General features: G+C 44.8%; 1 protein-coding gene across 1 annotated transcript; it reads right to left on the bottom strand.

The window, feature by feature from the left end:
• Positions 1-1,457: 1,457 nt before the first annotated feature.
• LOC142295584 (large ribosomal subunit protein P1-like) lies at positions 1,458-1,814 on the bottom strand. The gene has a single exon (XM_075338720.1). The coding sequence runs from the start codon at positions 1,812-1,814 to the stop codon at positions 1,458-1,460; it is 357 nt and encodes a 118-aa protein (XP_075194835.1).
• Positions 1,815-72,089: the final 70,275 nt, after the last annotated feature.

The raw sequence follows: 72,089 nt of genomic DNA, 5'->3' as shown, positions 1-72,089 counted from the left end.
CTGTGGCTGGCACATGGCCCACTGTGGCTGGCACACGGCCCCCTATTGCTGCACACGGCCCCCTATTGCTGCACACGGCCCCCTATTGCTGCACACGGCCCCCTGTGGCTGGCAAATGGCCCACTATTGCTGCACATGGCCCCCTGTGGCTGGAACACGGCCCATTATTGCCGCACACGGCCCCCTATTGCTGCACACGGCCCCCTGTGGCTGGCACATGGCCCACTATTGCTGCACACGGCCCCCTGTGGCTGGCACACGGCCCACTATTGCTGCACACGGCCCCCTGTAACACCACAAATACCACATTTTAGTATCCTTTAGACGGCATCATAACCATAGAAATACACTACGTAATTCCTCAAGGAAATCACTCAAATGCCATAATGTCATAAAACAACAATTTTATTGATATATTTTTTTAAAAAATGACAAATTTTTACGGTTTGGCACAATGAGACAGTGTAGACCACAAGTGAGTCCCTCCTAACAGGGGAGGGGCGGGCGCGGACACAGTCAGACCATCCAAACAGGTCAAAAAGTAATAGAACACAATAATATTCACTAGAGACATATAGCCTGTCATGGTATCTCAAGGATGAAGCTCCATTGTGCCAAACCGTAAAAATTTGTCATTTTTTAAAAAATATATCAATAAAATTGTTGTTTTATGACATTATGGCATTTGAGTGATTTCCTTGAGGAATTATGTAGTGTATTACACGGCCCCCTGTGGCTGGCACACGGCCCACTATTGATGCACACGGCCCCCTGTGGCTTGCACACATCACCCTGTGTTAGATATCGCCCCCAGGCTGCTGCTTTTAGTAAAATAAAACACTCTTTCCTTACCTTCTCAGCGCTGTCCCTCCTCGTGTCTCCCTCCGTACTTGTGAGCTCCGGCTTCCTCCACTTCCTGGTTCTCGGTGCCGGTCATGTGATCAGCACAGCAGAGTGATATCATCTCTGCGTGCCTGATCACAGACAGCAGCAGAGACACCGGGAGATCAGCGCTGGAGGAGGTGAGTAAAGAGTGTTTTATTTTACTATGTGCAGCAGCATGGGGGCCATATTTAACACAGGGGGGGGGCATGTGTCATCAAAGGAGGGCACAGGCAGATATAATATGCGCCGCTCCCCCAGCCCACCGCCGCGGTGCGATTTCAGCACCACGGTGATGGACAGCGGCAGTGCATATTATATGAGCGGGAGCAGGAGATCAAAGGCTCCCTCCCGCAGCTTCACCACTCCCCAGAACCGCTCCAAAGTGGACCCTGCAGTATATATATATATATATATATATATATATTTATATATATATATACACCCCCCCTTATATTCGGATTATAAGACGCACCCCCTACTTTCCCCCAAAATTTGGGGGAACAAAAGTGCGTCTTATAAAGCAAAAAATATGGTACCTAATTCTAGTTGGATTCTCTTTATTACAAGTCCTCTTACAAAAGGTTTTTTTTGTCAAAAAGACCGAAGCCCATGTCATTATCTGACTCTTCAGATTCTTCTTTCTTCTCTTCCTCCTTTTTCTTTTTGTCAGCTGGAGTGGCACCACCAGCACTGGGAGCACCACTGGCAGCTGCAGGAGCGGGGACTCCACCACCATCACCAACGCTGCAGATCAGGCTACTGATGATGACATTGCTGAGAACTGTAGCAAACAGGCTTGGCCAGAAAGGCTCCACGCTGATGCCAGCTGCTTTGATGAGAGCAAGGATCTTGGCTGACGTGATTGTAATATCGTCATCATGGAGAATGAGTGCGGAGTAAATACAGGCGAGCTCGGAGACGGAGGTCATGTCTGAGCCGGGGCCGCTTGTCGGGGCACAGATGGCTGGGTCACAGGTAGCTGCCGGATTGACAATAGGTCTTAGCTTCAGCTGATGAACCAAGAAGCTCACAACTCTGTTGTCACTGAAGAAACATACTAATTACGTAATTCTGATAACTTGTAACAGTGCAGGGCTGTAGATGGAGCAATGTTGGTATAAAGAGTGCACGTAGTGGGTCCTGGACTATAACCTCTCTCCATAACGGTAATGCTCCTTCTCCAGGCAAATAATGGAATATAGGTCCAAAACTTTGCAACTTTTGAAGCATTTCTGATATTTCCCTTTGGAACAAATAAGTTACATTGCTTCGAAAGTTTATTGTGCTGTTTCATCTCTGCATCAACATCCAGAAGGTACTCAGGTTATAGTAAAAAAAAAAATCAGGATCCCACAAAAGATGTGGGGCAATAATGATAACATCCTTAAATTATTTGTATATTTTCCTCAACTCAATGTTATGTGGCATCTATATAGATGTAGAAAGCAAAATGTTTTACCCTTATTCTGCTATTCAAATAAGTAAACTATATTAAGAGCAGGTTAAGCAGGATTATTCTAAACCTACAGAGAAAATAACAGAATCTGCATGGCAATATTGAGATGTGTACACAGTGCTGAATTCACATGATTATAATCAAAGAATACAGGGTTGCTACCCAGAGACACATTTAGAGCAATGGTATTCACATTGAAGCTATAAAGTAATTAATGGCACCCTTGTGCGGCCATATGTCTACCAATGGAATGACGAGGGAATGAAGAAAACAAGGTGTTCCAGTTACATGCTACATAAACCCTTAGCACAGCGGGTGGAAAAGTGGAAATGATTTGTGAATTAACTACTTTAACATCGCCCACTCATTGGAAATGAAACAGAATTGGGTATGTAATTAAGGCAAACATTTACTTTATCCCACTGCCCTGCAATATCATTAAATAAAATACTTGTGTGAGTCATTCTGGAAATAGCTGGGGTTCTATGTTCTCAGTAAATTAGGCTTGCAATGTCAAATCACAAGCCATAATTTAGCAAGTGAATAACTTAGTAGCAAATACTGTCTTAGAGAGAATTGTACTTTAGGTTAGTTTTTTTCAAAAATTGTAAGCGCTTTGTGTAGATGTGTATTAATCAGTTTGTGTCATTATTAAACAAATAGCAAATCCTACTTTTATCCATCTGTTTTCTTCTTAGACAGTTCATACAATCAATAAAACATTGTCTGTTTTTGCAAGAGATCATTGATTCAATTTAAATAATCTACTTCCGCTGGTTAGCAAATTGCTGAGACCAAGAACTTAGGAACAGTGGAGATTTGTTTTATTCTTGTTGTTATTTTTAATCAACGTTTCCTTAAAGCGCAGCTCTACCTTTCAAGCTGCTTAACATTGGTTATAAAACTGACATTAGAATACCCAAATTGAATGTTTTTAATCAGGATTCATGGTACATCATTTCCATTCATTGCCGAATGCTGCGTGGGAAAGGACAGGAACAAAATTGATATAATTAGACATACTGGCAAACTTTCAGTTTTCGATGTTTGTTAGTTTTTTAATGTATGTTATTATAAGAATAATTTCCTTCTGCCATGGTCCTCATGATCAGCTTTGGCAAACTACATGATCTGACACACTAAATTATCATAGTAGTCTTTTTAAGCCTCTATAGCAATATTCCTATTATGTGGCATATGAAGCGGGGAGCCCTATACCAGCCAAGAGTCACTTGCTCCACTCAATGTATGTGTTCCCGATGGGGAGTACGGCACTTACAATAATGTCCGGTGTTACCTCCATCTTCACTGCTTGTCCTCGTCGTAGATGTGGAGGGCGACATAATTCACACACAAGTCTCCGGTTTATTGGAGGTCACCAATTCTTCCTTATTTCTGCTATACAGGGCCGCTCGTGCTGCCGCCGTTCTCCTGGGGAAGCTGGCACTCGCTCTGGGTTACTATTCTCCAGCAGCCAAATCCAATATAGAAAAGATCTCCAGCTTCCAAATGCATAAAATCAATTTCTTTTATTCCAAAAATTAAAATCCAAAGTGCAGGACTTGATCCAAAATATTAAGAGCAATTAGAAATGCTGGGGGGACCCATTGCCATGTGTTTCATTTCACACATATAGCTTGGTCCTTTTGCGTCCCATACAGAGCAAGTGTTTTAACTGCGGGTGAGGTTACACATAAGCAAGGGACTCCAAAAATAGAGATTACCTTGCCGTGGTTTTGGGGCTATTTTGCATTGATCAATACAATGGTTAAACATCTCTTGTATTCCTATTATTCATAGCAGTTATGCATATTCCATTTTTTATATTTTTCAGACAGCTCATTGTATTTTTCATTCTAGTATTCCCATAGAAGTTCTGCTTTTCATTATTTCCCCATACATTGTGATTAGTGTGAAACTCTTTACTTTATTGTATAGTTAGATATTTTTGAGTTTTGCATCTTGTTCACAACATTGGAGTTCCAGATATACATTCTTTAATTATAGTCCAGCTCAGGCGGCAGTTCACTGCCTGAGTATATATATAATTGATTGACATGCCACTACAGCATTTGCTCTGCAATAGCTACCTGCTGTTCCACTGACCAGCAATGCAACACTGCCTCTGTGACAAACACAGATCTACTAAACGGACAAGCAAAAGTGTAACAATGTTTTGAACTTTTGACTTTCAGGCTCCATATCTCACCATCTACTACAGATTCGATTTTGAGTCTACCTTCATTTTATATAGGCAAAAATAGGTAATATCAGCTCACCAAGCCTGCTGCAGTCCCATAATCGTCCTGTGGTGGATGATCAGCGCACGGATGGTCAGAAGTCACCAAATAGATATAAAATATAAATCCAGCGCAATCACATGGAATATTAAAAAGTTGTCTTCTTTATTGATAGTTTTTCATAAAATCCAAAAGGTACATGCAGCATAAAAATAAAGGATGCCCAGGTCAGAGCGACGCGTTTCAACAAACTGTCTTAACCCCTTAACGACCTTGGACGTACTGAGTACGTCATGGTGACATGGTGCTAAAGGACCCATGACGTACTCAGTACGTCCTGGCGAAATCGCGGTCCCGGAGCCCCGGGGAGTGAAATTTATTTACTTAAACGGTGGATTCGGGAAGGAGGGGACCTCTGCCTGACGTCAGGAGGGGTGGTGCCTCCTCCCCGAACCTACAGAGGCTGTGATTGGCTGACGAACGCCGCTCAGCCAATTACAGCCACTGTAATGTTCCAGCCATTGAAAATGGCTGGAACATTGAAATCCAGCCCTGATCAGTGCTGCTGTAGCACTGGCCATTGGCTGGAGCTGGGTGATCGATGCTTCACCCGCCCCCAGCTCTGATTGGAGAGACCGGTCTTGTGACCGCTCTCTCCAATCAATGTGGATCTGCGGCCTGTGACCGTCCCTGGAAGCCGAGGTGAGCGGTAAGTTGTTGTCCCCGCCGCCCGCCCCTGTCCCTGATCGCCCCGCCGCCCGCCCCTGTCCCCGATCGCCCCGCCGCCCGCCCCTGTCCCCGATCGCCCCGCCGCTGCTCCCGCTTCACCGCCGCTGTCTCCGATCGCCCCGCCGCTGCTCCCGCTTCACCGCCGCTGTCTCCGATCGCCCCGCCGCTGCTCCCGCTTCACCGCCGTCCCCGCCGCCATGCTCCCGCTTCACCGCCGTCCCCGCCGCCATGCTCCCGCTGCACCGCTGTCTCCGCCGCCGCTCCCGATCCACCGCCATCCCCGCCGCCATGCTCCCGCTCCACCGCCGTCCCCGCCGCCATGCTCCCGCTGCACCGCTGTCTCCGCCGCCGCTCCCGATCCACCGCCGTCCCCGCCGCCATGCTCCCGCTGCACCGCCGTCTCCGCCGCCGCTCCCGATCCACCGCCATCCCCGCCGCCATGCTCCCGCTCCACCGCCGTCCCCGCCGCCATGCTCCCGCTGCACCGCTGTCTCCGCCGCCGCTCCCGATCCACCGCCGTCCCCGCCGCCATGCTCCCGCTGCACCGCCGTCTCCGCTGCCGCTCCCGATCCACCGCCGTCCCCGCCGCCATGCTCCCGCTGCACCGCCGTCTCCGCTGCCGCTCCCGATCCACCGCCATCCCCGCCGCCATGCTCCCGCTGCACCGCTGTCTCCGCCGCCGCTCCCGATCCACCGCCGTCCCCGCCGCCATGCTCCCGCTCCACCGCCGTCCCCGCCGCCATGCTCCCGCTGCACCGCTGTCTCCGCCGCCGCTCCCGATCCACCGCCGTCCCCGCCGCCATGCTCCCGATCCGCCGCCGCTCCCGATCCACCGCCGTCCCCGCCGCCGCTCCCGATCCACCGCCGTCCCCGCCGCCATGCTCGCCACTGTCCCCGCCGCCGTCGCACCCACCTTTTTCAGCCGCTGCTGCCCCCGATCGGCGGCGGCCGCCGCCTCCTTCATCGGCTGCCCCTTCTCCATCGCTACACCACCTATCCCTCCATGTGCTGCAAGCCACCCTCCCCCCACGTGGGGGGAGGGTGGCTGGCTTGCAGCACATGTGGGGGGAGGGTGGCTGGCTTGCAGCACATGTGGGGGGAGGGTGGCTGGCTTGCAGCACATGTGGGGGGAGGGTGGCTGGCTTGCAGCACATGTGGGGGGAGGGTGGCTGGCTTGCAGCACATGTGCTGCAAGCCACCCTCCCCCTACATGTGCTGCAAGCCACCCTCCCTCCCCCTACATGTGCTGCAAGCCCCCCTCCCTCCCTCTACATGTGCTGCAAGCCCCCCTCCCTCCCTCTACATGTGCTGCAAGCCCCCCTCCCTCCCCCTACATGTGCTGCAAGCCCCCCTCCCTCCCCCTACATGTGCTGCAAGCCCCCCTCCCTCCCCCTACATGTGCTGCAAGCCCCCCTCCCTCCCCCTACATGTGCTGCAAGCCCCCCTCCCTCCCTCTACATGTGCTGCAAGCCCCCCTCCCTCCCCCTACATGTGCTGCAAGCCCCCCTCCCTCCCCCTACATGTGCTGCAAGCCCCCCTCCCTCCCCCTACATGTGCTGCAAGCCTCCCTCCCTCCCCCTACATGTGCTGCAAGCCTCCCTCCCTCCCCCTACATGTGCTGCAAGCCTCCCTCCCTCCCCCTACATGTGCTGCAAGCCCCCCTCCCTCCCCCTACATGTGCTGCAAGCCCCCCTCCCTCCCCCTACATGTGCTGCAAGCCCCCCTCCCTTCCCCTACATGTGCCATCTCTCTCTCCCATCAGACTCTGCCCCCCTCCCCGATCTGCTGCCTGCTCTCTCCCATTTTCCATCTACTGCCCCCTCTCACCCTCCTCGATCTGTTGCCTCCTTCATCTGCTGCCTCTTCTGTCTGCTGTGATCCTGCTGCCTAGATCCATCCTGTAAGGTAGGTATCCCCATCTCACCCCCCCATCCTCTGCCGCTCCTCCATCCGCTGCGCCATTTCCCATCATCCATCCGCTGCGCCCTTTCCCATCCTCTGCCGCTCCTCCATCCGCTGCGCCCTTTCCCATCCTCTGCCGCTCCTCCATCCGCTGCGCCCTTTCCCATCTTCCATCCGCTGCGCCCTTTCTCATCTGCCGCCCCGCCCTCTCGCATCGCATTATCCAGCGCAGTTGCTCGCTTCCAGACTGCAGTGGATGATGCGATGCGAGACTCGTGCATTGCTCTCACGTTTGGCACTGGTCTTGGCAGGCGCTCATTTTTTTTTTTTTTTTTCTACTGATGTCTGTATTTTTTTCGCCAAACTAATTTTTTTTGTATGGGGGGGGGGTCTAGTTTCCAAAATGGGATCACATGTGGGGGAGCTCCATTGTTTAGGCACCTCAGGGGGTCTCCAAATGAAACATGGCGTCTGCTAATAATTCCAATCAATTTTACTGTGAAATGGCGCTCCTTCTCTTCTGAGCCCCGCCGTACGCCCAAACAATTGATTTCCACCACATATGAGGTATCTGCGTACTCAGGAGAAATTGCACAATACATTTTATGGTGCATTTTTTCCTGATACCCTTGTGGAAAAAAAGCTACCTGTTTGAAAAAACAATTTTGTGGTAAAAAAAATAAAATATTTTCACGGCTCAACATTACAAACGTTTGTGAAGCCTCCAGGGGTTCAAAGTGCTCCCTAAACAGCTAGATAAATTCCATGAGGGGTCTAGTTTCCAAAATGGGGTCAATTGTGGGGGAGCTCCATTGTTTAGGCACTTCAGGGGGTCTCCAAACGCAACATAGCGTCCGCTAATAATTCCAACCAATTTTGCTGTGAAATGGCGCTCCTTGCCTTCCGAGTCCTGCCGTGCGCCCAAACATTTGATTTCCACCACATATGGGGTATCTGCGTACTCAGGAGAAAATGCAGAATACATTTTATGGTGCATTTTTTCCTGATACCCTTGTGATAAAAAAAGCTACCTGGTTGAAGCAACAGTTTTGTGGTAAAAAAAAAATTTTTTCTTTTCACAGCTCAACGTTATAAATTTCTGTGAAGCCACCAGGGGTTCAAAGTGCACATCAAACATCTAGAAAAAATATTTGAGGGCTCTAGTTTCCAAAATGGGGTCACTTATGGGGGAGCTCCATTGTTTAGGCACCTCGGGGAGTCTTCAAACCCGACATGGCGTCTGCTAATGAGTGCAGCTAATTTTGCACTCAAAAATTCAAATGGCGCTCCTTGCCTTCCGAGTCCTGCTGTGTGCCCAAACATTTGATTACCACCACATATGGGGTATCTGCGTACTCAGGAAAAAATGCACGATACATTTTATGATGCATTTTTCCTGATACCCTTGTGAAAATACTAATTTTTATGGCTAAAGTAACATTTTTGTGTTAAAAAAGTAAAATTTTCATTTTTTCGTCTACATTGCTTTGGTTGCTGTGAAGCTCCTAAAGGGTTAATAAACTTCTTGGATGTGGTTTTGAGCAGAGTGAGGGGTGCAGATTTTAGAATTGGGTCACTTTTGGGTATTTTCTGTCGCCTAGGTTTCTCAAATCACTCCAAATGTGATGTGGTACCTAAAAAATTTTTTTTTGTAAATTTTGTTGGAAAAATGAGAAATTGGTGATGAACTTTGAACCCTTCTAACTTCCTAACGGAATTTTTTTTTTTTTCAAAAATTGCGCTGGTGTAAAGTAGACATGTGGGAAATGTTATTTAGTAACTTTTTTGTGTGACATATCTCTCAGATTTATGGGCAGAAAATTTCAAATTTTGAAAATTGCAAAATTTTCAAAATTTTCGCCAAATTTCCGAAATTTTCACAAATAAACGCAAAACATATCTGCCTAAATTTACCACTGACATGAAGTACAATATGTCACGAAAAAACAATCTCAGAATCGCCAGGATCCGTTGAAGTGTTCCAGAGTTATAACCTGTCAAAGTGACACTGGTCAAAATTGCAAAAAATGGCCGGGTCTTTAAGGTGAAAACAGGCTGGGGGCTGAAGGGGTTAATCATGGTCTGAACCAAGACTGACCAAATCCTTCCTTAAGAAGGCAGTCCACCCAAAAGTAATTGCTCACCTGTGAGGTTAGCTACTAGGGGGTTAACACATAGAAATATACATACATAGTTAAAAACACATATACAAGTATTCATTTTATATATAATCATCTTGGCTATCTCCTACTTAAGTTTGACTTGCATCTATTTACCTTATGATTAGTTATGCAGATTCTTGTCATGTCACTGCACTGTTTCTCTTTTGTTCTAAAAATGTAAATTTTAATTTTTAATATATTATTAATCCATGTTTGGCTTTCAGCACTGCCTGACTCCTTCTGGGCATACTATCATTCAGATTCAAGCATGTTTCAACCGCAATCTGATCCCAGGTCTTTTCTACATGGTCCCAATATTGGTGGATACTGGTCAACTCACTTGAATATGTATACTGCTTTTTCCACAATTCTACCCACAATTGTTTGATTGTTTTGAGTTCTGGGGACTTTGAGGGCCAATCCAGCACCTCTACTTCATTATCATTGAATTATTTCTTCTTCCAATCTTTACGTATATTTCGGGTTGTTGTCCTGCTAGAACACTTTGTCATCCTTTTCATACCCATAGTACAAGAGTGTACGAAGTAACTCATGTTATAGAATACTCACATATAGCTCAGCATTGAGACCACCATCGATCCTACTCAAGTATCCAATGACTTTGGCTGTGAAGCAAACCAATATCATCAAGATTACTCCACAGAACTTGACAGTGCCTTGAATGTCTTGATCCCTTAGCCCCTTTTTCCCTTGTATCTTACGACTCCTTTGCACCCATTAGAGCCTGGTCTATTAACTTTTGTATCATCGCTACAAATCACTCATTTCCAATCTTCTACTGTCCACTATTGGATTTTTTGCAAATTCGAGCCAACTCTTCTTATGACGATATTGAAGTTGAGGCTTCTTCAACTTTTTTCTGGCCACCATTCTAGACTTGTGTAATAACATCACACAGTGCTTGCATAGAGGTCTGTGATCTCACTATTATGAAGAACCTCCACTGGCTTTCTTTTGAATGGCTGGAAAGACTTAACTTTGTATTCTTTCAACTTTCATGACACTCATGTGATGGATTTTGGCCAAGAGTCCACCTTTGAAAAGCTGGATGATGCTGTTTTTCTATTTGTGGGAAATCTTCTTCATGGCTGTTCCTTGATTTGAACCAGTGACTTTCGCTTGGGAATTAACCTAATAACAACACTGAGCTATTAGGGAATGTGAGAATAGGTTGCATTTTATGGTATACAGGAAGAAAAAGATTTTTACACCACCAGGAGCAAAACAGTAACAATGCAGTACAATGACAAAAATCTGCATGACTAATCATATGCTAAATAGTTTCAAGTCAAATTTATGTATGAGATAGCCAAGATGATTGTTTCTAAAATGATGGTAGTATCACATTCAAAGCTGTAGTAGATAGTGAGATATGGAGCCTGAAATTCAAAAGTTAAAAAAATTGTTTCCCTTTTGCTCGTTAGTGTATAAAGCTGACCTGTTCTACAATACTTTACTCCGTGACAAATCCAATTATTCTAAACTGCTGGACAGATCTGATATACTGAACACTGTGAAAAACCCAGTTCTGCTACATCGCAATACTGATGCCAGCTCTGCATTGGACTCCAGTACAAACTAAAATCTGCAGTCACTTCTGCATTGAACTCTGTCCTGCTGGCACCTCCCTTTGTAGTTGCTGACCAATGACATGCTAAATGTGCTCAAAGGGAAACAAATTTGAAGATACTGCAGGCTATAGTAGCACAATTATGCCATGTAGGCTGCTCACCATAGAACATGTTACAAACAAGGAGAACACACAGGGGAACAGGTTGCATATTGACCCAATTATATATTATATTAGTATCACAAATACCTTATCAAAAGCAACCATTGACTACATATAGATATCTGGACAAATCGCATAACAATTGTCATAGAAGAGGAAGAAAAACGATCAGACGTCCAGTTTATGTGTAAGAAAACAATTTTTATTGATCAGTGCAAAGGGTGGACATACCAGAATAAAAGGATTAAAAACAGCAACCAGGAAATACCGGCAGTGTAACAATCACAGATATATAATGTTTGACTTTTACAAGCACCATATGCATATATATTTATCACAATTGCCAACTAGTATATGTATAAAAGATCATAGAAGATAATAATAGGCTAATGGTGTGGAAGAACAGATGGGGGGGTACGTCATCCAGAACTGCTGCATATATTAGGCTACTGGATTAATATATTTAAGAATACAGAGCTGCTGTGCACATTATATGTTTGGCTATTACACTGCCGGTATTTCCTGGTTGCTGTTTTTAATCCTTTTATTCTTGTATGTCCACCCTTTGCACTGATCAATAAAAATTATTTTCTTACACATAAACTGGACGTTTGATCGTTTTTCTTCCTCTTCTATCACTGTAGAACATGTAACGTGCGACCTGACTTTGTCATACTGAAAAAGGCTCCTGAGACACTTTGGAATCCTGCCCAAATAAATGCAACACTAAGCTATTAGTATACCTGGATTGAGAACTAGAGGTGTCTGGCTAAATGCCAACCCAAAGTATAATCGCAGAAGGACTGGTTTGATTTTCCTTTGTGAAGGTCTCTTCATGGCATTGCCCATGTGGCCTCCAGACAAATCTATGACTAGCATTGTGTTCAAGAGAGGATGGTTTTTATTGTCAAGAGGACTGAGCTTAATTTCAGCCTCCACTGCTGTCTTGTGCTGCACCATGATAGCATCTGAGAGTGGTTGTAGAAGGTCATAAAGAGGCATTTACAAGGGAATGTCATATCTGTCCCACTCCTGGGATAATGGCTTAGGGGTTGCATAATGTATACAAGTCATACTACTTATTCCAGGTACAATATCAGCTTGGGGTGGCTGTTTTTCCGAAGTGCACCAACAGCAGTTTTTCAACATGAAAAAGCCAGGCCACAAGTTACTCTTGCAGCTGTGAGCAGCCTGATAGCTTAAGCGTGGTACCATGGCCTGCAGCTGCTCCAGACTTGTTTCCTGTTGAACATATCTGGCACAATATTTGTTGGCAGTTGCAAAGGAAGCTGTCAGCAGCGGATCTTGTTGACTTGTGAGTTGAAATGCATTCAGCATGGCAGAACATTCCTCAACAACCAATAATAACCTCACTGATTGCAGCCAAGGCGAGTAAGTTCTAGTTTTTCTGCATGTGACATTCATACTCGATACAGAATAAATCAAGATATTTTCAATATTTTGTTTCCATTCTGTCTTCATTTGCATATCAGTAACATGCTTATCGATCCTGTGTTATTAATTATTTCATGAATTGTCTTTCTTGGTGTTGCAATTTCAATGCTGAGAATTGTAAAATATAAATCAGTATACTGAATTAATAGTTATATTGCTTTTTAATATATAATCATGATACTAAACAATGAATATATTTCTAAACATGTTTAGTTTGTTTCCTAATTTATGTTCTATATCTTAAAACAGTGGCTATTTTTTATTATGTTCATATTAGAGATTACAGTATGGTAAACTGTGGATTAAATGTTCTTGTTCTTGTAGCAATCACCGAAGAAAACCCAGAACCTATTAACAATAACAGGCTGAAAAATCCTTGGCACCAATAAGCACTGAAGGCTGAGAAAAGAAGATATAATTACATAATCCTCAAGTTCAGCTAGACACTGACGGTGCAACAACTCCCACTTCAGAAAGGGAAATCTTGATGCAACGAAGTGGTAAATAAGACCACAAGCCTAATGGTCTCACTGCACAAACCAGTGTTCAAGCCTTGTCTTTCCCGAGTGTGACAAGCTCATTGTAATGCATGGGAAGTCGTAATTGCTCTCAGTACAAACTTTTAAATAAAAAATATTGACAGAGGATGATGAAATAAATCCTCTCTCCTCAGACAGTTCAGTTCTGTTCTATTTGTTTTTCTATGACAACAGACATAACTTGGATGTGGCATCAAAGGAAATTCACGAGTACAGAATGAGAATAAACTGAAAGATTTTATTACCTTTACTGTAGATCCTTAAGGCTTTGCTCTTCAGTTTTCATTCTCTGATATATGATGGCAGCTAGCTTTCATTTATAATATTTTTTTTTTTCAAAAATAATTATTGTGTGAAGTATCAAGCAGACATCAGTTCATTATCAGTTATAATTTGGTAATCTGGGACTTTTTTCCCCTTTGAGGCTAAGCACTTATTGGCAAGTAGTTGGTAATTACCTGCATGTTGTGCCCTGTGACGATCTCTCATAGCTCAAAGCGGACAAGGATAGTTTCTGACTGTGATTCTCATACAGTCACAGGTGTGTCAAGCTTGACAAACAGTTCTGTAGTTTATGGCTGTAGAAAGTCGCAGTGTTTGGCTACACAAGCTGCTCTGACTTTCCCTTTTTACCTGTTTGGGGTTTATCCCTTTCTCTTTAGGACCCTGTGGATTTCCTCACCTTTTTAAGGGAATCTTCAGCACTTCCCTTTGTGTCTTTAAGTGCTCGCATTCCCCTTTATTCTGTGTTGGCGATAGGTTTTATACCCTTAATAAGAAGAAAAGTACTGCACAATGGGGAGCAGAGTCCAATAATGTTTATGAAAGACAATTTTATTGTAGCAAAAATATCCATAAAATCATTTAAAATGCAAAAAACACACTAATTAACACGGTATGAGTCTTCCCAACAGCTCATAGTAATATAGTGGTATACCATAACATTATATAATAAACAACCAGAGCTGAGATAACCCCTCAATATACATCACAATGATAATAGATCTCCAAGTTGGACTTAAGGGGGTTTATAACCTGGTTGGAATCAGAGAAGGAGATAAATGGAAAATGGTTTTCAATACACCTGAGGGGCACTACCAGAATCTTGTCATGCCATTTGGCCTCACTATTGCCCCCACTGTTTTCCAGCATTTTGTGAATTTTATATTTTTCACCATTTGGTGGGCAGGTTTATGGTGGTTTATTTAGACGATATCATGATCTACTCACCAGATATGGAGACACATGAGGTACATGTTAAACAGGTATTACAAAGAGATAACAAACTGTAAGGCTATTTTCACACTTGCGTTCAATGCAATCCGCCGCTATGGTGAATAGCGCTATTCTCCATAGACTTGTATTGACGACGCACTGTAACGCAAGTGTCTGCGATTCATCCGCTGAACGACGCTGCGACGTTATTTTAATGCAGCGTCGAGCGGAGGGAACGCTACATGTAGCGTTTTTTGGGTCGTTAAAATAATGCACCTTGACGGATTCCGTTGGAATCCGCCAAGGTGTCTAATGATTGTCTATGGTGGCGGATTCCGCCTCTATGCAATAAGCGGTGAAATCCGATGACTGACTCCGTCACGTTCTACTGAGGATGCTCAGCATGTCCAGCAGAGCGATTGAAATCATTTAAAATCACTCCTGGTCTCTCTCCCCCCTCTCACCCCCTCTCTCATACTCACCGATCACGGGCGCGACGCTGCACGGTTGTCACAAAGCTCCGGCGGCTTTTCCTCTTTTGAAAATGCCGGCCGCTCATTATTCCATCTAGTATTCACTGCTTCCCTCGCCCACCGGTGCCTATGATTGGTTGCAGTCAGTCCCGCCTCCACGCTGAGTGACAGCTGTCTCACTGCAACCAATCACAGCCGCCAGTGAGCGGGTCTATATCGTGCAGTACAATAAATAATTTTAAAAAACGGCGTGCGGTCCCCCCTAATTTTGATACCAGCCAAGGTAAAGTCACACGGCAGGCTGGTATTCTCAGGATGGGGAGCCCCACGTTATGGGGAGCCCCCTAGCCTAACAATATCAGGAAGCAGCCGCCCGGAATTGCCGCATCCATTAGATGCGACAGTCCCGGGACTCTACCCGGCTCATCCCGAATTGCCCTGGTGCGGTGGCAATCGAGGAAGTAAGGAATTAATGGCAGCAGCCCATAGCTGCCACTAAGTCCTAGGTTAATCATGGCAGGCATCTATGAGACACCCACAATGATTAACCAGTAAGTGAAAGTAAATAAACACATACACCCGAAAAAATACTTTATTTGGAATAAACGATAAAAAAACACCCTCTTTCACCACTTTATTAATCCCCAATACCCCTCCAGGTCTGGCGTAATCCACACGAGGTCCTGCGATGCATCCAGCTCTGCTACATGAAGCTGACAGGAGCAACAGTAGAACACCGCCGCTCACTGTGAGCTCCACGCAGCAACTGAAGTGAGTCGCGCTGTCAGCGGTGACGTCACTGAGGTAATGTGTGTGGTGATGATGGGTGCGGTAGTGCCGGTGGTGTGTGCGGTGATGATGGGAGCGGTAGTGCCAGAGTGTGTGTAGTGATGATGGGAGCGGTAGTGCCTGGGTGTGTGCAGTGGTGATGATGAGTGCGGTAGTGTCGGGGTGTGTGTTGTGATGATGATGGGGGCGGTAGTGCCGGGGTGTGTGCGGTGATGATGAGTGCGGTAGTGCCGGGGTGTGTGCAGTGATGATGATGAGTGTGGTAGTGCTGGGGTGTGTGCAGTGATGATGATGAGTGCGGTAGTGCCTGGGTGTGTGCAGTGATGATGATGAGTGCGGTAGTGTCGGGGTGTGTGAAGTGATGATGATGAGTGCGGTAGTGTCGGGGTGTGTGCAGTGATGATGATGAGTGCGGTAGTGTTGGGGTGTGTGAAGTGATGATGATGAGTGCGGTAGTGCCTGGGTGTGTGCAGTGATGATGGGGGTTCTCTCTCTTGGCTTAACGCAATTCGTTGTTTCACAGGAATCCGTTGCCTTTATATCACACTATTTACAATGCATCCGTCACATGCGTCACACAATGCATTGTGACGGATGCCGTTCAACGCTAGTGTGAAAGTAGCCTAAGCCAAACTGGAGAAGTGTGTTTTTGCTGTTCAAGAGGTGCAATTTTTGGGGTACCTGACATGACAAAAAAGGAATCGGATTTCTCTAAATGGTCGGACGTCGCCCAGCAGGCTTTTTTTCTTTTAACGAGATGTTTTTCCACAGCACCTATACTCATTCAGTCTTATGTTTTACAGCCCTTTATTGTAGAGAATGATGCATCAGAGGTGAGGGTCGGGGCTGTGTTGTCACAAGGTCGTCTCCTGGTAAATGGCATCCATGTGCTTTCCGTTCCAAGAAATTGTCTTCAAACAAGAGAAAGTATGATGCAGGCAATAGAGAATTTTTGGCGAATAAATTAGCTTTTAAGAAATGTGTCATTGGCAGAAGGGCAGTGCATCGCATTACTGTAATAACAGACCTTAAAAACCTGTCATATCTCAAGTCTGCCAAATGTCTCAATCCTAGGCAGGCTAGATAGTCTATGTTTTTAATCAGGTTTAATTTTTCTGTCACATACCAACCAGGGATTAAAAACATCAAAGAAGATGCATTATCCCAGGGCCTCTCTGGTGGTAGTTATCATGTGAACCCTGTACCCATTTTGCAGAAGGGGATGGTCATCTCAGCCTTGTGCCCAGACCTGGAGGGGCAGGGGTTGTAGGCTCAGGGGGACACCTCTGCCTCTTGCCATTCAGGGAGGTTATTTGTGCCACCTAATTTGCACAACAAAATAATTGGGGAAAATCGTAATATGGTACTTACGGGTTATCCAGGCTGTAAAGCAACCTTGGACCTCCTTTTCATGATTTTTGGTGCTGAGGTTGCATCAGGATATAGTTAACCATGTGTCTGCTTACAGTATTTGTGCACATTTCAAGGTAACGCATATTTGTCTGTGGGGATCTCAACTGCTGTTGGCTGTCCCTAAAAGACCATGGATACATTTATCCATGGATTTCATTACTGACCTACCTTTGTCTTTCTGAAAGCCTGTGGTCCAATAACCAATAACAATGATTGACTGAAGTCTGGAAGCCACAAATGTCACCAAATGCTGGGTTTACTCCTTTGTGATGATTTGTCAGACTTTTACTGCAGCTGACTTCAGTTGCTGCTTTTTTGTGGGTCTTTCTGCCTTAAGTTTTGTCTTAGGCCCATTTCACATGTCAGTGAAAAACACACGTTTTTCACTGACGTGTAAAACACGCACATGTCCCTCTGTGTTCCGTGATTCACGACACACGTAGGTTGTACATGTGCAATCCGTGATCCGTGATTGCAAATGTAAATTACTCACCTACCTTCGCTCCTGTTGTCCATGGTGCTGAACTCCTCGGCTCTGCAGCATCCACCCACTGCTCTCTGCAGCTACTTCCGGATCGGCTGTTCCTGCTTTCATGAATATACTTGAGCCGGGCAGGAGCTGTAGAGAGCGGAGGCTGCACAGCGAATCGCTGGAAAGGTTAGTTGAAAATGTTTATTATTTAATATATCAGTGTTTTTCTGGTACGTGTTTCATGGATCACACACAGATCACACCATAGTGTGGTCCGTGGGTCATCAGTGATGCCAGAAAAAAACTGACTTGTCTCCGTGCAGAATCACGGACACGCGTGTATGCTGCATGGAGACACGTTCAGTGAAAAATCACTGATGTGTGAGCAGACCCATTGATTATAATGGGTCTGCGTATGTCAGTTGAAACGCCCGCGCCGGGGCTTGCAGGGCTTGCACGGTCACCGGGCCGGTGGTATTTGGGGTCAGGCTGTGAGTGGCCCGACCTGACTTCTGTGACCCCGGCGGGTTTCAATAAAAGGAAAGTCCCAAAGTCAGTTCGGTGTTACAAGGTGGGGATGGAAGGAGGGTGACAGGGTTCCTGGGAAGCTTGCCATCAGTCAGAGCGGCCACTGCGGTCTCGGCCTCCTCTGCCACCGCTCTCCCCCAGGAAACGGTACGGGACGGGGACGGGGGATGCAAGCAGCGCCACCCATGGTATGCGGCCAGGTGTTCAGCCGCCGCTGCACAGTCTCTCTCCAGAGCAGGTGTTACGGGCAGCCGGATGGAATCGCTCCCTATGGGTGGAGCGGGGGAGCCCCGGGAGGTTAATGAGACCCAGGGAAACAGTCCTCAGGTACACCGGGGGCACAGAGCGGCGGCATTACTAACACCAGTCACGGAGTGCGAGTTCCAGTTTCTCTTTATTTAAAGTCCGTTCCACATTGCACCCGGGTGCTGGTCCTTGCTGCCTGTAACCTCTGGTCAGTCCCGGGCAGGTAGGAGGAAGGGTCCGGTGGAGTGATCTGGGGTCCCTCTCTTTCGGTGCGTTAATGCCATCCCCGTGGCATGGAGTATCTTGGGAACTCGCCGCCTCTCTGTTTCTCTATTGCCCGGTAGCATAACACCAACCACCACCGGGTACAACACTCTCCAAAGATCCCCAGTCCTCAGCTCCATTCACTTCCTCAGATGTTATCAGCCCTGGTCTCGTGGCATCTCCTCAGCAGGGAGCTGTTCTCTGTGGAGATCTGCACTCTCCTGCAGCCTCTGACGTTCTGCTAAACTTTTTGTGTGTTCTGCAATAAACTCACTCCTATTCAGGACCCCTCCCCTTGGGTTGTCATGGAAACCTGCCTGTGTGCAGCCACCTGCTCATTAAGGAGACAGGATGAGTCATGAGGCTCAAAACTACATGCTGCAAAAGCTATTAACTCCTTCCTGCCAGTGTGATGTGAGTGTGTGTGTGGAGTTCACTCCTCCTGCCCGGGAAAAAATGGGGTAACATTTAATACCCTGTAACGACCCAGTTGCAGGGGCGTTACATCAGTGATTCTGGTACATATAAAAAAAAAGCACATACGTACCAGAATCACTGACGTGTGAAGGGGGCCTTAAAGGGAATCTATGAGCAGATTTTTGCTACCTTATCTGAATGCAACATAATGTATGCAAAATGACTCTGAATAGAACGATGCATCACTTAGATTACTGGCTGCAGCCATTCTCAACCAAAGCTTGTAGATTTAGCAAAGCATAGAGCAGTACATTGAACGTGAAGTGCATATGCATTTTTTAAGTAGCCAGGACATGTGTTATCCCCAGAGCCGGCTGCAGTGACCGTGTTCCGCTGCAGTTTGCAGCACAGGGTCCAGACTGGGCTCAGTGCTGCAATACATTTTAGCTGGATGTGGTACTCGGTTTCATATTCAGCTGAACCAAGTACCCTGGGCTCGGTCCAAGTGGCGACCCCTGCGACTGCGATCTTTACGCCCCTGTCTATAAGTATTCTTACCTGTTCTACTTGACTGCATTGCCTTTTGCTGTTTAATATAATGCGCTATGTGGTGAGATATTTGCTTTTGATTGGATCATTTGACAGCACACTGATTGGTTCTCAACACTTCTGTGATTATTTATCTGTATATAAGCATGTTTAGTCACATACATTGTATGCTATGATTAAGGGCACTTCTGCCTGAAACACATCTGTTTTTTAATATGGATCCTATCTTTTTTTTAATTTTTGCAATAAAATTTCAATTTTTATTACTGGATGGTTGTGTCGAATAACTAGTACTTGGATTGTTGTGTCCACTAGCAGTACTATCACCCGATGGTTGCAGTTTCCTCCACTATGTCATACAGCTACGTGATGAGCTTATTATTCCCGACTTTACGTAATGTGAAGACAGTATGGTGTAATGGTTAACAGACAAATCTAAGTGATATGTCTCTTAGGCTGCTTTCACACATCAGTTTTTTGGCATCGGGCACAATCCGTCGAAAAAACTGATGCGATAGATCCGTCAAAAAAACGGATCCGTCGCATCAGTTTTTTCCCATCTATTTCTTCCGTTTTTGGATGGATTCATTGTGATACTGAGCATACTCAGTTTAAAAAAACGCAATCCGACGGTGTATTGCGTTTTTTGCTGTATTATGACGGATCCAGCGCACATAGGCTTCCATTATACAACACGCCGGACGGCGCCGGATCCATCGGCGTCTGTTTGTTTTTGTTTTTCACCAAAAAACTTTACTTTTTCACATTTTTTTTTTCTTCAGGCACAAACTGGATTGTGCCTGATGCGACGGATCCATTGCAGATTGTGACAAAACTGATGTGACGGATCAGGCAAAAAAGCCTGATCAGTCTTATTTTTCCCCTTCCAGCGAGAGAGATTTTTTTTTTCTTTCCAGAAGTGAATTTACTAGGCATGCCCAGAAACAAAAAACGGATCCGTCACCTGATTCCATTTTTTTTGCGGATGGCGGATCTGGCGCCCATAGGCTACCATTGTAAAAAAAACTGGACATCGCCGGATCCGTCGCAATCTGTTTTTTTGCCGGACACAAAAAACATTGCATGCTGCATTCCTTCCGGCGGCCACACAGACACATTTCACCGGATCCGGCACATGCCGGATCAAAACGCAAGGCCATACGGCACAATCCGTCTCAAAAACAACACTATGAGGGAAAAACTAATCTAGCGCCAGATCCATTTTTTTTTTTTTTCAAAAAAATGCCGAATTCTGCATGATGGCAAAATGTGATGTGTGAAAAAGGCCATACATGGTGCATCCTTTCCGGTGGCCGCACAGACATCTTTTGCCGGATGAAACGCAACACCATGCAGCACAATCCAGCGCTAATACAAGACTATGGGGAAAAAACGGATCCGGCGCCCAATCTGTTTTATCCGTTTTTCACCGGATTGTGCCAGATGCCAAAAAACTGATGTGTGAAAGCAGTCTTACTGCTCTTGTTTACTTGAAATTTTTGTTTTAGCTTCAGGAGATTATCATTGCAAGACTAGACCAGCTAGAAGTCAGCTAGTCCAACACACCCCCTGCTGTGATTAGCAGCTTACTGTCTAAAGACATTGTATTTAGAAAGGCTGGTGTGGGCGGGGCAGCTGTGTGAGCTCTGCTGCATTGCTAAATCTAGACGCTCTGTGTCAGAACTGTTTCACTCAATAAACTAAAGGGGGCTTTACACGGTAGCGATATCGCTAGCAATTTGTAGCGATAGCGAGCGTGTAAGTACCCGCCCCCGTCGTCGAACATTATCGCTACGGCAGCGTCACACATACTTACCTGGTCGGCGGCGTCGCTCTGACTGCCGAACAATCCCTCCTTCAAGGGGGAGGGACGTTCGGCATCACAGCAACGTCACCGCAACGTCACTAAGCGGCCGGCCAATCAAAGCGGAGGGGCGGAGATGAGCAGGACGTAACATCCCGCCCACCTCCTTCCTTCCTCATTGTGGCCGGCGGCAGGTAAGGAGACGTTCCTCGCTCCTGCGGTGTCACACATAGCGATGTGTGCTGCCGCATGAGCGATGAACCACCTGGATAAACAACCCTTACCGATTTTTGAGTTTGGGACGACCTCTCCATGGTGAACGATTTTCACCATTTTTGAGGTCGCTTAAGGTCGCTGGTCAGTGTCACACGCTGCGATATCGTTAATGACGCCGGATGTGCGTCACTAACAACTTGACCCCGACAACAAAACATTAACGATATCGTAGCGTGTAAAGCCCCCTTAAGTCATACATTGTTGGATTCAGGGTCTCTAAAGGGGGCTTTACACGCTACGACATCGCTAATGCGAACTCGTTGGGGTCACGGAATTGGTGACGCACATCCGGCCGCATTAGCGATGCCGTTGCGTGTGACACCGATGAGCGATTTTGCATCGTTGCAAAAACGTGAAAATTGCTCATCGGTGACATGGGGGTCCATTCTCAAAAATCGTTACTGCAGCAGTAACGAGGTTGTTACTCGTTCCTGCGGCAGCACACATCGCTCCGTGTGACACCGCAGGAACGAGGAAGCTCTCCTTACCTGCCTCCCGGCCGCTATGCGGAAGGAAGGAGGTGGGTGGGATGTTACGTCCCACTCAGCTCCGCCTCTCCGCTGCTATTGGGCGGCCACTCAGTGATGTCGCTGTGACGCCGCACGGACCGCCCCCTTAGAAAGCAGGCGGTTCGCCGGTCACAGCGACGTCGCCGGGCAGGTAAGTATGTGTGACGGGTCTGGGCGATGTTGTGTGGCACGGGTAGCGATTTGCCTGTGTCGCGCAACAGATGGGGACGGGTACCCACACTAGCGATATCGGGACCGATATCGCAGTGTGTAAAGCCCGCTTTAGCCTACATCATGCTGCTCTCAACTGAGGTAGCAAAAACCTGCTAACAGATTCCATTTAAGGACTATTCTTCATAGAAACTTTAGATGGGCTCAAATGTACAAGAATCACTGCCCACATGGTACATAACGTTGTGGGTTATATCATGCATTAGAATTTCGTATCATAAATTTAAAGATTGCCCTTCTGTCTTTCAGGGTATGTACAATATTACATGCATTTTTTATATTATCCCAATACATATACAATACAAAATGAAGTGGGGCAATGCATAGTAACAGACTGCAAAGTCTAATTCAGTAATTACACTGTCTCGCATCTGTCCCCTAATTTTGGGTCTTACATTTATTTAAATTAGCAAGAAGTAGGGTTAAACTGGGAGTGTGACTACAGGTTTTGACTTTGTTATCCCCAGAAGAATAGATTTTTATAAAAGCTGTAGACACAAGCTGATAAGATATTTTTAGACTAGATTATTTGCAAAGCTGCTTCTATTATCAATAGTGCTCCATTTGCTGTGATATTTATGCTATGATAGAATTATTAATTTAAAAATTACACCTCTGCCTGAATAACACAACTTCCAACAAAATCATTTATTGGTATAGAAATGCAGTTACCGTATATTTTTCCCAGAAAAAGCTTGAGGAAAAGCTTCCCTGAATAAACAATATACGAGAAGATCTCATATATATGATATACTGGTACGTTGCCACCAGATGTAAGGCTTTGGTGTGTGCTTGACGTGTTTGGGCAGCGGTTCTATAACTGCTCATATGTTAAATGAGGACAGAAAGAAGAACCAAAATGGTTTTATGAGTAAAGAATCTGAGGCGTTTGTTCATCTAAGCTTTTACTCCAGAAATCTATCGTAAAGCTTTGAACATTCCCAACATTTTAGTACAACATGAAGTTGCACAAAGACTTTGTCAATTTTGTGTCCAGAATAAAGCAGCTCTGCCAAAAAGGGGCAAAGCTAGGGAGGAGCTGGGGTGTGATGGGTGTGGCTATACCCGCCCTTTAAATTCAGCAAAGGTGTCGGCCTTTTTTACACCACAAAGGCTACGCTAGTTGATGGCTACAGTAGTGTTTTTGTCACAGTGCAACTCAGGCACACGCCGCTGCGCCACTGATAAGATGCGCCCAATTAATTACATGGCATAATCTTCTTAATGGATTCAGGGCAACAAACTAGAGTGAGCCCTATTATTATCCATTTAAAGCGGTTTCCCATAAACAAAATTCATTTTAATTGTCGTATTGAGACACTGCTGCCTGCTTTGAACAATATTGTTTTCAAAATAAATGCTTCGGATTCCCGGAATAGAAACTGAACAGCATGGGTGAGCCGCTTCAAGTCTAAATGGCTGGGACTGGCAGTAGCAAGTCTAGTTGGCATACCTTCGCCTCGATTCCAAATTCAACCATGGCCTCTTTAAATGCAGCAACTAGACTGTCCAACACTGGAGCAGAAAATTGTCTCCTGTGTGGGAGTTGTTAAAACAGGCAGTTTAAGGGGTACTTTGCACACTACGACATCGCAAGCCGATAGTAGCGATGCCGAGCACGATAGTCCCCGCCCCCGTCGCAGCTGCGATATCTTGTGATAGCTGCCGTAGCGAACATTATCGCTACGGCAGCTTCACATGCACTTACCTGCCCTGCGACGTCGCTCTGGCCGGCGAACCGCCTCCTTCCTAAGGGGGCAGGTCATGCAGCGTCACAGCGACGTCACATGGGAGGTGGCCAATAGAAGCACGGGGCGAAGATGAGCGGGACGTAAACATCCCGCCCACCTCCTTCCTTCCTCATTGCAGTCTGGACGCAGGTAAGGTGATGTTCCTTGCTCCTGCGGCTTCACACACAGTGATGTGTGCTGCCGCAGGAACGAGGAACAACATCGTAACATCGGTCCTTCCAAAATTATGGAAATGACCGACGCTACACCGATCATACGATTTCGACGCTTTTGCGCTCGTTAAGCGTAGTAAAAAGGATTCACATACTCCGATGTCGACAGCGACGCCGGATGTGCGTCACTTTCGATTTCACCCCACCGACATCGCACCTGCGATGTCGTAGTGTGCAAAGTACCCCTAAGAATCAGTTCCCTGCTGAAAGCGCAGAGTTAGCACCTGAGGAGCATGGACATTTTGTCAACGTCACCTCCTTGAAAAAAAGCAAAGCAGTGGGAACCTCAACATGTCAGGCACCTCTCACTTCTGATTTTTGAGCACTCTGTTGGATGGGGTCCATGGCCCATCTCTATTTTAATTGGGTGCTGTGTGGTAGATTTCAAGCAATGTGAGCTGCAAGAGTCAAACAGGTAAATAGGCAAATCCAAATATCCACTAGTTATATGTTCTCCAAAATGGCATCAATAAAAATGTCAGCTCACGGTGCAAAAAGCAAACCAAGACCTCTCTCAGATTGGGCTCCATTCATGAAAAATAAAAAAGTGGTACGTCTATGGCAACAAAATCATTTTTTTCCCCAACAATATTCTGATTTATTTTTTTAACCACAAAAACAAAACAAAAAAAGGTAACGTATGGAGACATGAAGGTCAGTGGGTGCTCTCGTCCGCTGGCCTGGCTGTCTTGAGAAAAACCACACGAACCAGGGTTCATCACACTGAGCACTCGCACACCTTCCCCATGGGCATATCAGTACTCAGACAACACAGCATGAGGAACCACACATTGGAAAGACTTTATTGGTTCACCAACAGGCCAAAACATATAGTGCATTCCCTGCAAGAACACAAGATGGTACAAGCAACAGAGTCTCACCTTTCTCTGGCTCGCCATTGAATAGCTTTGTGACTTCCTGGCTTCCAGGGCTAACTATCCCAGCCAGCAGCACCCCGCTTTTGGCAGGCACTCCTTATGTCACTCCTTTTATGTCACTTAAAGGCAATCCTTAAAGTGACATAAAATACAAAAAAAACCACTTTATTAACCCCTGAAACACCCCTTCAGATCTGATGTAATCCACTGGGAGGACCACAATCTGTTTTTTTATTATTTATTTACATTAAAAAAGCCGCAAGCGGTTCCTCTCATTTTGTTACACGGCCAAGTTATGCGCATGGCTCGATGCTGCAGCCTGTAACCTTGTGCTTTATCTGTGTTGGATATCATAATATGGGGGACCCTACACTAATTTTTTTTATTTATTTTTACACCACAATGTAGACCCGCAGACAGTGCCTGTGGTTGGAAGCGCCAGACACACTGTCACTCAGCGTGGGGGGGCGTCTGACTGCAATCAGTCACAGATGCTGGTGGGTTGGGAAATCAGTGCATATGCAGTGAAGGTAATGAGCAGCCCCAAAACTGAATGAGTGCCCGCGGGAGCAGTTACAGGTGCACCGGAGCCTTGGTAAGTATAAAGCGCTTGTTTCATTCTTATTTTTCTTTTTTTAATTTTTTTTTTTACAGAGTTGCCAGATCCGGATCAATGGCTGGAATTCCTTGAGAATTCCAGGCCCGGGCCCAGCACTTGGGTACATTTGAAACCGCACGGATCCGGACTTGTCCGCCCATCACTACTTGTAAGGTAAATTCTTAGGTTTGCAAAAATTAACCCATTCCCATCTTGCAGATAAATAATCAACCCATGTTCTGCCTGCTATGGATTTCTCTGTGAAAAACAAGGTCACTCCCATATTACATCCCAAAGATGTTGAGGACAGGGTGACCCTTCTTGATCTGCTTCAAAAACCAATTGATGAAACTTTGACAACTGGTGGCGAGCAAGAGAATCTGCTAGTAAGTTTTTTCTTCAATTTAAAAATCCTTCAACCAAATATTATACTTTAAACAACCTAAAACTAACAGCCTCAAAATTCTTATTGCCGAACTAATCTTACAGTGAGGAAATACATATTTGATACACTGCCTATTTTGCAAGTTTTCCCACCTACAAAGAACAGAAATATCTGTCATTGTTATTGTAGGTACACTTCACCGGTGACATGTGGAATCCCCCCAAAAATACAGAAAATCACATTGTATGATTTAGAAATAATTAATTTGCATTTTATTGCATGAAATAAGTATTTGATACAATAGAATAACAGAACTTAATATTTGGTACAGAAACCTTTGCTTGCAATTACAGAGGTCAGACGTTTTCTGTAGTTCATGACCAAGTTTTCACACACTGCAGCATGGGTTTTGGCCCACTCCCCCCTACAGATCTTCTCCAGATCCTTCAGGTTTCGGGGCTGTCACTGGGCAACATTGAGTTTCCGCTCATTGCAAAGTTCTTCTATTGGTTTCAGGTCTGGAGACTGACTATGCCACTCCAGGAACTTGTAATGCTTCTTATGGAGCCACTACTTAGTTGTTCTGGTTGTGTGTTTCAGGCCATTGTCATCCTGGAAGACCCAGCCATGACCCAACTTCAATGCTCTTACTGAGGATGTTGGCCAAAATCTTATGATACATGACCCCATCAATCCTCCATTCAATATGGTGCAGTTGTCCTGTCCCCTTGACTGTGTCTGATCGTACACTGACATGATCTGATCCTTCCACAGCTTCTGGGCATGGGAGGAAGTAAAAAAGCATACAGTCATTACAGTATGGGATTGCAAATTATTCTCTCTTTGAGGAAAAATATTGCATAAAAACAGGCATGCAAATGCTTTACCAAAAAAAAATAATTAAAAAAAAATCAGCTATGATCCCATGCTGTCCTGTCTGTATACTCTTTTTTGATTCCTCCCCGACACAGGAGATGTGACATGATCAGATCATGGCCCTGTACTGTCAGACACAGCCATTGCACAGTACATACAGTGTGGAAAAGAAGTATAAAGAGGGGGAAGCCAGCACTGCCTATGAATGGCATGCAACAAATAAAAAGTGTAAAATTCACAAATTCATTCCTACTGTACTATAATGTAAAATGAGATTTTTAGCAAAAAATTGATCAATAATTTGAGCCACCTCTGCCACGTCACGGCAAATCTCAATAGGGGGATCCTACTCTATATAATATAATTTACCATTGTGTCATATAGCCTCCTAAATATTTTAATAAGTAGAACCATATAAAAGCAACACATATACCTGTGACATCTCAGATCCGCTCCCATGTTGAAAAAACAGACAACTGCGAATAAAGGCAGTCCAGATGCCAGGATATGCAGCAAGGCCACACACACCAGCACAATGTCAGAACTACCCCTCACAGTGTCTGACCAGCAGCCATGGATAAAGGCAGAGAAGGCCCAAATAAATGGTGCTTAAAGGGAACCTGTCATCAGAAATTTGGCTTTCAACCTAAATGTTTCCCCCTCTGCAGCTCCTGGGCTGCATTCTAGTAAGGTTTCTATACTTTTTGTGCCCCCTTTTAAACCAAAATAAATCCGTTATAAAACTGTACCTTTCGGTTTGAAAATCTTGTAAATCGTCCATGGGGGCGGGCCGTATGGCGTCCGTTGCTGTATCTTACACCGTCCCCCATGCTTCAAATCATCCCTCAGGACGCCGCCCACTGCGCCCGAGGTCCCGTGCACGGCAGGACACCTGGTGACGTGGTCGCAGGCACGAGAGTATGGGCGGCGCTGTGATTGCATCGCAAGTGCGCGCCCATACTCTCGTGGGCGCGCTCTCCCCTCTGTATGTCGCTCAGATCCTCCGCTTCTCCTGTAGTGGCCTGCTCCGCTCCTCCCATCTATCTGCTGCAGGGTACAATGGGAAGGAGGTGACATCAGGCCGGCGCAGAACGCTGGAGGCAGTGGGGGAAAGGGCGGGCACGAGAGTATGGGCGGGCACTTGCGATGCAATCACAGCGCCGCTCATAACCTCGTGCCTGCGACCATGTCACCAGGTGTCCCGGCGTGCACGGACCTCGGGCGCAGTGGGCGGCGTCCTGAGGGATGATTTGAAGCATGGGTGACGGCGTAAGATACAGCAACGGACGCCACATGGCCCGCCCCCAGGGACGATTTACAAGATTTTCAAACCGAAAGGTACAGTTTTAGGCCTGCGACACACATCCGTGCTGCCGGCACGTGTTTGTCATTTTTTACACGTACCGGCGGCACGGAGACACGTTAACCAATGCTACCCTATTGTAGCAGGCACACACGTAAAACCACACGGAACGTGTGTCCATGTGCGTTTGTACGTGTGTGCGTTTTTCAAAGCGCTGACATGTCAGTGATTTCTCCCGCAGCACGGGTGTCACACGGCCCGCACCCGTACCACACGGGTGTAGTGTGGATGCGGTCCCGTGTGACACGCGCTGGAGAAAACACACGTCAGTGAAAAAAAAAAAAAACATTAACTCACCTTCTCCAGCCCTCCTGTCTCTGCCGCTGCTGCCTCTTGCTGCCGACCGCCGCTCATTATTCTCATTGAATATTCACTTCACTGCCTGGCAGCAGCAGCAGCGGGGAGACGGGAGGGCTGGAGACCGAGGATCAGCACCACGGACAGCAGCGCGGACATCAGGAAGGACCAGGTGAGTATGTTAATTACCTGTTCTACGTGTGCTATCGCGAATAGCACACGTAGAACACACGTGTCACGCACGTACCAGAGACACGTACTTACCTGCACGCAACACGCAGGGAAAATACGTGTCTCTCGGCACGTGCGTGAATTTCACGTGAGTGTGGCAGAGGCCTTATAAAGTATTTATTTTGGTTTAAAAGGGGGCACAAAAAGTATAGAAACCTTACTAGAATGCAGCCCACGAGCTGCAGAGGGGGAAACCTTTAGGTTGAAAGCTAAATTTCTGATGACAGGTTCCCTTTAATTAATGATGCCTGTGGAACAGGGTGAGATAGTTGAATGTGAACAGACTCCAACATTAGTTTTGATAGTAGCAGAAGGAATTTGCAAACCACACTGGGCGTGCACGGCATGGTGGGGGTCAGACACCAGACTAGTAAATCATTACAGAGAGGGGGGAGCCAGCACTGCCTATGAATGGCATGTAACAAATAAAAAGTGTAAATTCACAAATTCATTCCTACTGTACTATAATGCAAAATGAGATTTTTAGCAGTGTATTTGATACACTGCTAACTTTGCATGTTTCCCCACCTCCGAAGAATGGAGAGGTCTGTAACATTTATCGTAGGTAAACTTCAACAGTGACAGAATAAAAAAAAATACAGAAAATCAAATTGTATGATTTTTAAATAATTAATTTGCATTTCATTGCAATTTTTTACAATAGAAAAACAGTTTTGTACAGAAATTTTTGTTTTTCAACTACAGAGATCAACCATTTCCTGTAGTTCTTGACCATGTTTGCAGACACTGCAGCAGGGATTTTGGCCCACTCCTCCATACAGATATTCTCAAGATATTTCGGGTTTCGGGGCTGTTACTAGGCAACATTGAGTTTCAGCTCCCTCCAAAGATTTTCTATTGGGTTTAAGTCTGGAGAGGTGCTAGGCCACTCCAGGACCTTGGAATGCTTCTTACGGAGCTACTCCTTAGTTGCCCTGGCTGTGTGTGTTTTGGATCAATCTCATGCTGGAAGAACCAGCCACGGCCCATCTTCAATGCTCTTGCTAAGGTAAGGAGGTTGTTGGCCAAAAAGTTGCAATACATGACCCAATTCATCCTCCTTTCAATATGGTGCAGTTGTCCTGTCCCTGCTACAGAAAATCACCCCCAAATTATGATATTTCCACCCCCACCTTTCTCCAAATACGGCTAGTGGAATTGATACCAAAAAGTTCCATTTTGGTCTCATATGACCACATGATCTTCTCCTATGCCTCCTATGGATCATCCAGATGGTCATTGGTGAACTTGAAATAGGCCTGGACATATGCTTGCATGAGCAGGGGGACCTTGCGTACCCTGCAGAATATTAGTCCGTGTTGTTTGTTACTAATGGTAATCTTTGAGACTGTGGTCCCATTTCTATTCAGGTCATTGACCAGGTTCTCCAGTGTAGTTCTGGGCGGATTCCTGACCTTTCTCAGAATCATCCTTATCCCACAAGGTGAGATCTTGCATGTAACCCCAGGCCGAGTAAGATTGACAGTCATCTTGTGTTGCTTCCATTTTCTAATAATTGTGCCAACAGTTGTTGCCTTCTCCCCAAGCTGCTTGCCTATTGTCCTGTAGCTCATCCCAGCTTGTACAGGTCTACAATTTTGTCCCTAGTGTCCTTAAACAGCTCTTTGGTATTGGCCATGGTGGAAAGCCTGGAGTGTGATTGATTGAGTGTGTGGACAGATATCTTTTATACAAGTAATGGGTTCAAAAACGTGCAATTAATACAGGTAATAAGTGCAGAGTAGGAGGGCTTCTTAAAGAAAAAATAACAGGTCTGTGAGAGCCAGAATTCTTGCTGGTTGGTAGGTGATCAAATACTTATTTCATGCAATAAAATGCAAATTAATTATTTAAAAATAATACAATGTGATTTTTTGGATTTTTGGAGTGATTCTGTCTGACACAGTCAAAGTGTACCTATGAGAAAAATTACAGACCTCTCCATTTATTGTAAGTGTGAAAACTTGCATAATCGGCAGTGTACAAAATACTTATTTTCCTCACTGTAGGTGACAAAATATTAATGGCAAATGGCCACCATTTTATTATTCGAGTGCAGTAAAATCCTTTTAGTATTTGCACTCCAGATAATTACTGCAACCAAAACAGGAAACCATTCTGAGACATCTATATTTATGATGACTCAATTTATAATCCGCAATGACGGTTATTCTTCAGCCAACCAATGATCCTCAAAGAAGGCAGCATAACTAATACTACCAGAGACATCTGTAAATAAGAGTAACAAATGAGCAGATCTAAAATCTTCTTGCCAACAGCTATGGCCATTAAAATTATCCAAAAATTCCAGCCACATACTCAAATCTTCCGTCATATTCTTGTTCAATCTAATTTGCGCCCAAACTGACTTAATACCATTTGCTGCATCATAAAGATGCCTCAAGAAAACCCTACCCATGTGTATAATACGTAAAGCTAAATTTAATGTCTATCTATCAAAGTGTTTTTTTTCTTTTACCTAAATTTAACAACCTAAGCTTCAATAAGTAATCATCAGGAATACAACATTCCATTTTCACTAAATCGATCATTATGCCCAGAAATTCTAACCGGCAGCAAGGCTAATCTATTTTCTCCTTCGCTAAAGGAACTCCAAATAATTGCATGAGCCTAATGAATTTAACCAACATTTGTAAACAATGATTAAACTCTCCAGAACCAACAAATAAAAAGTCAAGAAATAATGCAGCATCCCTACATTATGTAACTCTGACTGCAACGACCATTGCAGGAAAGAGGAAAAAGCATAGCAGGACAAGGAGAATCCATGTCAAGAAAGTACTTGCCATCAAAATGGATATCCAATGAATTGAAATCCAAGGGGTTAACAGGCAATAGACTAAGAAAATACGGATTTTATGTCTGCTGTAGAGAGAAGAGAATTCATTCCGAAATGTCTTAGCAAAAAAATTGCCATATCAAAGGATGCATATGTTGCAGAAGCTTTATTTGTATCAACCTCGTCATTTAAGGAAGACCCATTACAGTATGACAGATGATGAATTAATCCGTAAGGCCCTTACTTTTTTTAGGTACAATCCCCAAAAGGGATATTCTAAAGGTACCAAATGGATGGGTGCATAATGGCCCTGCAAATCTACCTAACTGTACTTCATTATTAGTTTTTTCAAAAACAATATCCTTATAAATCTTAACAGAAACCAAAGTTGTTAAAAATACAGCAACCTTGGCATTTAAATGTAAGCTCACATTTCTCCCTGTCTAAGAATTGATTTAGCCAAGGAAGCATTTTTTCCAGCATCACTAGAGTCAGTGCTTTAAAAACCCTGCTCTTTGGCGGGCTTTGCACACTACAACATTGCAGGTGCGATATCGGTGGGGTCAAATCGAAAGTGACGTACATCCGGCGTCGCAGTCGATATCGTAGTGTGTAAATCCTTTTTGATACGATTAACGAGTGCAAAAGAGTCGTTATAGTATCATCGGTGTAGGGTCCGACATTTCCATAATTTGGCAGCAGTGACAGGTACAATGTTGTTCCTCGTTCCTGCGGCAGCACACATCGCTGTGTGAGAAGCCGCAGGAGCGAGGAACATCTCCTACCTGCGTCACCACGTCTAACGCTGGCTCTGCGAAAGGAATGAGGGGGGCGGGATGTTTACGTCCCGCTCATCTCCGCCCCTCCGCTTCTATTGGCCGCCTGCCGTGTGACGTCGCTATGATGCCGCACAACCCGCCCCCTTAATAAGGAGGCGGGTCGCTGGCCAGAGCGACGTCGCAGGGCAGGTAAGTGCGTGTGAAGCTGCCGTAGCGATAATGTTCGCTACAGCAGCAATCACAAGATATCGCTACTGCGACGGGGGCGGGGACTATCACGCTCGACATCGCAGCATCTGCTTGCGATGTCGCAGAAAGCAAAGTACCCCTTTGATACCAGAATGTTGCTGGTTAGATTGACCATTCTTTTTGAAGCACTTGGACAGAGTGTGTGATCCTCTACAAAATGAACACTCGTGGCGAAAATGGTAAATACTCAACCATTTGCATGAAGATTCATTGAAAGCAAAATATAATCCTTTTTTCATGTTTTGACCAGAATGTAGCCTGGAAATTGCATTCCTCTGAGGACTTATAAGATTCAACCATAACCCTACTCAGGCGTGCACAACTCCAGTCTTCCAGGCCCACCAACAGTGCATGTTTTCAAGATTTCCTTAGTATTTCACAGGTGATAATTTAATTACCTACACAGGTTAGGTGCTGGGATGAAACAAGTATTGAAGGCCTTGCTGCAGCACAGGAGCTTAAAGATCTACCTCATCTGTGTTGATCACCAGAAACTTCGGACTACCATGACAAATATGGGTGTACCAAACCATCTGATTAGCCTCATCATGAGCCTTTACATCAACCAAGGCTTTTACTGGTCGGTGGTTGACCGCCACCTTGCCGTGCACGCCCAGTGTGGTTTGCAAATTCCTTCTGTTGCCATCAAAATTCATGTTGGTGCCTGTTCACACACAGCCACCGCCCCCTGGTCCATAGGCATCATTATTTAAGCACCACCTGCCTAAGGCTGTTCCGCCCTTCATCCATGCTTGCTGGTCTGGCACTGTGAGGGCCAGTTCTGACATTGTGCTGGTGTGTGTGGTTCTGCCACACACACTGGCACCTGGGCTGCCTTTATTCGCAGTTGTCAGTCCTTGCAGCATGGGAGCGGTTCTGACATTCCCCGGGTAAGTGGTGTTCTTATATGGTCCTGTTCAAGTCATTATATGAGACCTTATGGTACGATATTAATTTATAACATAGTGTAGGGACCCCCCTATAGAGATTTGCCGTGACGGGGCAGGGGGGCTCAAATCATTGATCAATAATTTGCAAAAAATCTCATTGAATTGTTACAGTAGGAATGAATTTGTGAATTTTACACTTTTTATTTTTTCATTGTTGCATGCCATTCATAAGCAGTGCTGGCTCCCCTCTTCTTTGCGTTTACATCAACCAAGGAACAACAGTTTGAAAGGAAAACAGTGACACAGCATGGTTCAAAGTAGAGCGTCAGATAAGGCTGGATTCTGTCACCATGTCTCTTCAACTTATATGCAGAAGCTATTTTCAGGAAGTCTGGACTTGCCATAAAAGATGAAGCAATTGAAAAAGCTGGACAAATGATCAACTATCTTAAATATGCAGATGATACAACATTAATAGCAACAAGCATAGATGTCATGAAGGACTTCTTATGGAGTGTCAAGATGGAAAGCTCAAACATAGGACTTCTACTCAATACAAAAATTACAAAGATATTGACTACTGCCAGGTAAGACCGGGACACATTTGAGATGGACGGCGATGAACAGGAAGTTGTAAAGGACTTCAACCTACTCAGTACAATATTACAAAATGATCTGGATAAGACGTCAGAATGGGCAGATACTTGGCAAATGAAATTTAATGTTGATAAATGTAAAGTAATGCACCTAGGACGGGACTACAGAACAGGAGAAGAACTTGGGTATTCTGATTACAAATACAGTAAGCTGAGCAGCAGCACTCAATGCCAAGGAGCAGCTGCTAAAGCAAACAAGATTTTAGGGTGTATAAAAAGAGAGATTAGATCCCGTGATCCCAACGTATTGTTACCCCTCTATAAATCACTTGTAAGACCACATCTGGAATATGGGATCCAATTTTGGGCTCCACATTTTAAAAAGGACATTCAGAAGTTAGAGTCAGTTCAAAGGTGGCAAACTAGACTACTACAAGGAATGGAAGGCCTCCCATATGATGACAGGTTGAAAAAGTTAGATTTGTTTAGCTTAGAAAAAAGAAATATCAGAGGAGATCTCATTTATATGTATAAATACATGTGTGGTCAATATAAAGGACTGGCACATGACTTATTCCTTCCAAAGACAATACTAAGGACCAGGTGGCACTCACTGCGAGTGGAAGCAAAGCGATTCCGACAGCTAAATAGGAAAGGGTTCTTTACAGTTAGAGCAGTCAGACTGTGGAATGCCCTACCACAAGAGGTAGTAATGGCAGATATAACAGCTTTTAAAAAAGGGCTGGATCGAGATCGCAGCGTGTAAAGCCTGCTTACGTGACAAAATGTATAATTGGGGGAGGAAGGTTGAACTAGATGGACCTAGGTCTTTTCTGCAATCTATCTAACTATGTAACTATGTAAGAACAATGATCACTCAAGATGCAGCAATGACACCAAAATTCAATAGGAGAATAGCTATGGAAAAATCAACTATGAAGTCTCTGAACAAGGATCTCAAATCAAGGAATATTTCCCTGGGGATGAAGACATGGCTTGTACATAGTCTTGTCTTTTCTGTAGTCACATATGGATGCAAAATCTGGACTTTAAAATATCAAAACAGAAGAAGAATCCACATCCTTCAAAATGTAGTACTAGAGAAGAATGTTATCAATACCATAGATGGCGAAAAAAATAGACACATCACTTTTGGAACAATTCAAACCAGATATGTCACTTGAAGCAAGGATCACCAAGATATAACTTGCCTAAGGCTGTTTTCACATTAGCATCATTTGTCATCCGTCACAATGCATTGTGTGACGCATGTGACGGATGCATTGTAAATAGTGTGATATAAAGGCAACGGATTCCTGTGAAATAACGCATTGCGTTAAGCCAAGAGAGAGAGAGCCCCTATCATCACCGCACACACCGGCACTACCGCCTCCATCATCATCACTGCACACACCCTGGCACTACCGCACTCATCATCACTGCACACATACCGGCACTACCGCACCCATCATCACTGCACACACCCCGGCACTACCGCCCCATCATCATCACTGCACACACCGGCACTAACGGCCCCATCATCACCGCACACACCGTGACACTACCGCACCCATCATCACCGCACACACCCCGGCACTACTGCCCCCATCATCATCACTGCAAACTCCGGCACTACCGCACCCATCATCACCGCACACACGCAGGCGCTACCGCACTCATCACCGCAAACACACCGGCACTACCGCACCCATCATCACCGCACACATGCAAGCACTACCGCTCCCATCATCACCGCACACACACCGGCATTACCGCACCCATCATCACTGCACACAACCCGGCACTACCGCACGCATCATCACCACACACACTGGCACTACCGCCCCCATCATCATCACAGCACACACGCATTCACTGCCGCCATAATCATCACCGCACATACACCGGCATTACCGCACCAATCATCACCGCACACACCGGCACTACCGCTCACATCATCACCACACACACGCACGCACTACCACACTCATCATCACCGCACACACACCGGTATTACCGCACCCATCATCACCGCACACACTGGCACTACCGCTCCCATCATCACAGCACACATGACAGCTACCGCACCCATCATTACCGCACACACTACCTCTGAGACGTCCCCGCTGTTGCTGCCTGTAGCTGACAGAAAGCGGCGGTGTTCTACGGCCGCTCCTGTCAGCTTCATGTAGCAGAGCTGAATGCGTCGTGGGAACTTGTTTGGATTACGTCGGACCTGGAGGGGTATTTGGTGATTAATAAAGTGGTGAAAGAGGGTGTTTTTTTATCTTTTATTCCAAATAAAATATTTTTTTGGTTGTATGTGTTTATTTACTTTCACTTACAGGTTAATCATTGGGGGGGTCTCATAGACGCCTGCCATGATTAACCTAGGACTTAGTGGCAGCTATGGGCTGCTGCCATTAACTCCTTATTACCTTGATTGCCATCGCACCAGGGCAATTCAGGATCAGCCGGGTAGAGTCCGACTGTCGCATCTAATGGATGTGAAAATTCCACGCGGCTGCTAGCTGATATTTTTAGGCTGGGGGGCTCCCCATAACATGGGGGTCACCATCCTCAGAATACCAGCCTTGGCTGGTATCAAAATTGGGGGGATCCGCACACATTTTTTTAAAATTATTTATTTATTTATTGTACTGTATGATATAGACCCGCCCAGCGGCGGCTGTGATTGGTTGCAGTGTGACAGCTGTCTGCAACCAATCATAGGCGCCGGTGGGCGGGGGAAGCAGGGAATACGAGATGGAATAATGAGCGGCCGACATTTTCAAAAGAGGAGAAGCCGCCAAAGCAGTGTGACAGCTGTGCAGCGCCGCGCCAGTGATCGGTGAGTATGAGAGAGGGGGTGAGAGGGGAAGAGAGACCGGGAGTAATTTTAAACGATTTCGATCGCTCTGCTGGACATGCTGAGCATCCTCAGTAGAACGTGACGTAATCAGTCATCGGATTCCACCGCTTAGCGCATAGCGGCGGAATCCGCCACCATAGACAATCATTAGACACCTTGGAAGATTCCAACGGAATCCGTCAAGGTGCGTTATTTTAACAACCCAAAAAATGCTACATGTAGCGTTCCCTCCGCAAAATAATGACTCAGCGTCGTCCAGCGGATGAAACGCAGAACTTGCGTTACAGTACGTCATCAATACAAGTCTATGGAGAATAGTGCAGTGCGTTAACGGACTGCGCTATTCTCCATAGTAGCGGATTGCACTGAATGCAAGTGTGAAAGCAGCCTAATTTAGACACATCATACAAATAGAGCAAACACTGGAGAAGGACATCATGGTCAGAAAACTAGAAGGAAGAAGGGGAAGAGGAAGACCAGTAACCCGATAGCTTGATACTATCAAGATAATGACAGAGAAGACCCTGATGGACCTATCTAAACTTGCACAAGATCAATTTTCCTACAGAACAATCTTTCACCAAGTCACCATGGCATCAGATTGAACTGAAGGCTGTTAAAAGAAAGAAGCACAGGTTAGATAATTTCATAAAGCCAAGCCACACCACCAAAATGATGGTATGCCTCCAGGATGATATGCACATGCTGAAAGAGACCACTACAAATTCCAGGCAACTTTTCCACCAGGATAGCCGCATAAATGGAAAAAGCTTTTAACCAGTTGTTGCAAGATTTGGGGGTTCCTCACTTTTTACTATCTTCTTCATGCTTATCATCTTTCTTTTCCACTGTGCAGCAGTTCCTTACTTGTAGGTAACAGAAGAATAAATTAATACATATCCTATTCCCAATCCTAGCTTTACAGAGGTTATCCACTACTGTTGTATCGATGCCCTATCCTTAGGATCAGACATTGATGACCTATCCTAAGGATAAGCCATTAATATAAAAGTAGTGGACGCCCCCTTTAACTGAATCATTCAAGTGAAATCCCAAAGGAGAGATTTCACATATCAATGCTTCCTTAAAACAAGAATCTGGCACCCTGGGCAACTTGAGTTTCTCCTGGGTGTCAGACTCAACTGTACTGAATAAAACTTTAACTTTCGGCTTAATTAAAACCTCCATAACCACTTCATTTAGCATGGATATAATCCTTTCTATACAATTTCTATTGCTTGGAACAGACAAGGGCACATGAATTATCTCACCCCTATCCTCAGTTCCCAAGGGATGCCTCAGATGGTCCTGGTCTTCTGTGCTCAAAGCCACACTGGGTAGCAAGCATTTGAGCTGACACTCCGCTGTAGGTTCAGCTGCCTCGGATTCATCTTCTGAGGAAAGTATACAGTGCCTACAAGTAGTCTTCAACCCCCTGCAGATTTAGCAGGTTTGATAAGATGCAAATAAGTTAGAGCCTGCAAACTTCAAACAAGAGCAGGATTTATTAACAGATGCATAAATCTTACAAACCAACAAGTTATTTTGCTCAGTTAAATTTTAATAAATTTTCAACATAAAAGTGTGGGTCAATTATTATTCCACCCCTAGGTTTAATATTTTGTGGAATAACCCTTGTTTGCAATTACAGCTAATAATCGTCTTTTATAAGATCTGATCAGGCCGGCACAGGTCTCTGGAGTTATCTTGGCCCACTCCTCCATGCAAATCTTCTCCAAGTTATCTAGCTTCTTTGGGTGTCTCATGTGGACTTTAATCTTGAGCTCCTTCCACAAGTTTTCAATTGGGTTAAGGTCAGGAGACTGACTAGGCCACTGCAACACCTTGATTTTTTCCCTCTTGAACCAGGCCTTGGTTTTCTTGGCTGTGTGCTTTGGGTCGTTGTCTTGTTGGAAGATGAAATGACGACCCATCTTAAGATCCTTGATGGAGGAGGTTCTTGGCCAAAATCTCCAGGTAGGCCGTGCTATCCATCTTCCCATGGATGCGGACCAGATGGCCAGGCCCCTTGCCTGAGAAACAGCCCCACAGCATGATGCTGCCACCACCATGCTTGACTGTAGGGATGGTATTCTTGGGGTCATATGCAGTGCCATCCAGTCTCCAAACGTCACGTGTGTGGTTGGCACCAAAGATCTCGATCTTGGTCTCATCAGACCAGAGAACCTTGAACCAGTCTGTCTCAGAGTCCTCCAAGTGATCATGAGCAAACTGTAGACGAGCCTTGACATGACGCTTTGAAAGTAAAGGTACCTTATGGGCTCGTCTGGAACGGAGACCATTGCGGTGGAGTACGTTACTTATGGTATTGACTGAAACCAATGTCCCCACTGCCATGAGATCTTCCCGGAGCTCTTTCCTTGTTGTCCTTGGGTTAGCCTTGACTCTTCGGACAAGCCTGGCCTCGGCACGGGTGGAAACTTTCAAAGGCTGTCCAGGCCGTGGAAGGCTAACAGTAGTTCCATAAGCCTTCCACTTCCGGATGATGCTCCCAACAGTGGAGACAGGTAGGCCCAACTCCTTGGAAAGGGTTTTGTACCCCTTGCCAGCCTTGTGATCCTCCACGATCTTGTCTCTGATGGCCTTGGAATGCTCCTTTGTCTTTCCCATGTTGACCAAGTATGAGTGCTGTTCACAAGTTTGGGGAGGGTCTTAATTAGTCAGAAAAGGCTGGAAAAAGAGATAATTAATCCAAACATGTGAAGCTCATTGTTCTTTGTGCCTGAAATACTTCTTAATACTTTAGGGGAACCAAACAGAATTCTTGTGGTTTGAGGGGTTGAATAATAAATGACCCTCTGAATAAACTTTTCACAATTTAAAAAAAAAAAAAAAGAAATAACATTCTTTTTTGCTGCAGTGCATTTCACACTTCCAGGCTGATCTACAGTCCAAATGTCACAATGCCAAGTTAATTCCGAATGTGTAAACCTGCTAAATCTGCAGGGGGTTGAATACTACTTGTAGGCACTGTATATTCCCTCCATGCTTCAAGTGCCGCCATTGCCTCAGAATAACTCTTTTACATGGGCATTCCACTCAAGCTTCTCCGTTGAGTTGCTAGTTCCCTAACCGCTGCCATACTAATGTGAATGCAGTGTCTATGCACATGAGCTCCTGTTGCCTCTTGGTCTTGCAGTGCTGAATGGGATTCACGTCTTCTCCTTTTCTTCCGTAGGTTACTGTCGGATTCTTCTGCTGCGACCAATGAATCTCCCCCTGTCTTGGAACCTCCTTCTTCAGACGCCGATGCTGAAACCCTGAGAGGCAAGACAGCTTCTTAGCCATTCTTCACTGCCTTCTTCGGATCAGCTGATGCAGTAAGTCTTCTATCTGTGCTTCGCTGTCTTGATCAGCTAAGACTGAACAGCTGATCCACGGACCAGTCTAATGTATAGCTACATTAACCAATATCCTCTTAAATATGCCAATGACAACAGAGAACCATATAACACAGTTAAGAGTGGTCTGTGTCACCTGTGCTAGATGCCATGGTGGGTATTTCAGTCTCACTGAGCTAGAGATATTTTGCAAAGAAGAATGAGCAAAAATTTCAGCCTCTAGATGTATAAACTTAGTAGAGACGTACCTCAAAAGACTTGCAGCAGTGATTACAGCAAAAGGTGATCCTACAAAGTATTGATTCATACAAATGCAAGTCAAAATTTTTCAGATTTATATTTTTAATATATTTAGAAAACCATGTATTATTTCCTTTACACTTCTTAATGAGTTGCTACTTTGTTTTGTAATTTCACATCAAATTCCAATAAGATACATAAGTTTGTAGTATAACATGAAAAAAATTGTACATTTTTGCAGGGAATGAATACATTTTCAAGGCACTGAAGCAACAAATTCAAAATATACTAGTACTACTGTATGTAAGCAGAAATAAGTGACATATTTAGAATAAATTGTGCACGGCTTGAGAAATCTAGAGAACGTTTGAAGGAAAACATCCTTTCGTTGTCTCAGAATGTGAGTTCCATCAAGTATATAACCTGCATTTTTTGTTCCATGTGTCTTTATCAGAATTGCGATGACATTTGGCAACAAATCAGTGACTCATGCAGAAGTCATTGAAGAACATACTCATGCAAACTTAAGATCTGATTATAAAAGGTGACTTTTAAATGTCACCAAAACTAGATCTGCCGTCCTGTGTAAAGTGCATTACTTATGAACCAGTATTTAGTGAAATGTTTGTTGCAGACTTTATGCAAAGGCATGTAAAGTTGGGTGCAGGTATTCCATTAATTGTAATATTAGGGTATATTTTAAAGGATACAGAGAAGAATCTAGAGTCTGCTCCTTTGGGATTTACAAACTTACAGTGATATACTGACTAGCTCCTTTTCCCAATTCTCTCTATGTTCAGTGAAAAACAACAGCCTCTGTTTCATTAAGAGATGCAAAAAGAAAAACTAGATGGTATATAAGTATCAAAAAATTCAAATGAGTGACCATGTGATGACCACTGGCATTGGCAAGCAGAGGTGAATCCTGACAATGAGTATATTACTTGCTGTTAGGATTTGGCATGCTACAGTCCTTAATGTTACAGTTAATTCTCCTATCATACATATATAATAATAGTAAAGTATATAATCCTTAACCTGTCAGACAGCACAATAATAATAATAATAATAATAATAATAATAATAATAATAATAATATTTATTCACTTATATAGCGCTATTAATTCCACAACAATAATTTATTAACATTGTCATGTATCTTATTATCTGAGAAGCTATGGATTGCAACATATGCAAAGGATCAGAACCAAAAACAGTGCAGGAATACAGCATCATAACCTCGATTAGTTCATGAATACAGCACCAGAATCACCATAAGTACAAGAATACAGCATCAGAACCACCATCAGTACCGTGTTTTTCCAAAAATAAGACACTGTCTTATATTTTTATTGCCCCCCCCAAAAAAGCACTAGGGCTTATTTTTGGAGGAGGTCTTATTCTTGGAGAAACACGGTTGGGGGTAAGTTTACCCCCCAAAAAAGCAGACCCACCCCACTTCCCAGGGGACTCATACTCACAAGACCAGGACGTCTGTGTGGTTCCCAGGTCCTCCTGTGATCTCCAGTCGGTGCTGCACGCCATTCTCCCCAGCTGCTAGCTGACACGCTGACACACACAGCAGATCGCAGGCACACACAGCAGATCACATACACAGCAGATCACTCACACACACACACACACACAGCAGATCGCAGATATAAACAGCAGATCACACACACACAGCAGATCGCAGGCACACACAGCCGGTCACAGATACACACAGCCGATAACAGATACACACAGCCGATCACAGACACACACACACAGCAGATCGCAGATATACACAGCAGATCACACACAGCAGATCGCAGGCACACACAGCCATCACAGATACACACATCCGATCGCAGGCACACACAGCCGATCACAGATACACATATCCGATCACAGGCACACACAGCCGATCACAGATACACACATCCGATCACAGGCACACACAGCCGATCACAGACACACACAGCCGATCACAGATACACACTTCCGATCACAGGCACACACAGCCGATCACAGATACACACAGCCGATCGCAGACACACACACACAGCCGATTGCAGACACACACAGCAGATCACACACACAGCCGATCACAGATACACACAGCCGATCGCAGACACACACACAGCTGATTGCACACACACACAGCAGATCACACACACACACACACACACATCACATCACATCTAGCACTTACGGCAGCAGGGAATGAAGCAAGTCATGTGTCCGGCCGCAGGTCCTGTTCGTCGCGCTGCACTGCACTGCCTCTCAGGATTCTCCCAGTGAGAAGAGATCGGTGTCGCTGGATGAGGTGAGTGTGTATGCGATCTGATGTGTGTGCGATCCGATGTTTGTGTGTGTGATTTGATGTTTGGGTGTGATCCGATGTATGTGTGTGCGATCAGATTATGTGTGCGATCTGACTGTGTGTGCTATCCGATGTTTGTGTGTGAGATCTGATTGTGTGTGTGAGATCTGATTGTGTGTGTGAGATCTGATTGTGTGTGTGTATGTATGTGTGTGTGTGTGTGAGAGCTGCTGTGTGCGGGTGTGTGATCACTGCAGGTCCTGCCGCTCAGTGTCGGGTGAGTGTAATTGCCGGGTGCCGCTGTGTATAATGAAGTGTCCTGCAGTATCTGTAACTTTTTTAGCTGCATGGACACTTCATTATTGATCCGCAACTAGGGCTTATTTTTGGGGAGGGCTTATATTTAAGCCTTTCTCCGAAAATGCTGAAAATCCCTGCAAGGGCTTATTTTTGGGGGAGGTCTTATTTTTGGAAAAACACGGTATATAAATGCAGCATCAAAACCAACATCAGTAGAAAAATACAGCCTCATAACCACCATCAGTACATAAATACAGCAGCAGAACCAACATCATTACATAAATACAGCACTAGAACCACCAACAGAACAGAAATATATCACCAAAACCACCCACAATACAGAGCTAAACCATCACAACCACCATCAGTACATGAGTACATCAACAGAGCCCACGTCAGTACATAAACACTTTCCCCATCCTGTCCTCTTACAGATTCCCCCATACTGTTTCTTCACACTTTTCTCCACCCAAACAGTACCCTCACACATTCCCCCTACAATATCTCCTCCACGTTTCACCTGCATATTTTCTGTTCATACATCTTCCTATATTGCCCCCTCACACCTCTCCACGCATACTATCCCTTTCCATTTTTCCCCATCACACTCTCCCCTTTCACATCCCCCCATACTGTTCCCTCCTATTTTCCCACCCATTCTGTCCCTTTACACTTTTCCCCACTACAATGTCCCCTTCCACATACCATAACAATTGGAGGAGTTGACCGCTGTGGTAAAATATAGGGGGAAGAGTAACTGGGGTTCTTAGCTAATGCAGTTGGCATAGGAACAAAGGAGTGAAAAGACATTGCATGAAAAGCCAGCACAACCTTAGATAGATAATAAAACATGACCTTTATTACAAATCCAATTTAAAAACAATTAATAAAATAACCGCAACACATAACACCCATATCCAAAAAACCCTCCAATGTATAGGAGAAGATGAGGATTCCCAAGCAGTGTATACAGTATGGTGTACAAGAAATATGGCTGCAAAATAGAGAGTGTCAATAGGTACCATGCAATACAGATGGATCAAGTAAGCAAAAGAGCATATATAAATATACAATGGGTACGGAAAGTATTCAGACCCCTTTAAACTTTTCACTCTTTGTTTCATTGCAGCCCTTTGGTAAATTCAAAAAAGTTCATTTTTTTTCTCATTAATGTACACTCTGCACCTCATCTTGACAGAAAAAAACAGAAATGTAAAAACTTTTGGAAATTTATTAAATAAGAAAAACTAAAATATCACATGGTCATAAATATTCAGACCCTTTGCTCAGTATTAAGTAGAAGCAGCCTTTTGAGCTAGTACAGCCATTAGTCTTCTTGGGAATGATGCAACAAGTTTTTCACACCTGGATTTGGGGATCCTCTGCCATTCTTCCTTGCAGATCCTCTCCAGTTCCGCCAAGTTGGATGGTAAATTTGGTGGACAGCCATTTTCAGGTCTCTCCAGAAATACTCAATTGGGCTTAGGTCATGGCTCTGGCTGGGCCAGTCAAGAATGGTCACAGAGTTGTTCTGAAGCCACTCCTTTGTTATTTTAGCTGTGTGCTTAGGGTCATTGTCTTGGAAGGTGAACCTTCAGCAAAGTCTAAGGTCCAGAGAGATTTTCTTCCAGGATATCTCTCTACTTGGCTGCATTCATCTTTCCTTCAATTGCAACCAGTTGTCCTGTCCCTGCAGCTGAAAAACACCCCCATAGCATGATGTTGCCACCACTGTTTCACTGTTGAGATTCTATTGGTCAGGTGATGAGCAGTGCCTGGTTCTCTCCACACATACCGCTGAGAATTATTACCAAAAAGTTCTATCTTCATCTCATCAGACCAGAGAATGTTATTTCTCATAGTCTGGGAGTCCTTCATATGTTTTTTTTTTGCAAACTCTATGAAGGCTTTCATATGTCTTTCACTGAGGAGAGGCTTCCATCCGGCCACTCTGCTATAAAGGCCCGACTGGTGGAGAGCTGCAGTGATAGTTGACTTTGTCGAACATTCTCCCATCTCCCTACTGCATCTCTGAAGATCAGCTACAGTGATCTTGGGGTTCTTCTTTACCTCTCTCACCAAGGGTCTTCTCCCACGATTGCTCAGCTTGGCTGGACGACCTGGTCTAGGAAGAGTTCTGGTGATCTCAAGCATCTTCCAGTTAAGGATTATGGAGTTCACTGTGCTCTTAGGAACCTTGAGTACTGCAGAAATTCTTTTGTAACCTTGGCCAGATCTGTGCATTGCCACAATTCTGTCTTTGAGCTCCTTGGGCAGTTCTTTTGAACTCATAATTCTAATGAAATGAATTAAAAGTTATATATTATTTGATAAGTCTTTAGTTTAGGGATCTAGTTGCCAGAGACACAGAGATGGACACACAAAGACAGAGACACAGATGCACAAAGACAGACACACAGAAACAGAGACACACAGAGACACAGACACACAGAGACACAGACACACAGAGACACACACACACAGAGACAGACACACAGAGACATTCACAGTGACACACAAAGACACGGAGAGAGAGAGACACACAGAGACACGGACACACAGAGACTGGTACAGATACACAGAGACAAAGACAAACCCGAGACAGAGACACACAGAGACACATACACAGAGAGACAGATAAACAGAGACAGAGATACACAGTGACGGAGACAGAGACACACAGAGACAGACACAGAGAAGGCACAGAGACAGACACAGAGATGGAGACACACATAGAGAAACAGACAGAGACAGGCAGAGAGAAAGAGAGGCAGACAGAGAGGGAGACAGACACAGTGGGAGACAGATAGACAGAGAGGGAGACAGACTGACAGAGAAGGAGACAGACAGACACTTTGTTACTATGCCGGGCAATGCCGGGTGCTACAGCTAGTTATGTAATTTATTGTGATCTTTACAGCCAATCAGCATCTTGCTGATCTGCTGCAGGCTTTTCACTTCAATCTGATAGAACTGCAAATGTGCTGCCAGTCAAGCAGGAGAAGGCAGCACTGAGTGGGGAATAGAGCTTTAGTGACAGAGGCTTGTGTAGAGCTGTCATGTTTTGGAATCCCTTCTGCCTCATCGATGAAGATGCAGATTTCTCAATAATGGGGAAAGTGACTAGAAAGTTAGGTCAAGACTTGTCTCTACAAGAGCTATGGAAAGAGTTTGGGGGGGAGGTGAAATTCCGTTGACAAAGTTTTGAAAAAAATAATTATTTTTAGCAACTCATTGTCTCGTGAAAACAGGACATGTGCTGCTGAGAATATTAACAGCCTATGCTTTTAGATGGATCTATAGGTAATCATTCTGTGCACATGATAAGCAAGGTGATCCTGTCTAAATAGGTTATTAAACAACCATAGATAGGCAACCATGTAGGCGGTAAGAGGTCATTTAACGCTTGGTAGTCTAATGTAAATTAGTACGTAGACTAGCCAGTTTAAAGATGCTCTAAATTTATCAGAATGAGCCACTTTGATACATTTGTCACAATTTAAGACTGTCCAGTTTAAAAATTAAGAAGTAACAAGGCACTCCCAGAGTGTGATGAAAAGGTATATTTATTAATGTGCTTGAAGAACATTTTCGGCCCAAATTGGACCTTCCTCAGTAGCACTAAACATAAAAATAAAGTACAGAAATAAATAACATAAATACATAAGATGTATATAACACTGAGGATAAACAAAATAGTTTCATATAAGTGGCAGTGTACATTATAATATTCAAATTCATATTCTTTGACAGAAAAAGTCTCATACATATATTTATTTCATATATGTGACAATTATACATCATTCTGCAATAAACAGATTCATATTGACTCAGAGGATTTTTTGAAGAAAAAATTATAGAGAAAATTAAAACATGAAAATGAAGAAAAGAGGAGTAAAAGAAAAGAAGAAGAAAAAGAACCATGGAAAGAAGAAAAAAAAGGAAAATGTTGGTTTGTACAGGGTTGATGAAGGAAGGGAGGAAGATCTGTAATGTAATGTCTATATGGGTGGATAGGGATGGTAACAGGGAGAGAGTCCAATGGATAACATGTGTGTATAGCCATCAAGGGTGTAGGATGTGATAGTATGATTACAGAGTGAGGTGAATTAGTATGAATGTAAGCGCTGTGTGTAGGAGAATGTTATAGGAATTGTAAGTATTGTGTGAATGAAAGTAAAAGACTAGATATGAGTATTGTGAAAGAGAGAGAAAAAAGATTTAATGGATAATCAGTAAAAGAAGTAATTAGAGGAAGAAAGAAACCGTCAGAGGAGTGAAGTGAAGGCTGAGAGGAAAAGAGTAACTAAAGCATAACATGAATCAAAGGTGAAGACGCCGAGGTGCTTACCACATGTGAGGAGGAATGTAGCATGGACTGCAGGCGCGGAATCCACCGCTGCATGGGGGCTGCCATGACAGTGGCCGGAGAGGCCGGGCTAAATAGGGGCGGTAATCAATCAAGGCGGTGCTGGTGTGGGACCGCGCGTGCGCAGTAGGAGCAAACTGCTCAGTGAGTTCGTTAAACGGCGCATGCGTGTAGTCATTGAAGACGCTGAGGCTTGTGCCGGGAGCAGGACTGCACATGCGTTAGGAAATATACGTGGAAGTGAATTAAGTAGGCACAGAGAATGCGTGGAACTCTCAGGGCTAGTTGATTATGGATAGATCCGCTGTGCTGGATGTGCGCACAGTGTTTCATATAGTTGAGGTAGATGCCTGGGGAAAATTAGATTGCGCCTCTGTTGGTGAATCATAATGAGCAATTATAAGAACACTGCGTGCAGAATCTCCATACTAGCTGATATGGGTAAAACACTGTGATGGTGATCGTAGAAGAGCAAATAGGAGAACAACAGGAGCCACAGGATGAGATCAGTATTTTTTCTAGAAGAAAGAAGAATGAGTTAGAGAATGATCATACACAATATAGCTGAGTAATAAACATTAAATATGCAAAGATTTATAAAAAGGATTGAAGGTCGTATTCCCTATTTAAACCTCTAGGGGCTAGGGTGCTGAGTTCATGGATCCAATAGGCTTCTCTTTTTTTGAGAATTTTAATCATATCTCCCCCTCTCCTAGGAATATCTATATGGTCAATGACTTGGAATTTGAGTTGTGAGATGGTATGTCTGGCAATTTTGAAGTGATGAGGAATGGGTAAGAGAAGATTTTCGCATCTGATGGTAGACTTGTGTTTAGATATGCGATCTCCTATGTGTTACAGGAGGCCACATGGACATTTAATGATGTAGATTAGGTTGGTCGATTTACATGTATAGAAATTGTGTACAGGATATTGCCTTCCATTGTGCGGGTTGTAGAAACTGTCACCCTTTTGGACGTTGTTACACTGAGGACAGCTAAGGCAAGGAAAGGTGCCAACTTTAGGTGTACCTAGGAATCTTTGCTTGGGAATTATTTTAATAGGACCCACATCTGCTCTAATAAGTTTATCTTTAATGTTTGGTGGTCTTTTGTAACAGGGTAAAAAAGGTGTCCTAAATTCGGGAATGTTAGGGTATCCTTGTGTCAAAATGTGCCAGTTTTTACGTATAGTTTTATGGATCTTGAAGGAAAAGGGATAAAAAGTGTGCGGAAAGGGTATTCTTTTCTCTTTTTTCTCACTAGTGTCAGTGGTATGGTGTCGGCTACTGTCTAATAGTGGTAATGGGGAACCCCTATTAGAGAATTTGTTCTGCATCTCTTGTAGTCTTAAATCTAACGTATCTTTGTCAGATACAATCCTTTTAACCCTTTGGAACTGAGAAATGGGAATAGATTTTTTTACGGACATAGGGTGATGGCTGGAAAAATGGAGAAGGGTGTTCTTATCAGTATTTTTGGTGAAAAGATCAGTGGATAGATTACCCTCAGTATCCTTCAGGACAGTGGTGTCCAAGAAATTGATTTTTTGTAGGTCGTATTGTAAGGTAAAATGCAAGCCAGGCCAGGTGGTGTTCAACAGTTTAAAAATTAGACAAGAGTACTAAACCTGCAAGGATTTTAAATCTAATAAACTTTCTTCACAATCCAAAATAGGCCAACGTCAACTAATAACTCCTAGCTCAGGTTATTTACCGACGCATTTCACTATATTATTCATTCATCTACGGCACGGCATCTGTATTTCAGTGGGGCTATCTTAGATGTTTGCTATTTCTCTACGGAGAGCTCATCATTATTACAGTTATGAAATACGGATATCATGATGATGCACAAGTGATTAGATAAAGATGTAATATTATTGCCAATTTCCCAGCATTGCAGATCGGTGATTCGCCTGTTAACCTTTACACCTAAAATGTAGTGTGACAACATTGTGCTGAGAGTATACACTGAAAAAGCTGCATTATTTTTATTTTACTTTTGCATTATAAAATCTTATGACTTTTAACTCCTTGGAGCCGAAGCCTGTTTTCACCTTCCGGATAAGGACAAATTTTACAATTTTGACCACTGTCATTTTATGCAGTAATAACTCTGGAACGCTTCAACGGATCCCGCTGAGTCTGAGAATTTCTTTTTATGACATTTTGTACTTCATGTTAGTAATAAATTTAGGTTGATTTTTTTTGTGTATATTTGTGGAAATATAGGAATTTGGTCAAATTATTTTTACAATTTTGCAATTTTTAAACTTTTAATTTTTATCCCCTTAATTCAGAGAGTTATTTCACACAAATTAGTTAATAACATTTCCCACATGTCTAGTTTACATCAGCGCAATTTTTGAGTTAATTTTTTTTTGTTAGGAAGTTAGGAGGGTTCAAATATTATCAGCAATTTCTCATTTTTCCAACAAAATTTAGAAAAAACATTTTTTTAGGGACCACATCACAAGTGAAGTGACTTTGAGGGGCCTAGGTGACAGACAATACCCAAACATTACAAAATTCTAAAACCTTCAACCGTCAAAGTGCTCAAAAAAACATTCGAGAAGTGTATTAACTCATTAGGTGCTTCACAGGAATTAAAGCAATGTAGAAGTAAAAAATGAAAACTTCACTTTTTTCCCCCAAAAATATTACTTTAGCACCAAATTTTGCATTTTGAATTCATATCGGGGTGCAGTACGCATGTTGGTCATATTGGGGTGCAATACGCATGCTGACACATCATGTGCCTCACTGTATTTTATGCCATTGAGTGGTAAAAAAGAATAATTATATTTTTCCCACTAAAATGTTTTTAGCTCCAAGGTTTTAATTTGTATAATTGCTGATAGGTAAAAATTGTACTACACAGTTTACTGTGCAATTTTTTTTGGAGTACGCCAATACCCTACATGTAATTGGGAACTACTGTACTTTTGAGGCAGCGTGAAAAGGTCAGAAGGGAAGGAGCACCATAATATAGTGCAGATTTTGCTGTTATGGTTTGCAGGTATCATGCCACATTGGCAGAGCCCCTGAAGTGCCAAAACAGCAGAATCCCCCATAAGTGACCTCATTTTTAAAAATATTTCTGTCAGTGAATTCATCTAGGGGTGCAGAGGTCATATTGACACCACAGGTGTGTGACAGAATTTTATATTATTGGGCAATGAACAAAATAATAATTACAATTTTACCAAAAAAATGTTGTATTAGCAGCAGATTTTACATTTTCACATGTGAAAATAGATAGCAATGTCCCCAAAATATGTCCCACAATTTCTATTGGGTGTGGAAATAACCAATATGTGGAGGGAAAAAGTGCTATTTGATCCTTGGAACACAGATCTCGTAGAATATTTTGTGGACTCCATATAAAGAGCCCCTAAGTGCAAGAAGGGCAGAAACCCTGTTAAGTGGCCCCATTTTGGAAATGACACCAGTCGCTGAATTTATCCATAGGTATAGTGATTATTTTGAATTCAAGAGTGTTTTTATAAATATCAAAAACCCCAAATATTCTTAAAAAAAGGAGAAACTTAGTATACTTAAAAGTATAAGATAGTGTCTTATTTTTTTTTAAAAACACGATATACATGTTTATTGATGTAATTTTTTTTTTGTTATTAATTTGGGGATTTTCAAAATATTTTTACAATTATTTTAACTTTTGTTTTACTTTTTTACTCAGTCCCCCTATGGGACATTAACTTTTATTAGTCTCATCGCTGGTGTAATACACTGGCATGCATAAACATAGCAATAGATTAAACCTGTTAGGTTGGAGTCACACTTGCGTGTGACTCACGCATGACTCGCTCGAGACTCGAGCGCATCATCCAGCACGGCCTGCCGCTCTCCGGACAGGACTGTACAGCTGGGTAATGCGACTTGATTCTCGCTCAAGTAACATGCAAGTGGGACTCAGGGATTATTGTGACACTGGTGAATTCTTAGACCATGCTTTTGGCTGGAGCTCAGTTATCACTTATGCCGAGCTCCCAATGGTCAGTGCTTTTTTTGCGGCGGTACGTGCCGGTACAGCGTACCGGAAAATCTGAAGAGCACCTCTGGCTCTGTCCACATGGCTAATTTGTAAACTATACAAATTAGCCATGTGTGGAGCGGAGGCACAAGCCATAGGCATATCTAGGGGGGAGCAGGCGGGGCACTGTCGGGCTGCTTGATGCGGGGGTGTGGAAGTCTGCCGGGGTGGGAATCGGCTATTCTCTGAGCGTGGATGTCACACTCATAGAAAGTGCAGTGCGCGGCTCCCACTGCTCAATTGTCCTTGTATCTGTCAGACGCGAGGACAATTGAAGCGGTGATCCCTGGCGCTGACATCTGGGTCAGCGCGACAGCTTTCATGTGATCAGGTCAGCTGATCAGACTGCTGACCCGGAAGTCAGGGCCGCAGCTTGAAGGAGGCAGAGAAACGCTGATAAGTGCTCCACTGTGGAGCTGAAGACATGGAGGAGGAACATTATGGGGTGAGAGGGGAGTATTTATGAAACAGTATGGGGGAGAGAGGGTGGGGGAAGGAACGATCTGTGGACACACTATGGGGGCACAGAGGGTGGGGAATGGAAACCATCTGTGGACACACTTTGGGGGGACAGAGGGTGGGGTGGGGGCAATATCTATATACACAGTATGGGGGGAGGGAACTATCTGTGGACAGAGTATGTGGGAAGAGAGGATGAGGAGGGGGAAGTATCTTTGAACACAGTATGGGGAGAGAGAGGATGAGGTTTCATGCATAGGGAGAGAGAGGATAAGGTTTCATGCATGGGGAGAGAGAGGATGGAGTTTCATGCATGGGGACAGAGAGGATGAGGGGTGATGCATGGGGACATAGAGGATGAGGGGTGATGCATGGGGACAGAGAGGATATGGGGTGATGCATAGGGACAGAGAGGATGTGGAGCGAACTGGAAAAAAATTTTGAGGACACAGAATAAAGAGTGACATGGTATGAGGAGCAAGTGGGCAGGATGGAGAGTGATGTGGAAAAGTATATGGACACACAGGAGGCAGTGAGGAGACAGTAAGGAATGAGAAGAATGTGAGGGGCATAGAATAAAGACTGGGTAGTGGAGGGGGGTGGTATGGAGAGGGGGCAGAATGGGAGGACAGTGTGAGGTTATAGCAAGGAGGGGGACTGTGATGAAGGCAAAGTATAAAGACTGGGCCGTAGTATTCTGGGGCACAGTGTAGAGCAGATATTTTTAAGTAGAAGTATTATAATCATTCTGCTACTTTTAGGGGCATCGTGTCGGTATGTGTTACAGAAGACCGGAGAAGATGGAAATCTGCAGAGACGAGATGTGAATGTGAAAAGTCATCCTTGCGTCAGGACAAGATGAAGAATAGAAAGAAATGACTAGAGACAAGATCATCTATTGGGCACCTGAATGTAAATATTTATTTGTGATACTGACAATGACTTATCATTAGGCCTTGGTCCCACTTACGCATTGCTTCTGATGTGAGCGCAATGGGACCCCCAATGATCAGCTCATTATGGTGCAGGTGGCCGGAAATGCTTATTTCTTGATCTGCTCCGTCCTCTGATGGTGTCCGCAGCCGGGTACTGCACATCCACCTCATTGATTTTAATAGGAGACTGCTGCCACTATCAGAAGACGGAGCAGATCCAGAACTGAGCACCACCTGCCACCACCGACACCTTGAGTAGGGAATTGGTGGGGTTGCCAGGTGCCGGACCCTGACCAGTCAGACATTGGTGACCTATCCTAAGGAAAGGTCATTAATGTTAAAGTAGTGGACAGTCTTTGTAATGTGCCGTCTACAAGTTTAGGGTTACTATGTTTTTATTCATGTTGTTAGGAGGCTTAAAGGGGTTGTCCAAATTTGTGATGAGTCTGCAGTCACTCCTTGTGTCACTGCAGCCTTCTGAATTCTCACAGTGTGCACACTGCACGCTGTCAGGATTCTCCGGTGACGGCGGTGAGAGTGGAAGGTTATGAAGCTGCAAGTATGCGATTTACATAGATGTGGTCACGTGCTGAACAGACATGCTCAATGAAAATTAATTGACTGAGGCTGGATACATCAAATCAGAATGTGGCCAGAAATGTACAAATCTCATACCTGTGCTCACAAGATCGTCCACTCTCTCCACTGTCACCGGCACTCCTTTCCCCTCCATCTCAGTCAGCTGCGCCTGACAGCACTTCTTCCCCACTCCTCGCCTCAGAGATGCATACCGGCAAATTTTTTTTTACAAAAAAAGCACTGCCAACGGTGATTACGCGTGCACAGCTCCTGTGCCTGCACAATCACCAGGACTTACTGGTATGTCCATTGTCAAGCAATGTAGGCTGTACTAGTACGTCCAATGTTGGGAAGGGGTTAATAATAAAAATTCGAAATTATGAGTTCTGAAGAATAAGATCACAATGGGTGTAATGAATTGTAACCTTCCATAATGATTTCTATTCTATTTTTCAAGTTTGCGATAGAAAACTGACAAAAGATATAACTGAGTAAAAGCAATGTTGAGTAATGTTACAAAAAAATACATAATATATTATGTTATTATGAACACAAAATTGCTAAATGTTGTTTTTAAACTGATAGGGTCAAATTTGTGTGACTGTCCAGAAAGGCCTGGTATGGTGCGGTTGCACACATCTATGGCTTTCCGAATGCACTGCACTTTATAATCTCCCCAATTACTCTAGTATATATTACAGATGTTAAATCACAGATGATAAAAATAGTTCTTAATATGATTTCACCCACTGGCATCATTGCTAACAGTGGCAGGCAATGTCTGAAGTCTATAACAACGAACATACTATCAGGAAAGAATATAAAACTTTTATTGCTGAGCAATGATGTGGAAAACAGCCAACTGCGCAACAACTGCCAACCCATAATCACCACAGTAATAGAGAATGAAGCACAAAGAATGAGGATGAGGTTAAGGTTTCACAGAGCTTCACTTCCTAGTGTGTCATAATAACTAATGATGAGCAAGCACTAAAATGCGATACTCGAATTGAGCAGGTCGGACGCTCGGACAGGCTCATTTCGAGTAATGAAGATAATGGAAATCAATGGAAAAAACATTTTTTGGAAGACCTTACCAAGAGGAGCAGAAAAATTGCTGAAGTGGATGGAAACAGCACTCAAATGGAAACGGAACAGCATGAGAAGATGCCAGGACACATCACTGACACTCAGGTTGCTGCTGGGAAAAATGTTGTTAGAGTATTATGCATCTTTTATGGACTGACAATAAAACATACAAAACCAAAGATAAAATGAATTTTAGAGAAAAACATATTAAAAATTATTCTTTCCTGTATAAACACTTGTATATTAAGCAAAATAAAAAAGAAAAGGGAAAAAAATGCCTCCTCCACCCCTTAGGCTATGTTCACACAGTGTTTTTGTAGGTTCTCATTGCTTTCAATGTTGAATAAATGTTGCAAAAACCCTGAAAGAGTTGACCTACTGATTCTTTCCAAAAATGCAACAGTTTTCCATGTCAGTCAGGAAAGAAAAAAACAATTGTCTGCTTTACATTTATGAAATCTCTGAGCTTTTGCTATACTATAAAATCAGCTTTTAATTTGTATAAAACTTATGAAATAATGCTGCACAAAATGCTGTAAAATTGGAATATGTGAATATAAGCTTCATAGCAGGGCCATCTCACTGTATTTTCCTGTCTCCTATGAACGCAGTAAATGACATAGTAGAGGTGGAAAATAAAACTACACTGGTAGACACTGGTAAATGTAATATTAACATTTTACTTTCTTATCTGGACATGTGGTGTGTGTGACATGGTCAGAAGCATCCTATTTAATTTACAAAGTAGGGACTCTGAACCCCACAAAGCCTATCCAAACTGCCAACTGAACTGCCAAAAATTAAAAGAGGCATTCCGATACACCCAGTATTAGACCTAAAGGAGGGCCTCATACACATTCTGTTAAATTTGTTAGGTAGAAGGACTCCTAAAGCCTTTGCAGGGCTGTCAGACATTAGAAGGAGGGAATGCAATACACCAGGGAAAGCATGTAGAGGAGGGTCTCTGAGGTTTTTTTTCCCATTAATAAGGAGTGGGACTTTGCACTATGTGCAAGGGCTGATAAAAATTTAAAGGAGTGTCTCCCATACACCCTGGAAGACACATAGAGGAGGGCTTTAGAATGAAATATTTTCCTAATGTTAAGGAGTGGGACTCCTGGACTAGTAAAGCCTATGCACTCTGTGCAAGGGCTGCCAAAAAATAGAAGGAGGGTGTCACAATAGTAATGAGGTGACTGGGAATTGGGACTCCTAAACTGGCCATCAGGCAAGGGGAGCCCCTAACTGTCCCTTATCCTAGAGGTACGCCTGATGGTGGTGAGGTCTGGACAGCCAGCGTAACTCTAACTCATGAAAAGCCCTGGTCTTATACCCCCTCACCTCCACCCCGGTGGGGGACTGGAGTGATAAATCACAGAAATAGACAGACAGGGAGAAACTAAAACCCTAACTCACAGCAGTCACTCATGGAGGTAAAGACAATATGTGCACAGCAGTGAACTAAAGAAAAAGAAGGAAATACACATTGACAAGGATATCTCCACAAAATACTAAGATAGCATACAACAGTGCTCCAGAAGTTGAATCACCATGCACCAAGACCAGTATGGCTTTTGCTATATTTGGCATGGAGGAACAGAAGCCAGCATCTTTTACAGGCAGGAGGTGGCTGTGATAGTAACCTGTGACCTCAGCAGCAGCTCACAGGCTAGGAGGAAATAACTCCTACCAGACTGATCACCAGGAAGCACAAAACTGGTCAACACCCGACTCTGACTAAGGCTACTTTCACAAATCAGTTTTTTGTCATCAGGCACAATATGGTAGAAAAACTAATGCGACGGATCTGTCGAAAAAACGGATCCGTCACATCAGTTTTTTCCATCCGTTTCTTCCATTTTTCGATGGATCCATTGTGATACTGAGCATGCTCAGTTTAAAAAACACAATCCATCGATGGATTCAGTCATATGACGGATGACATTGTATCCGGTACCCATAGGCTTCCATTATACAACATGCCATTGTCAGAAAACGTTCCATGCTGCGTCCTTTCCGGCACCTGGATGAAGAAATTTTGCTGGATCCGGCGGACGCCGCAAGCAACGCAAGGCCCTCCGGCACAATCCGGAGCCAATACAAGTCAATGGGGAATAAAACGAATCTGGCGCCGGATCCATTTTATCCGCATTTTGCTGGATTGTGCCTAATGGCAAAAACCAGATGTACGAAAGCAGCCTAAGCAACACAAAAGCACCAGGTGATGCGTCAGACTTTGCAGTGTGAACAGAGTCCGAAGTTGCCATGACCGCTGGTGGGTATAGAGCAGCACACCACATAACAAAAGGACTCCAGTACATGTAGGAAAATACATAGAGGAAAGCCTCAGAAAAACATTTTCTCCCATTATTAAAGAGTGGGACTCCTAGACTAGCCTGTGCACTATGTGCAAGTGTGCCGCCCCCGTGCCAGCAGCCGGCGCTGCTCGGGTCCAGGCCTTCAGGGGTGGTGGCTCGAGGGTCTCCGGACCCGGGGGTCTCGTGAACACGCCGAATAAATGGGGGGACGTAGATGTACGGGCTAGGCCGTAATAAGTTTGCGACGCCACCCACGGTGTGTGGTGAGGTGGGACAACACCGCTGATGTTGTGCAGCAAGTTGTTAACCCCTCCGTGGATAGGGATGGTGGCCCCGGGACCCAGTGGCTTGGAGCAGGGGATGGCGACCGCAGGTGATGTTGGTGTACTCACTGTTAGTAAAACACACAAGTCTCTGGTAAACCAAGGTGATGGTGGCCGATGCTGCGGCCGGTTGCGTTTGGGTCGCCCACCCGGCTGGTGGTCTCTATCCCTTTCCTGCACTGCTTTGTGTAGGGTAGACTTTCCTAGTGTGAAACTCAGGAGTCCACTCCCGGCTGGATGTGGCCTAAGGAGCCATGCCGGCAGACGCTGGCCCGTGGGATCTATGGGCCCTGGCGGTGACCTCTTATCCCTAATCAGTGGGCTGTTGTCTTCTATGAGGGACTTTGGGTGGGACAGGACCTCTAGTCCTGGCCTCAATCGGTTAATTAACCAGTTCCACTTGGTTCTGGTCCTGCCTTCAGGGTCTGAGTACCCCCCTTTGTGCTCCAGTGTCCGGTTCGGTTCACCGTGTCGGTACCGGCAGGCTACGACCTTGTCTCGGTCTACCTCGGTTCTGCCGAGCCATCTTCCCGTCTCCTGCTGACGGAGACCACCGTCTGCCTCCTAGCCAGTGGCACCAGGATTCCTACCCTGGTACCGTTCAACTTGAACTCTCCTGCTGGAGCTACACTTAGCTCCAGCCCACACTCCTCTCCAAACTGAACTTCAGACTAATCTCTCTGTTTTCCCGCCCCGGGGCTGTCTAGACCCCTGGGTGGGCGTGTCCGAACTGCCTAGTCACACCCACTGGTGTGTCTATCTTTCCCTAAGGGGGGTGACTAGGGTTTTCTGGTTTGCTGTGTGTTTCCTAGTGAGGGAACGGTGTTGTGCGGGGCCTAACTGTGACTACCTGGTTTTGCCAGGGCGTCACACTCCCCCTTGGTTAAACGCAGACCGTCCGCGGGCTGTCCGACCACCACCATTTATTTAACTGGAAAAAGATAAAAAGAATAAAACAGTTACAAGTATAATAACATGTACAATTAGGTATAATTTGTTTTCTTCCCTTACGGGAGGCATTTTACTTAAATGTTGCACATTTAAAACCGGGACGGACCGGGTCCTTTCCACTTCACCCACTCAAAACAACCTAGCCCTGATGCCGCCTCTAAAACACAGGTTGGCACCCCTTGTCCAAGTCCAGGGTAGGTCCGGGTGTTACCCAAAAGGGCCGGGTAAAAAGTTCCTTACCCGGCAGTCCTTTTCAAGGGCCCCACGTCCAGAGGACCCCTGACCCGGAGGGTAGTCACCGGTTTTGCTAGTGACAGGACCTCGGCCGACTCTACTGCAGGCCCATCCTCCAACCAGCCTCTCCAGAGACTGCGGCTTGGTGTAAAGGTTGGTCAGGGACTATTTACAAGGCCTAAATGTTTATGGGCTGGCTCGCAAGTTCTAAGCCATTGTCTTTTTGAACTTTAAAACGGGACTGTGAAACAACATCAGACGGTCCCAATGGGGGACTTCACCTTTTTGGTAGCCGAGAACAGCTACCACTGCTGCATGGGGCCGTATGGCTCACTTAGCCCCCATGGGTCAGCATTCCGGGACAAGCTGCAATGCATCCCGGAGCTTTGGACTTCCATCGGGAACGGAGGTGGTATAGCAGATGATGCCGCTGCTCCTGGGAGCAGTGCCGGCCAGCACTCTCCCATCACATAGGAAACAGGCTCCAGCTCCGGGCAGGTCAGCAAGGACGAGACGGTCTGGGTACCTTTCTGCCGTCATGACACGGTGCAGGTAGCTCGGCTCTCGCGGGCCTACACCATGGCCACCATTCTCCGAACCGCCGCTTTCCACTCCAGCACCTGTTGCAGGGATTGTGACCGCACCCGGACACAAAATCTCGCCAGCTCCCGCTCGAGCCAGGCAGCAGTCCCCATCGGTAGGCGATCTGATTCACGTTCCTCCACAGGGACTTCCGCTCCGCTCTGGGGCGCCGCCGCTCCAGCGGTCGCCAAGGGGCCGGCACCAGATTTAGGAGCAGACATCTTCCAGCTGTTCCCCTTTAGTCTTTTGCCAGCACGTCTTTTTTTTGCTGGTAAGTTTTGTTTTTCGACTTCCGTCTCGCTTTTCGTCCACGTTCCCAGGAGGCGGGGCTTCGGCTTTCGCGCCCTTTTCTCGGGGAAGAAGATGCTGGGCTGTAGTTTTTGCACCCAATATGGCGGCAAGATGGTGACTTCTGAAAATTTTGCAACGGATCACCGCTGACTGTACAATACAAGGCGCACTTCCACAAGGTAAGTGGATGGGTAAGTATCCTGTTCGTGACGCCAAGTTTCGGCGGTGTGCCACCCCCAGGCCAGAAGCCGGTGCTGCTCGGGTTCGGGCCTTCGGGGGTGGTGGCTCAAGGGTCTCTGGACCCAGGGGTCTCGCGGACACTTCGAATAAATGTGGGGACGTAGATGGCTACGTACAGGCTAGGCCGTAAGAAGTTCGTGACGCCACCCACGGTGTGTGGTGAGGTGGGACACCACCGCTGCTGTTATGGGGCACCCAGGGGAGATGTTGTGCAGCAAGTTGTTAACCCCTCCGTGGGTAGCGATGGTGGCCCCGGGACCCGGTGGCTCGGAGCAGGGGATGACAACCGCAGGGGATGTTGGTGTACTCACTGTTAGTAAAACACACAAGTCTCTGGTAAACCAAGGTGATGGTGGCCGGTGCCGTAGCCAGTTGCGTTCGGGTCCCCCACCCGGGTGGTGGTCTCTATCCTTTTCCTGCACTGCTTTGTGTAAGGTGGACTTTCCTAGTGTGAAACTCAGGAGTCCATTCCCGGCTGGATGTGGCCAAAGGAGTCATGCCCGCAGACGCTGGCCCGTGGGATCTATGGGCCCTGGCGGTGACCTCTTATCCCTAATCGGTGGGCTGTTGTCTTCTATGAGAGACTTTGGGTGGGACAGGACCTCTAGTCTTGGCCTCAATCGGTTAATTAACCAGTTCCACTTGGTTCTGGTCCTGGCTTCAGGGTCCGAGTACCCCCCTTTGTGCTCCGGTTTCTGGGTCGGTTCCCCATGTCGGTACCGGCAGGCTACAACCCTGTCCCGGTCCACCTCGGTTCTGCCTAGTCGTCTTCCCGTCTCCTGCTGATGGAGACCACCGTCTGCCTCCTAGCCTGTGGCACCAGGACTCCTAACCTGGTACCGTTCAACTTGAACTCTCCTGCTGGAGCTACACTTAGCTCCAGCCCACACTCCTCTCCAAACTGAACTTCAGACTAATCTCTCTGTTTTCCCGCCCCAGGCTGTCTAGACCCCTGTGTGGGCGTGTCCCAACCGCCTGGTCACGCCCACTGGTGTGTCTATCTTTCCCTAAGGGGGGGTGACTAGGGTTTTCTGGTTGGCTGTGTGTTTCCTAGTGAGGGAACGGTGTTGTGCGGGGCCTAACTGTGACTACCTGGTTTTGCCAGGGCGTCACACAAGGGCTACCAAAAATTAGAAAGAGGGACTCCAATATACCCTGGAAGACATATAAAGGAGGGCCTCAGAATACATTTTTTTCCATTATTAAGGATTGAGATTCTGTTACTTTTAAAGCCTAAGAACTATGTGCAAGGGATGCCAAATATTAGATGCAGGGACTCATGGATAGGGACTCTTCCAAGTTTGGCCTTGTGGATGAGCGTAACCAATGCCTTCAGTTTGTTTTTCCACTGCAGCAATTAGTTTGTGAAGGTCTTGAGACAGCTCACTAGTTTTACCCATCATGAGATGTTTCTTGTGTGGCACATTGGCAATTAGAAAACCTTTTTATAGGCCATCAGTCGGACCAGTTGATATTATTTTTCATTAAGTGGCAGGATTGCTTCTAATTACTGATAGATTTCAGCCGATGACATGCTGTTCCATGCCTTTTTGCACCTCTCTTTCGTCATGTGTTGAATGCTTTTTCCCTATATCATTTCTCATTATTACACATCACTAAATTTATGGACATCTATGGTTTGATTTAGTTGCCTGTGTGGATTGGATGGGTTGTCTCCAACATCTGGTGAGAAAGTAATGCTATAGCACCTTTAGAAATATATTTACTTAGAAAATTGGTAACGTGTTCAATACTTATTTCAATTGCTGTGTTTATTATCGCACAACTTTGTTCTAACTAGATATAACGCCTCCTAAAGGGAAAGCACTTCCAAAAGTTTTACATTAAGGTTGTCTGTCAGTGTAAACTGACAGTATGAATCCAGCACCTTGCCCCTATAAAAACAGGAGGGGATTCATAATTGATGAGTTACACTAGTATGTGTGTTTGTCAGTGGTTACCTGGCTAGTGGTTACCTGGCTACCAGAAGCAGACTTACTGCAAGCCACTCTGTTCACAAGATTCCGGAGGTTGCCCATGACAACTGTATAGAGATATAGACTTACATGGGGGCAGTCGGAGTCAGCTGCTGGCTAATGATGGTGGTTGGCAGAAGGAATGGTCTAGTATCCAGGGTTAGAGCCAGGAGGTACGTGTAAGTACAAAATAGTAAGAACAATAGTCAACAAACAAGCTAAGGTCAAAATTAGGAATATTCACTGGGAATGCAAGCATGGCACACAGCAGTTCACTGAAACCAGTCAAATTATAACTGGCAGTGGATAGCAGGTTTCCAGGAGCTTACATAGCTTGCAAGCCCGCACAGACCACACAACAGTGAGCAAAAGTATTGGAAATGTCATCTGTGTGGGTGCTGTTCTGAAGCTCCGTCTGGTGGCCAGGAGTGGTAGTGGAGCTAAATCTGAGCCATTGACTCAGACAGGTGTCGGTGTTAATTGGGAATTGGGGAAGTCCTATTGCAGACAAGTCTGGTCTATATAGTAGAGCACTTTCTGCCCGGCTGATGCGGGTTATAATTGTATATTCCCCTGTCTTTGTTCCTGGCCTTGAGATTTGTCCTTCCCTGTATCCCTGAGCAAGACATCTGCAGATAAGTTTCAGTTTTGCCTTGCTTTCTGGTTTACACCTTAGGGTGTTGTTTTTCCTTGATTTGCTGTGTATCTGTTTTCTTGCAGGCGAAGTTTTGTTTCAATTGTGTTGTGAGCATGGGGGTTTCCCCTGTGCTGACATTCCTGCAGGAAAAGAGATTTTTATCCCTGCCTGATTTGATTATTTGCTCTTCGGTATTTTTGTGTTCTTTTTTGGTATTTTGTCTCTCCCATTATTTACAGGAGTACCTGATATAGTGGGGGTGAGGTCATATGACCTCCAATGCCTTTTTACTATCAGGAGTTTGGTATTTTTCTATAGGGATTTTGCACTGACCACAATCAATTTTTTTCCTTTGCTTTGTATCAAGTTAGTTGGGCCTCGCCTTTGCTAATTCTATTTTTCCTATCTGATTATTGAGTTTTTCTATATCACCGTAATCTTTATATGTGGGGGGCTACCTACTTCTTTGGGGACTGCTCTGAGGCAAGGTAGATTTCCTCATTTCATTCTGTGAACCGTAGCTAGTTTCTCAGGCTGTGACGTGGCATCTAGGTTTTTAGAAACCCTCCACGGCTACTTCTAGTGTGATCTGATAGTCAGGGGATTGTGGTCAGCCCACGTTCCAACTACTCCTGTTTCTTGGTGTTTTTTCACCAATGGGAGTTTTTTGTAATTTTTCGCGGTTATCAGATCATAACACAAAAGACTGCTAGAAGTAAAGTCCTGGGCTCCCAACCTGGATGGAACTAAAAGTCCACAGGACACATTACTAGAATTGTCACGTCAAGATGCCCGTAACTAAAGTACTGGGAATAGAAGCAGAGACAACAAGGGCAGGTGCTGATACAGATGTTACAATTCTACTGGACTTGAATGTTTAGTTTACATTTCATAAATTAATCTCTCCCTTGTATAATTTGTTCGGGGTCTAGATCTTCAAATTTATGTGAAAGAAAAATGTTTTATTCTTATCTCCCCCCCCCCCTCCACATCTTTATCTATACTTTTTTAACTTTTTTTTTATAATTGCATTATTCTCCTCTCTTCTCTTTTACCATCCAGACCTTTTCCAAATTATCTGGTTTATTCTGTCCTCTATCATCTGGTACTTCATACATTATTGTTACAGTACTTTTTATTACTATTGTTAGGCAAATATATATTGTCTGTCTTGTTAGTAATTACTTTGGGAAATGTGTACTTGGTTTTTATGCCTGTGTGACTGATTCCTCTGCTTCCTACCCACACTTTCTTTTGTGGTTTTAACTGCTTGGCTCCACCTCTTTCATAGCTGATATAAATGAGATGATAAAATGGCATTAATTAAGATTTTGGCCTGGAATGTAAGAGGCCTGAATTTTAAGTTTAAAAGAGTCATTGTATTGTAATTTATAAAACAATTCTCTATGCCCCCCTCCTTTTGACCTGGCAGTTTTGGACAAAAAACAATGCAAAATTATGAACATTCCTTCTGGAACTTTTTCTTATGCTGATATCAGATATCAAACATACCCAATAAGGTAATTATGACCACTTAGCAATAGTATTTATTGTTTTTTATTTTGGGTCTTAAATTCTAATCATCCAAATACTCTAATAATATGGGAAGAATATAAAGCAACTGGTGGGGGAGCTTTAGTTTTTGGGGTGGCTGCGAATAGAGGAGATTTACCGTAATTTGGCAGGACAATTATCTGACTATATAAATTGAATTTCCTGAGTAAATGTACATTGCTGTTCCTACTGACTTAAATAAGTATCTTTGGTAAATACCCAAAGAGAAGTGTTAGTATTAAATAAAGGCCTAAAAAAATTGCTACATAAGGATGCAAAATTAACAATTAAGTGAAAATAATCCCTTGAAAAATACTTTATTAGATTCCAAATATAAAAACCACCAAAATACCATGTGCCCAGAGATAGAATAGGCTATAAATTGATACCTGTAGGGTTAGGGTCAATGCAAAAAAGAGGTGACCGTATAAAAATTACTTGTATCAACCTAAATGACCATAAAAAAGACCCTAGCCAAGTCCCTGCCTAGCATGTGTGGCGCCCCTGACGGGTCAGTGCCACAAGGTATTGCATCTAGTCACAGATGCGGTGCAAACCTCGGGTTCCTGGAAGACCAATGCCGGTAGATACCAACCAAACACACATAGTCATGTCCTTTTCTTTCCAGACTGGTTAACAGGCTAGAGACGGACCTGATGGATAGCCACATATGCTAAGGACTGATCCAAACCCGCTAGTTAAAAACCAGGAAAGTGAGAGGGACTAGACAATGCAGTAGGCAGTTGACAGTAGTCAGACATGGAGTGAGGAGGTCTGAAGTTAACGTCCATACAGACGACAAGTGTGGAGTGACTGAAGGAGTGAAAAGGAGTACAGTCACTGGTAGAGTACAGGGAGTACTCACAGGACTGGGCACCGGCGGGGTGCAGAACCCTAGGTCAGACAGAGGCTCCAAGCTCATCTGATAACTCTGCCTAGTGAGGGGATCTTCACAGTCCCTCACCAACTTGAGAGCTCGAAGCACATCAGCAAAGGGAGAACTCAGGAAGCTGAGACAGAGGTTCAACCCAGACAAGGTTCAAGCTGCCTACATACGGGCCAAGACTGAAAAACCAGGAGGAGACCCTAGAACGCTTCAGGCTACAGGGACCCACCAACCAGAGACGGGTGCAAGGAAGAAAAGCTCACCAGGTCACAGAACCGGCACTGGGGCAAAGGGAATACCGAGGCCCCGTTTGGGATAGACCAGTACCAGTCGGGCTGCTGCTCACTAAACCTGTGAGTAAAAGACAAGTTAAACCGCAGCTCTGGTGTCGCCTGTGTTCTTCTTGTACCTGTTTCACCTGTTATTCCCTGGGGCTCAGCCCTACTTGCGGAGAGCCACAACACCTAAGCTGCCAAATACCACCAGCCCCAGTAGTGAGAGACTCTGCAGCGGCGGCTTTCCTCACCTAGCCTCAAACCGCAAGTGGCATCATGAAAAACTCTTTATTTTTATTTTTCCCTTGTACAAAAACCCTTTTTAACCGACCCCCATGGTCACGGAACCAAGCAACAGCCACCCGTGATATATCCCATGAAACACTGGGCCCGAGACCGAGTACCCCATAGCCCTGGGGTGGGACACATGGTTATGCTAATTTATATACATCCAGATGTGACACAGCCTCTGATGAGGCAGCCTCTTTAATAGATTACCTGATCCTTTGTAGGTTATTTGAGGAGCGGACGGCATTGCTTGACTCACTCATTACTGAATGTGAGATAATGGAGGGTACTAAGTCCCTACCTTCAGGAAGGTTTCCTAGGCTGGATTACCTGTCTAATGGCCTATATAAAATCTATATTCAGCAATTGTCGCCAGTACTTCTTAAAACTTTCAACTATGTGCAGGATATGAGTGCTCTTCCAGCCTCAATGAGGGAGACCCTGTTGGTGGTAATTCTAAAGCCAGGTAATGACCCCATTTTCCTGATTCCTTCGGATTTCTTTGTTGAACTCTGACAATTTTTGCCGAATTGCTTTCCACATGATTAAGGTAAAATATATCTTTGTACCGTGTTAGCCAGTAGAGATGAAAAATTGTTTAAAAGAACTGAAGTTCTCAGTGGTTGATACCTTTTAATGGCTAACTGAAAAGATGGTAATAATAGCAAGCTTTCGTCTCGTCTCGAAAGCTTGCTATTATTACCATCTTTTCAGTTAGCCATTAAAAGGTATCAACCACTGAGGACTTCAGTTCTTTTAAACAATTTTTCACATGATTAAGGGAATTTATCTTACAGTCATATGAAAACGTTTGGGCACCCCTATTAATGTTAACCTTTTTTCTTTATAACAATTTGGGTTTTTGCAACAGCTATTTCAGTTTCATATATCTAATAACTGATGGACTCAGTAATATTTTTGAATTGAAATGAGGTTTATTGTACTAACAGAAAATGTGCAATCTGCATTTAAACTAAATTTGACAGGTGCATAAGTATGGGCACCTCAACATAAAAGTGACATTAATATTTTGTAGATCCTCCTTTTACAAAAATCACAGCCTCTAGTCGCTTCCTGTAGCTTTTAATGAGTTCCTGGATCCTGGATGAAGGTATATTTGACCATTCCGGTTTACAAAACAATTCCAGTTCAGTTAAGTTAGATGGTCGCCGAGCATGGACAGCACGCTTCAAATTATCCCACAGATGTTCAATGATATTCAGGTCGGGGACTGGGATGGCCATTCCAGAACATTGTAATTGTTCTTCTGCATGAATGCCTGAGTAGATTTAGAGCAGTATTTTGGATCATTGTCTTGCATGTGGATTGGCAATAGGTGTGAATGGGGTGGGTTCACAAACGAAAAACTACTAACAAATAAGGAATAACGTTTGGAACTCCATTCTAAGTCTGAACTGGGTGCAAAAAACCTAAATAAACATCACTATATGGAGATAAGGTATGCACACCAGTGACTATGCAAGGGGAATACATGTAATAGCAGAAACTGCTGTGTGAATACTGACATGAAAAATTCAATAGCTATATATAAGAATGAAATGTGAAAAATGAAACCTGCATTACTGCCATGAACATATGAATAAAGAGAAATTTAGCTACTGAATTAATCAATGCAATAGAGCCCCAACACTACGCCAAAGTATTTCTCTACGTTGGGGTCCCTAGCTTGTGTGTGTCCTCTCATGCAGTTAAAAAACTTACCGTGTATGGGACGCTGAGACCCAGGCTATACATACGTATCATGTGGATTGGCAATAGGTGTGAGTGGGGTGGGTTCACAAACGAAAAACTACTAACAAATAGAGTTGAGCGCGGTTCGCGGTTCGTGGTTCTCCAGTTCGCGGCTCGAGTGATTTTGGGGGCTGTTCTAGATCGAACTAGAACTCGAGCTTTTTTGCAAAAGCTCGATAGTTCTAGATACGTTCGAGAACGGTTCTAGCAGCAAAAAAAAACAGCTAATTCCTAGCTGGCTTTCCGTGTAATAGTGTAAGTCACTCTGTGACACACTATTATGACATTTCAGTGTATAGTGTGCGGGAACAGCGCATTCAGATCACTGCTGTTTGGATAATGGCGATCGCCATTTTTTTTTTTTTCCTTGTCTTCCTTCCCTAAGCGCGCGCGTGTAGTGGGGAGGGCCAGCATGTCAGCCAATCCCAGACACACACACAGCTAAGTGGACTTTTAGCCAGAGAAGCAACGGCATGTCTGATAGGATGTCCATGTCACATGTCCCTGCATTATAAAAACGGACATTTTCCTCCAGCACGCCATTATCTGCCTTCTGCGTCCTTGGTGTCAGACATCACTGGCGCAGCTCCTATCGCCGATACTGCTGTGTACGCTCCATACACAGCGCTGGACAGCATAGGGATAGCACTTTCTATCAGTCCTTTTAAGGGCTCATACTGGCAGGGTCAGAGCCATAGGTGACAGGTCCGTGAAAACAGATTTTAACAGCTACACAAGATGACAGCGTCTGTGTAGCTAAGGTCAGAGATTTCCTCGCTGCATTTCCCCATTAGGAGGGATAGAAAGGCAGGCTTCCTTTCCTCTACCCAGAGACCCACAACCCTGCCACTGTACCCTCCTGCCCTTTGCACACTCCAACTCATTGTTACTAAGCCATTATAATAGCAAACACTGAGTGAACTTAGTGGCATCCTAAACGTGGCTATTGGACTTCTGTATAGTCCCACTAGTGCAAAGATATTTGCAGCACGTCTGCCTGCATTGCACACTCAAACTCATTGTAGCTAAGCCATTATACTAGCAAACACTGAGTGAACCTAGTGGCATCCTAAAAGTGGCTGTTGGACTTCTGTATAGTCCTACTAGTGCAAAAATATTTGCAGCACGTCTGCCTGCATTGCACACTCCAACTCATTATAACTAAGCCATTATACTAGCAAACACTGAGTGAACTTAGTGGCATCCTAAACATGGCTATTGGACTTCTGTATTGTCCCACTAGTGCAAAGATATTTGCAGCACGTCTGCCTGCATTGCACACTCAAACTCATTGTAGCTAAGCCATTATACTAGCAAACACTGAGTGAACCTAGTGGCATCCTAAACGTGGCTATTGGACTTCTGTATAGTCCCACTAGTGCAAAGATATTTGCAGCACGTCTGCCTGCATTGCACACTCAAACTCATTGTAGCTAAGCCATTATACTAGCAAACACTGAGTGAACCTAGTGGCATCCTAAAAGTGGCTGTTGGACTTCTGTATAGTCCCACTAGTGCAAAGATATTTGCAGCACGTCTGCCTGCATTCCACACTCAAACTCATTGTTACTTACTAAGACATTATAATACCAAAAATTGAGTAAACTTAGTGGCATACAAGAAGTGGCTGTTGTACTCCATTAGTACCCCACTGGTGCAAATCTATATGCAGCACCTGTGCAGGACACCCTCCTGCTCTGTTTTTAATAAGCTATAATGATAGCAAAAAATACTGCCATTTAGTGGCATCATAGAACTGGCTGTTGTATTTCATTATTGTCCCACTGGTGCCAAGCTATTTCTAGCACCTGTGAAGGACACCCTCATGCACATTTTGCTACGCTAATGTTATAGCAAACTCAGGGAATTCATTGCTGCATTTGATAATTCGGAGGGATAGAAAGTGAGGCTTCCTTTAGCTTTTCCTTCTGTTCATAGCATCTCCAAGTCCACACCCGAAGAGCAATTTCTCTTCCACGTGTAAGTGTGGAGAGGCAGCTAGTGCGCATGCGTGTGCCGATTTACCCCAGCTGCAGCCTAACTACAGTGTTTCGCCTAGTGAGTATGCTCAGCCTGACTGTGCCATTCCTGACGCTAAGTCTTCATTTCGGGATACAGCGCATGCTCCCACACTTAGTGCGAAAAGCCTCTTTGCACAGGTACTTGCACTCCGTGCCGGGTCTAAGTCCTGTTTTGTGCCTAGACACCATGCTAAAGCTGATAGTATTTTTTCAGAGACTCTATTTCATGCAACTGACCATGCTCAGGCACTTACTGCATCAGAAACTAGGTCCGGTAATGAACTCTTTGGCCCTGCCCCTGATGTGGGGGGGCCCATATAGACCACAGGGCATCAGGTGTCCTGACGATGTGGCCAGGCCACTCCCAAATGGCTTGCAGAGGCCCGCCCCTATGACTTGTCACCTCATTATTGATGGTCAGACGATGACTTGTGAGGTGTTTGTGTCGTGGCAGCCATGAGGTCATTATTGAAGTTGCGGTTCTAAATAGGACGCTAGTTATGCCACACATGACGTGTCACTCTGCTTTTGTCTCCAGGAGGTGCATTGTGGTCCACCCTGGTTTGGGGCGGACCCAGGTTATAAAACGGGCTGGAGCCAACAAGGAGGTGCGCAGTCTTCTATTATGCTCCGAAAGAGCACACCTCCATGTGTTGAACCCATTGCGGCTTTAGGCCAGAGGTAGGCAGGGATAGGGCGTCGATGCAGGCCGCCACCACAGTTGGTAACGCAGAACGGTTAAGACCAGCTCCTGTCCTACAAGTCCTGCTTGTGCAGCCCAGTGGCATTAACAGGCCTGCTGCTGCTGATGCGCCTGCTGTCCACAGGTGTGGCCCCAATGCACACGGTCAGCGTACTGAATGGCCCCTGTGATGTTAACAGGGAGTTCCTGGGCTGGGTGGGAGTGTGGACCCTGTGACGCTAACAGGGCTCCTAGTCTAAAGATCCGAGTGGCGTCTAACTTGGTTCAGGCTACTATTAGTTTCATAGCCACACAGCTCTGTATCCTCCACCTAACCTTCCAGTTGCCAACCTCTCCTTTTCCATCTGGGAGCACGGTGGACACTGACTGCTGATGGGGATATATACCTTTCTCTTTCTTTTCTTATTAATTTTCGTTATATAGCGGTAACATAGTATATACCACCTTATCCAAATCTGCCAGTCCCACCGTAACAGATGGTGTTTCTTCATCAAATGTTACTTTTGCTTAACCAACAAACCCACGGACAAAAACTTTTTTCCCCTTTCCAACACACCTGTTCCCCTTTCCACCAGCATTTGTCCTTTTTCAACTCATTTGGTATATGACCAAAAGTGCAACTCTGCAGGGACACCGTACTCAATGCCATCTCAGCCCAGCAGCCAGCCCTCGGTCCCTCAGATGTGGACAAGTAAAAGACCATATCCTCCTATCCATGACAAAGCATTGAGATTCACTCTGTGCAGCACTGGTGTTTACTGGAAAAGCAGATCTAAGAATCCGTACCACCTTCTGCAGATACTCCTGTATACGTGCGTCCCTTTCTATGGCTGGAATTATTTCGCCAAATTTTGTCTTGTACCGGGGATCTAACAGTGTGGCAACCCAGTAGTTAGCATTACTTTGAATTCGTACAATCCGAGGGTCATGTTGTAGGTATTGCAGCAAGAAGGCGCTCATGTGTCTTGTGCATCCAGGAGGACCAAGTCCTTGGTTTGTTGGTGGCAGAGAGGTGAGAATCGTGCCTCCTTCCTCTGCCCTCTCCCCCCAACCTCGCACAACCGAAATGTGAGCAAGCTCTCACTCATCTGCTGAGTCTTCCATGCCCATCGCAAGTTCGTCCTCCATTTCTTCATGGGCTCCTGCACCTTCCTCAACAATTTTTGCTGATACTATGCGCCCTTGTTAATCCCTATCCCCCACCATGACTGCCGCCTAGGTGCCGCTCAACGTATGGACCTTGTACATCTTATTATCCCTTCTGCATATGACTCCTCCTGTACTTCCTCCCCTTCCTCTTGGACCAACACCTGACTCCGAATAATGCTTACAGTGTGCTCCATCTTGTAGATGACCAGAATTGTCACGCTGAGAATGGCATCGCTAGTGCTAAACATCTTCGTCGACATTTGTAAACTGTGTAGAAGGGTGCATAGGTCCTTGATCTGACACCACTCCAGCAGCGTGATCTGCACCACCTCTGGATCAAGTTAGCCCAGGATATACATCATACCGTATTTCAGCAGGGCTCTGCGGTGCTGCCACAGACGCTGCAACATGTGCAGATTCCAATTCCTGCGTGTCGGAACATCACATTTCCGGCGTTTAACCGCCAGACCCTAAGACTTCAGGAGCGATGAAAGTTGTTGAGCTGCTGGGTGCGAAGGATGAAAGTGAGCACATAGCAGCGTGCCCGCTGCACAAGGCCATGTAGGCCGGGATGGTATTTTAAAAATTGCTGGACAACCAGGTTCAACACGTGAGCCATACAAGGCACGTGTGCCACATTGCCCTGAAGAAGGGTCGCAGACTGGTTTGCATCATTGTCGCACCCGACCTTCCCTGGCTGCTGGTTGAGTGGAGACAACCATTGATGAAACTCGGTCTCACTCTCCAGAGCTAACCATCCACAATTCCTCAGCGGTGTCTCACATTTCCCCTACATTTCAAAGTAAACATTTGACCACCTGATGGCCTTGAGCTCTGCTGCCAGCATAGTAAGGAGGTGTGTGGGATTCCTTGGGCGCAGTTACAACGCGGGTGGCCTGACCACACAGGGTTTGGGCCGAGGTGGAGGACCCACACGAGGTTGAGGAGGCAGAAGCAGTGGAGGAACTTGTACATACAGATGAAGGATTGACACACAAGTCGTGTGGACGGCAAGACTTGTACAGCAAACCCTTCTCCATCTCTCACCATAGTTACCCAGTGCCCAGTCAGCAACATGTAACTCTCCTGTCCATGCTTACTGGTCCAAGTATCTGTGGTGAAATCCACCCTG

Source organism: Anomaloglossus baeobatrachus, chromosome 1, assembly GCF_048569485.1.
Source record: "Anomaloglossus baeobatrachus isolate aAnoBae1 chromosome 1, aAnoBae1.hap1, whole genome shotgun sequence".
Classification (NCBI taxonomy): Eukaryota; Metazoa; Chordata; class Amphibia; order Anura; family Aromobatidae; genus Anomaloglossus; species Anomaloglossus baeobatrachus.
Note: the sequence above shows the minus strand (reverse complement) of the source record. Positions and strands in the feature narration are given on the sequence as shown.

Coding starts and splice junctions, on each gene's coding strand:
- LOC142295584 (XM_075338720.1), bottom strand. CDS start 1,814: ATGACCTCCGTCTCCGAGCTCGCCTGTATTTACTCCGCACTCATTCTC.